Source organism: Phocoena sinus, chromosome 1 (assembly GCF_008692025.1).
Source record: "Phocoena sinus isolate mPhoSin1 chromosome 1, mPhoSin1.pri, whole genome shotgun sequence".
Lineage (NCBI taxonomy): Eukaryota > Metazoa > Chordata > Mammalia > Artiodactyla > Phocoenidae > Phocoena > Phocoena sinus.
In genome coordinates, this window is record NC_045763.1 from 73,711,210 (window position 1) to 73,783,298 (window position 72,089).

Genomic DNA, 72,089 nt, shown 5'->3' on the forward strand with positions numbered 1-72,089 from the left:
TGTACATTTCTATGGATTCATATTTTAAAATTTATTTTTATTCTACCAATACAGAGTAATCTTTTAAATAAAACTAAAATTATAATCTCATTTCCAAACATAGTACTCTAAATTCCTATTTTTGAAGATAAAATTCATACATCTTAGCTTAGAAATGAACATCTTTCATTAACTGACTTATTTCTCTTGTGTTGCTTTGTAACATCTGTTCCCCTTTTCTTTAGCCACTAAAACATGTTCTTTTGTTTTAGACTTCATGCCTTCATACATGCTGTTATTCCAGTTGGAATGATTTTATTTTCCTTATTCATCTGCTAAATCCTATTCAAATTTCAACATTCAGTTCAAGCTAACATATCCTCTGGTAAACCTTCCCCAGTCATCTTCTCCACAGAGAGTCTAATGTTTTGAAATTTTCTATTTTATTGAAGTGGCACTCTATGAATATCCCACCACAGCACTTACTAACCTGCCATCAGGTAATTAGGTTACTCATTCCTCCTCTCTTCCACAAATGAAAGGGAGCTCAGTAATGGAAGGGGCCATATCTTATTCAGCTTTGAATCCTCAGAACCTAGCACAGCACTTCATATATTTGTAGTACTGAAAAAATATTTGTTTAATGCAATAAGTATATTAGATAAACTTCACCAGTGTTTGCCCATATTTTGGCCCAAATCCTCAGAAATTTCATTTTATATTTATAAAGTACAAAATGCAAATTTTCTGATTTATTCTAAAGTACCAGAAACAAGGAAAAAATATAAATCTGAGTAAATCATAATATAACCTGTGGACTTTTCTTAATAATAATTTTATCAGTATTGGGTCATTAACTGTAACAAATGTACCATGTAATTCAAGATATTAATAATAGGAGGATACAAGTATGAGGTTATATGGGAGCACTCTTTACATTCTGCTTAATTTTTCTGGGAACCTAAAACTTCTCAATGAAATGAAGTCTTTTAACTACAAAAAATTACTCTTTCAAAAATATAAAATATTACCATTGAATATACATTACTATTTAGTAATAATCTTTATTTATGAATTCAGTAATATATTTGGGCAACTACTATACCCACTATTGTGTTTAGGATTAGGATACAAAGGTACAAAACAGGAAGCTAGAGAGGCAAACAAAATATTAATTACTATGTTTTGTGATGAGCACTGTGAAAGCAGTAGGATAGGAGTCTTTGAGAGCACATAGGAAGTTACACATCCTAGGACAGGTTGAGTGACCAGAAATGATTCCAAAATAGAAGTGACACCTTGAAAGGAGCCTGAATAATGTGTAGGAGTTTATGAGTAGAGAATTAAAATTGGAGAAAACAGAGACTAAAGAATCCAATCTAATCATTTCAGATTTTGAATTTTATCCAGAGGACAATGTAATACCCTTGAAGAGATTTTTTTTTTTTTTTTTTTTTTTTTTGCGGTACGTGGGCCTCTCACTGTTGTGGCCTCTCCCGCTGCGGAGCACAGGCTCAGCGGCCATGGCTCACGGGCCCAGCCGCTCCGCGGCACGCGGGATCCTCCCCGACCGGGGCACGAACCCATGTCCCCTGCATCGGCAGGCGGACTCTCAACCACTGCGCCACCAGGGAAGCCCCCTTGAAGAGATTTTAATGTGGACATGATATAACCAGATTTTCTTTCAAGAATGATTAATCTGGATCCTGTGGAGAGGAAAATGGACTAGAAATAGACAAGACCAGATGATACTAAGAGAAAGATAAACTTTATGAATCTTTTTTTAGTCATCTAGGCTAGAAATGATGCCTCTCTGAAACTGTTTAGTGTCACTAGGAATATACTGAGGAGAATTTCAGAGATTAGGAGATAGATGGGTGAGTGTGAGTGAGAAGGGCATATCTAGGATAACTCTTTAGTGTCTCAGTATTCAACTGGGTAGATATCCTCATGCCATTCACAGAGAGAAGAGAGAGTGTAAATTTGAGAATGGAAATCAGAATGAGTTTAGTTAGGGATTTGAAATGACAGTGTAATATGCAAGTGGAGACCTCCAGTTGCAAAATTGTTGTGCAGATCTTGATGTATGTAAGAAAACCGACTCATAGAGAGAGACTTGGGAATTGTCAGACTAACTCTGTAACTGAACAAGGAGAGCAGGAGAACTTGTAATGCAAGGTTAGATACTTTCCCCACCAGAGAGCTATGGAGAGTTGATATTTTAGAAGTGTAACTGAGAAAAGAGATATTTTCTAGTTGAGAAACTTCATAGATATTATACTTTTTTTTTTTTTTTTAGTGATAAAGTAAAGCATAGCATATTTATTTGTAATGGACATTACATCTTTTTAAAGATACAAGGACACTTACTCTAGAATCTTCAAAAACTCTCAGATCAGCATTCATATGATAGAGCTCAAGGACTTTATCATTTTCCTGACATTTAGAATGTGTGTACTTTAATGAAGTTGTTATCAACTCAATCATTTAATGCCTCTTTTTATAATAAATACTGTGGAATGTTTCCTCTATGATGCCAAAATTAAACTCAAAGATAATACCTACAAACATAATTTTTTTTAAAAATACAAGGCCTTAAATTCAGGATAAAGGAGGAATAAAGGCAAAGTATAATAAAATTATTATGTTCTATATAAATGCTCAGACATAATAGCACTAGAAGATATAATGAAATAATCAGATACTTGAACCCTTAAGTGTAATTACCATGAAGCTACATCTACAAACGAAGGTTGTGTAAACTTCAGAAAGACAAGAATTTTTGTCTGTTTCATTCACTCCTGTATCCTCAGTGCCTGGACCTGTGCCTGACACATAGTACATGCTTGATAAATACTTTGTTAATAATTTTTAAAAATGAATACAGATGTTTTGTACTGGTTTAAATACCGCTAGTGGTATTATTCTCAGTGATGTGAACCAATTATTGAATTTCAATCAAAAGTTTTTCCAGCATTACATTTAAGTATTTTTACTGGTTTAGTTATTACCGGTTAAGCATTAATCCATGAAAAGAAATCACTAATCTGAAATAATTTCTTTAAAATAGCTTCATATTAAATACTTTATTTTTATTTATTTTTATTTTTTGCAGTAAGCTGGCCTCCCACTGTGGTGGCCTCTCCCGTTGTGAGCACAGGCTCCGGACGTGCAGGCTCAGTGACCATGGCTCACAGGCCCAGCCACTCCACAGCACGTGGGATCCTCCTGGACTGGGGCACGAACCCATGTCCCCTGCATCGGCAGGTGGACTCTCAACCACTGCGCCACCAGGGAAGCCGTAAATAGTTTAATTTTTGAATAGACGAATTCTTGCAAGAACTCTGTTATGTGGGTATTTTGACACTTTACTGTCTTTCCATTTGCTATGACTAAGGTGTATACTGATTTGTCTATTACCTATATTTGAAGCAATTTGGCAGAATTGTCTAGCTTCTTTATTTACAAAATAATACTTATTTTACCCAGAAATTTAAGAGTATGTTTAATTCAGCAGTATTTAAAGAAGAAGCAACAAAATACATCAGACAATTTTTATCATTGTCAATTCTCTGCCCAGAAACTTTGGATCCCTCTTCTCTTCTGTGAGTGCCAACATAACTTCCTGTCATCAACACTGCCATCTTTGTTGGAAGGCTGACCAATACTTCCAGTGCCCTATTTGCCAGAGCATAAGTGACCAGAAATGTCTGTGAATTAAGGAGCATCCCTTAACCAATGGGTTCAAGAATATAAAGAATCTAGCTCCTTAACCTTTGGCCAGAATAATTCTGAGGTATGTGTTTTACCTTTTCCCAGATCTTCCCTGGAGATTGTGCTTAATAATAACTTGACATGATGCTTTTCCTTTTCTGTATCATCTTCACATTCCTTTGTTCTTTTAAATTTTTGTACTTCCCCCGAAAACTAAAGAGTGCACAGGATCCTCTCAGGATTTGATTCTAAGGGGAACCCCACTAAAGGAGTTAGAAATTATTCTAGGAAACAGATCCTCAGAGGGTACTCCAGGGTTGGGTTACTGTCTAGTCAGATAGCAAAAATGACTGCATTGCTAGTATTGGGGGCATGGTGATAATCCTTCACATTCTGTAGCATAACTATTAGTAAGCCTCTCACAGGTGGCGAATTGAGATGAAATATCTGTGAGAGAGGATTACAGATTTATACAATATCTCTGATATTTGAGATATGTAACAGCAATGGTAATTTTGGAGACTGTGAAATTATTTAGTCATTTTTAAATTATATTAATGTGCTAAATAAAAATGACAGACTCAAATCAGCCAACAGATACCTTTAGCACAGAGTGAAGCTTAAGGATATTTTTGATAGTATTTAAAAAGACCCTTATTTCCTGCAACTGGAGGGCAAATCAGGAAAAAAACAGATCAAGGACCTAATTGTCAGAGTAGTTGAATTACAGAGAAGGCTTGATTCCCAGTCCTGATATGTCTCCCATGCTAAAGACAGGGTCTAGATATAAAAGGAATGGTCCCCAGCTACCTGCATAGATACCCTTGAGACTCTTGAATAAACAGATTCCCAGAACCCTCCAAGGTCGCAGATCTGTCTCATGTCCCTTTCTAGAGGATAATAGCCTTCTTTTTCCTGGAGAACTTGCAGAGACCTCTACTGAGATGAATGCTTCCCAAGATGATAATCACTTTCTTTAAGATTTCCTTCCACCTTCCCCCATCATTTCTAACTAACAGCTAGTATAAAGTTCAGTAAACTACTGTACCTCCTATAGGAGGAAAGGGATTGTTTCCCCAAAAGAGCTATAATAGCTTGCAAATATGTACTGATAAGACACCAAGAATGGGTTTTGAGGGTACAAGATGAATAGAGGAAGTGATATGGATGAATCGGTAGCATACAGAATGCAAGGCTATGTAAGGGAGATGATAGATAGGTGAATGGATTTATTTTAAGGAATTGGCTTAAATGCTTATGAAGACTGAGAAGGTTCATGATCTGTAGTTATCAAACTGGAGACCCAGGAGAAGCCTAAGGTGTAAGGTCTAGTCCAAGGGCAGTGAAGACTGGTGTCTCAGTTCAGTAGTCAGGCAGAAAGAGAAAAAAATTCTCTCTTTTTCTGCAGTTTTTTTCCATTCAGGCCCTCAGTAGATTGGATGATGCCACTCACATTGGGGAGGGCAATCTGCTTTATTCAGTCTACTGATTCAAATGCTAATCTCATCTGGAAATACTTTCACAGTAGAAATATAGTTTAACCCAAAAATAATGTTAAACCATATATCTGGGAACCCCATGGCCTAGTCAAGTTGACGCATAAAATTAACCATTATGGGTTGTTTTACTTCTCATTATTAAGAACAATTTTATCATACATATTTCTGCAAATTTTATTGTTTGTTTTGCTTTATTTCAAAATTTATGATCAATTTTTATAAAAGATTTCCAGAAGTGTAATTATCAAATCAAATTGTATAAGTATATTGAATTTTCATAATTGTTCCAAATTGTTTCTGAGATAATTTTTATTGCATTGTTCTTGGGCACAAATTTATCATTTTTTACTACAGTTTTACATGTTTAATTTGCCTACAATTAAAATTTTTATTTGAATTTATTTGCCTTTTGAACATTGATAAGGGAGACTATTTTCTATAAGTTTATTAACCATTTGTATGTCCTCTTTCATTAAACATTAGGTCATACCCATTGGTTGCTTATCTAGTGAGATTACAAGATTTCTTGATTTGTGAAATCTTCATGTTAATAACATTAATACTCTCTTACTGTGAACTTTTTAATTGTGTTATTTAACTTTGCATTCTGTTTTGAATAACATTCTAATTTTATGTACCTCAAATCTATTCTAATATATTTAAGTTTATAAAAATGTTGTTAGCACAAGTTTAATAAATTATTATTTTTATTTCTCTGTAAATTCATGTTTGAATTTTTGCATTTCATATCATAATTTTCTAAGTAGCAAACCAATTAACAAAACAGTTGTATTAAGTAATTCTTCCCTTGCTCGATGGTTTATGATGTCTCTATGACACATAGTATTTTGTATGGGAGAAAAAAATCGAATCCTCATATATATATATATATATCCTGTGTTACTTATGTGTATCTAATTATGTTATGCTCATTTAAATTTTATAATTTTGCAACACATATAATGTCTGATAGGTCTTGCTTTTCCTTCAATTTTATTTTTAAAAATAGCTCTACTGCCATAAAATTTAAAATTATAATTTCAAAATTTTAAAAATTATTTTAGGAGAAATCAGGAAGATGGCAGAAGAATAAGACGTGGAGATCACCTTCCTCCCCACAGATACACCAGAAATACATCTACACGTGGAACAACTCCTACAGAACACCTACTGAATGCTGGCAGAAGACCTCAGACCTCCCAAAAGGCAAGAAGGTCCCCACGTACCTGGGTAGGGCAAAAGAAAAAAGAATAAACAGAGACAAAAGAATAGGGATGGGACCTGCACCAGCGAGAGGGAGTCGTGAAAGAGGAAAGGTTTCCACTAGGAAGCCCTTTCACGGGCGGAGACTGCGGGTGGCAGAGGGGGGAAGCTTCAGAGCCGCGGAGGAGAGCACAGCAACAGGGGTGCAGGGGGCAGAGCGGAGAGATTCCCACACAGAGGATCGGTGCCGTTCGGCACTCACCAGCCCGAGAGGCTTGGCTGCTCACCCTCTGGGGCAGGTGGGGCTGGGAGCTGAGGCTCGGGCTTAAGTCAGAGAGAAGGGAGAGGACTGGGGTTGGCGGCATGAACACAGCTTGAAGGGGTTAGTGCACCACGGATGGTTGGGCGGGGGTCCGGGGAAAAGTCTGGACCTGCCAAAGAGGCAAGAGACTTTTTCTTTCCTCTTTGTTTCCAGGTGCGTGAGGAGAGCGGATTAAGAGCGCCACTTAAAGAAACTCCAGAGACAGGCGCGAGCCATGGCTAACAGCGTGGACCCCAGACACGGGCATGAGACGCTAAGGCTGCTGCTGCCGCCACCAAGAAGCCTGTGTGTGAGCACAGGTCACTATCCACACCTCCCTTCTGGGGAGACTGTGCAGCCAGGGTCCCAGGATCCGCGGAAAACTTCCCCGGGAGAACGCACGGCACACCTCAGGCTGGTGCAACGTCCCACTGGCCTCTGCTGCCGCAGGCTCGCACCGCATCTACACCCCTCCCTCTCCCTGGTCTGAGTGAGCCAGAGCCCCTGAAGCAGCTGCTCCTTTAACCTCGCCCTGTCTGAGCGAAGAAGAGACGCCCTCCGGCGACCTACACGCAGAGGCAGGGCAAAATCCAAAGCTGAGCCCCGGGAGCTGTGCGAAAAAAGAAAAGAAAGGGGAATCTCTCCCAGCAGCCTCACAAGCAGCGGATTAAAGCTCCACAATCAACATGATGTACCCTGCAGCTGTGGAATACCTGAATAGACAACGAATCATCCCAAATTGAGGAGGTGGACGTTAAGAGCAAGATTTACGATTTTTTCCCCTTTTCCTCTTTTTGTGAGTGTGTATGTGTATGCTTCTGTGAAAGATTTTGTCTGTATAGCTTTGCTTTCACCACTTGTCCCACAGTTCTAACCATCTGGTTTTATTTGTTTGTTTTTTGTTTCCTTTAATATTTTTTTCTTAATAATTATTTTTTATTTTAATAACTTTATTTTATTTTATCTTTATTTTATTTTATTTCATCCTCTTTCTTTCTCCTTTTCTTCCTTCCTTCCTTTCTTTCTTTCTTTCTCTCTCTCTCTCTCTCTCTTTCTTTCTTTCTTTCTTTCTTTCTTTCTTTCTTTCTTTCTTTCTTTCTACTTTTTCTCCCTTTTATTCTGAGCCATGTGGATGAAAGGCTATTGGTGCTGCAGCCAGGAGTCAGTGCTGTGCCTCTGAGGTGGGAGACCCAACTTCAGGACACTGGTACACAAGAGACCTCCCAGCTCCACATAATAACAAATGGCAAAAATCTCCCAGAGATCTCCATCTCAACAGCAGCACCCAGCTTCACTCAATGACCAGCAAGCTACAGTGCTGGACACCCTATGCCAAACAACTAGCAAGACAGGAACACAACCACATCCTTTTGAACAGAGGCTGTCTAAAACCATAATAAGTCCACAGACACCCCAAAACACACCAACAGATGTGGATCTGCCCAACAGAAAGACAAGACCCAGCCTCATCCACCAGAACACAGACGCTAGTCCCCTTCACTAGGAAGCCTACACAACCCACTGAACGAACTTTAGCCACAGGGGACAGACACCAAAAACAACGGGAAATACGAACCTGCAGCCTGCAAAGAGGAGACCCCAAACACAGTAAGATAAGCAAAATGAGAAGACAGAAAAACACACAGCAGATGAAGGAGCAAGATAAAAACCCATCAGACCTAACAAATGAAGAGGAAATAGGCAGTCTACCTGAAAAAGAATTCAGAATAATGATAGTAAAGATGATCCAAAATCTTGGAAATAGAAGAGACAAAATGCAAGAAACATTTAACAAGGACCTAAAAGAACTAAAGATGAAACAAGCAATGATAACCAGCACAATAAATGAAATTAAAAATACTCTAGATGGGATCAATAGCAGAATAACTGAGGCAAAAGAACAGATAAGTGACCTGGAAGATAAAAGAGTGGAAATAACTACTGCAGAGCAGAATAACGAAAAAAGAATGAAAAGAACTGAGGACAGTCTCAGAGACGTCTGGGACAACATTAAACACAACAATATTTGAATTATAGGTGTTCCAGAAGAAGAAGAGAAAAAGAAAGGGACTGAGAAAATATTTGAATAGATTATAGTTGAAAACTTCACTAATACAGGAAAATAAATAGTTAATCAAGTCCAGGAAGCACAGAGAGAACCATACAGGATAAATCCAAGGAGAAACATGCCAAGAAACATATTAATCAAACTGTCAAAAATTAAATACAAAGAAAACATATTAAAAGCAGCAAGGGAAAAACAACAAATAACACACAAGGGAATCCCCATAAGGTTAACAGCTGATCTTTCAGAAGAAACTTTGCAAGACAGAAGGGACAGGCAAGACATATTTAAAGTGATGAAGGAGAAAAAAACTACAACCAAGATTACTCTACCCAGCAAGGATCTCATTCAGATTTGATGGAGAAATTAAAACCTTTACAGACAAGCAAAAGGTGAGAGAGTTCAGCACCACCAAACCAGCTTTACAACAAATGCTAAAGGAACTTCTCTAGGCAAGAAACACAAGAGAAAGAAAAGACCTACAATACCAAACCTGAAACAATTAAGAAAATGGGTTGGAACACACATATCGACAATTACCTTAAATGTAAATGGGTTAAATGTTCCTACCAAAAGACACAGACTGGCTGAATGGATACAAAGAAAAGACCCATACAGATGCTGTCTACAAGAGACCCACTTCAGAACTAGAGACACATACAGACTGAAAGTAAAGGGATGGAAAAAGATGTTCATGCAAATGGAAACCAAAAGAAAGCTGGAGTAGCAATTCTCATATCAGACAAAATAGACTAGAAAATAAAGACTATTAGAAGAGACAAAGAAGGACATACATAATGATAAAGGGAGTGATACAAGAAGATGATATAACAATTGTAAATATTTATGCACCCAACATACGAGCACCTCAATACATAAGGCAAATACTAACAGCCATAAAAGGGGAAATCGACAGTAACACATCCATAGTAAGGGACTTTAACACCCAACTTTCACCAATGGACAAATCATCTAAAATGAAAATAAATAAGGAAACAGAAGCTTTAAATTACACATTAAACAAGTTGGACTTAATTGATATTTATAGGACATTCCATCCAAAAACAACAGAATACACATTTTTCTCAAGTGCTCATGGAACATTCTCCAGGATAGATCATATCTTGGGTCACAAATCAAGCCTTGGTAAATTTAAGAAAATTGAAATTTTATCAAGTATCTTTACCGACAAAAATGCTATAAGACTAGATATCAATTACAGGAAAAGATCTGTAAAAAATACAAACACATGGAGGCTAAACAATACACTACATAATAACGAAGTGATCACAGAAGAAATCAAAGAGAAAAAAAAAAAATACCTAGAAGCAAATGACAATGGAGACATGATGACCCAAAACCTATGGAATGCAGCAAAAGCAGTTCTAAGGGGGAAGTTTATAGCAATACAATCCTACCTTAAGAAACAGGAAACACTCAAATAAACAACCTAACCTTGCACCTAAAGCAATTAGAGCAAGAAGAACAAAAATCCCAAAGTTAGCAGAAGGAAATAAATCATAAAAATCAGTTCAGCAATAAATGAAAAAGAAATGAAGGAAACAATAGCAAAGATCAATAAAACTAAAAGCTGGTTCTTTGAGAAGATAAACAAAATTGATAAAACATTAGCCAGACTCATCAAGAAAAAAAGAGAGAAGACTCTAATCAATAGAGTTAGAAATGAAAAAGGAGAAGCAACAACTGACACTGCAGAAATACAAAAGATCATGAGAGATTACTACAAGCAACTATATGCCAATAAAATGGACAACCCGGAAGAAATGGACAAATTCTTAGAAATGCACACCTGCCAAGAGTGAATCAGGAAGAAATAGAAAATATGAACAGACCAATCACAAGCACTGAAATTGAAATTGTGGTTAAAAATCTGCCAACAGAGGCTTCCCTGGTGGCGCAGTGGTTGAGAGTCTGCCTGCCGATGCAGGGGACATGGGTTTGTGCTCTGGTCCAGAAGCATCCAACATGCTGCGGAGCAGCTGAGCCCGAGAGCCATGGAGACTGAGCATGTGTGTCCAGAGCCTGTGCTCCGCAATGGGAGAGGCCACAAGAGTGAGAGGCCCGTGTATCACAAAAAAAAAAAAAAAAAAAAAAAAAATTCCAACAAACAAAACCCCAGGACCATATTCCTTCACAGGCAAACACTATCAAACATTTAGAGAAGAGCTAACACCTATCCTTCTCAAATTCTTCCAAAATATAGCAGAGGGAGGAACACTCCCAAACTCATTCTACGAGGCCACCATCACCCTGATACCAAAACCAGACAGGGATGTCACAAAGAAAGAAAACTACAGGCCAATAACACTAATGAACATAGATGCAAAAATCCTCAACAAAATACTAGCAAACAGAATTCAACAGCACATTAAAAGGGTCATACACCATGATCAAGTGGGGTTTATTCCAGGAATGCAAGGATTCTTCAGTATATGCAAATCAATCAACATGATACACCATATTAACAAAATGAAGGAGAAAAACCACATGATCATCTCAATAGATGCAGAGAAAGATTTCGACAAAATTCAACACCCATTTATGATAAAAACCCTGCAGAAAGTAGGCATAGAGGGAAACTTTCCTCAACATAATAAAGGCCATATATGATAAACCCACAGCCAACATCGTCCTCAATGGTGAAAAACTGAAACCATTTCCACTAAGATCAGGAATAAGACAAGGTTGCCCACTCTCACCACTCTTATTCAACATAGTTTTGGAAGTTTTAGCCACAGCAAACAGAGGAGAAAAAGAAATAAAATAAATTCAAATCGGAAAAGAAGAAGTAAAGTTGTCACTGTTTGCAGATGACATGATACTATACATAGAGAATCCTAAAGATGCCACCAGAAAACTACTAGAGCTAATCAATGAATTTGGTAAAGTAGCAGGATACAAAATTAATGCACAGAAATCTCTGGCATTCCTATACAATAACGATGAAAAAACTGAAAGTGAAATCAAGAAAACAATCCCATTTACCAATGCAGCAAAAAGAATAAAATATCTAGGAATAAATCTACCTAAGGGCACAGAAGACCTGTATGCAGAAAATTATAAGACACTGATGAAAGAAATTAAAGATGGTACAAATAGATGGAGAGATATACCATGTTCTTGGATGGGAAGAATCAACATTGTGAAAATGACTCTACTACCCAATCTACAGATTCAATGCAATTCCTATCAAAGTACCACTGGCATTTTTCACAGAACTAGAACCAAAAATTTCACAATTTTTATGGAAACACAAAGGACCCCGAATAGCCAAAGCAATCTTGAGAATGAAAAACGGAGCTGGAGGAATCAGGCTCCCTGACTTCAGACTATACTACAAAGCTACAGTAATCAAGACAATATGGTACTGGCACAAAAACAGAAATATAGATCAATGGAACAGGATAGAAAGCCCAGAGATAAACCCACACACATATGGTCACCTTATCTTTGATAAAGGAAGCAGGAATGTACAGTGGAGAAAGGGCAACCTCTTCAATAAGTGGTGCTGGGGAAACTGGACAGGTACATGTAAAAGTATGAGATTAGATCACTCCCTAACACCACAAACAAAAATAAGCTCAAAATGGGTTAAAGGCCGAAATATAAGGCCAGAAACTATCAAACTCCTAGAGAAAAAACATAGGCAGAACACTCTATGTCATAAATTACAGCAAGATCCTTTTTGACCCACCTCCTAGGGAAATGGAAATAAAAACAAAAATTAACAAATGAGACCTAATGAAACTTCTAAGCTTTTGCACAGCAAAGGAAACCATAAACAAGACCAAAAGACAGCCCTCAGAATGGGAGTAAATATTTGCAAATGAAGCAACAGACAAAGGATTAATCTCCAAAATTTACAAGTAGCTCATGCAGCTCAATATCAAAAAAAAATAAACAACCCAATCCAAAAATGGGCAGAAGACCTGAATGGACATTTCTCCAAAGAAGATATACACACTGCCAACAAACATATGAAAGAATGCTCAACATCATTAATCATTAGAGAAGTGCAAATCAAAACTACAATGAGATATCATCTCACACAAGTCAGAATGGCCATCATCAAAAAATCTAGAAACAATAAATGCTGGAGAGGGTGTGGAGAAAAGGGAACCCTCTTGCACTGCTGGTGTGAATGTGAATTGGTACAGCCACTATGGAGAACAGTATGGAGGTTCCTTAATAAACTATAAATAGAACTACCATATGACCCAGCAATCCCACTACTGGGCATATACCCTGAGAAAACCAAAATTCAAAAAGAGTCGTGTACCAAAATGTTCATTGCAGCTCTATTTACAATAGCCAGGATATGGAAACAACCTAAGTGTCCATCATCGGATGAATGGATAAAGAAGATGTGGCACAAATATACAATGGAATATTACTCAGCCATAAAAAGAAACGAAATTGAGCTATTTGTAATGAGGTGGATGGACCTAGAGTCTGTCATACAGAGTGAAGTAAGTCAGAAAGAGAAAGACAAATACCGTATGCTAACACATATATATGGAATTTAAGAAAAAAAAATGTCATGAAGAACCTAGGGGTAAGACAGGAATGAAGACACAGACCTACTAGAGAATGGACTTGAGGATATGGGGAGGGTGAAGGGTAAGCTGTGAAAAAGCGAGAGAGTGGCACGGACATATATACACTACCAAACGTAAAATAGATAGCTAGTGGGAAGCAGCCACATAGCACAGGGAGAACAGCTCGGTGCTTTGTGACCACCTAGAGGGGTGGGATAGGGAGGGTGGGAGGTAGGGAGACGCAAGAGGGAAGAGATATGGGAACATATGTATATGTATAACTGATTCACTTTGTTATAAAGCAGAAACTAACACACTATTGTAAAGCAATTATACTCCAATAAAGATGTTAAAAAATTATTTTATTTTCCATTTTGAATAAAATTATTTTAAATAAATGACATAATTTGGAATAAAAATATATCCTTAAATATGCATTCCTTTCATTTAAAGCATGTTATACCTATCCAATTTGTCAATTACGTTTAATTCTATACTTGATAATCTTCTTCAAATATATGCTACACATGTTTCATCAATGTTAATCCTGAGCATTTTGTTACTGCAAATGACAGTGAAATTATAGGCAAAGCAGGAAGAAATCTCTGCTTTGATAAAACCTCTATTATCAACAGTCAATTTATATTTGACCACATCGATAGACCTATGAAAGTTTCAATTTAGGGAAAACCCCGCATTTCATTTGATCACTGTTTTTCTTCAGAGCCATGTGGATAGTGTTCTGGTTAGTTATTTATGTAAAAACCCCTCACAGATAGCACTGTATCAAGAAAAGCTTTCCTTCCTAAATCCCAGTAGGGTAGACTTAGGAATGTAGGAAACGTTGATTTAATTAATGACATTCATAATGCTATAGAGGAGGTAAGAGAGAAGAGAGGAAAAGTTGTATCACTGGTGCTATGCTAATCTATAAGCTTTTCTTTCCTCTTCTCATTCTCACCCAGAGCACCAGCTGTCATATGAATGTAGGTGATATCCAAATATGAATTTCTAGTCCAGGTCTAGATCTATCTATCTATCTATCTATCTATCTATCTATCTATCTATCTATCAATCAAGATATCTTAACCTGGACAAGCTCAATTTGTCCACAACTGAATTCAGTAATTTGTGCTCTGACAAACGACATTTTCTGTATTCCATTTCTACCAATGATACTACCACTCAGCTCCTTATGCCTGAAGAAAACCATCTTAATTTTTGTGTGTTTGTTATTATTATATGTTCCTTTTTGTTTCCCAAAAAATATAGCTTCCAAGTCTCCTTAACATCCCTGTAGTATAAACCTCCTCCCCATCCATTTTTAAACTGCTTTCAGTTTTGACCTTATCTTCTCTCTCTTTGGTCTGAGCAATAGTTTCCCCACAGTTCCTCTTCTCTTATCTGGCTCTACCTCCATCCACTCTACACTTTAGGCAGAGGAAACTTTCTAAGAAGCAAATCACTGTTATTCTGTTTTTTTTTTTTTTTTCTTTAAATACTTCAATGGCTCATCAATAGCTTCAGGATAAAAGATGTTCCATGAACTAGGATTTGTATATAGTATCTTGCATATTAGTTATTATGATTTTCTTTTCATTAGCCTGCTAAGCAATTTACCCTTAGTTATGCAAAAACATTTGCATTGCTATGGTAGGAAGACTGGAAGCACAGAGTAGAATAAAATAATCAATAATTAGGGATTGAAGATCATATTGGGAAACCTTAAAGAATCAGAGTTTATAGCGAAATCTAGCCTACATTCCTGGAGAGATAGGGGAAGAATACCATCAAGACTGAAGACAGTGTGGAATAATGAGGAGTTGTGATCTTCTAGAACATTGGTAACCTGGAGCAGAGGGAATGAGCAGTGGCAGAGAGCAGTGGGAGGTGGTCAGCATTGAGAGAAATCAGGGACACTTCTGGTGCCAGTCTAGGGGCTGTGTGAGGTCATTGGTTGGGAGGCTTGCCAATGGTGAAAGCCAAGTCAATGCCTGATTTGAGGGTTTACCTTCACACTGGCTAACTTTTGCTATGTCTGCCCTTCTATCAACAATATGCCACCTGCAGTGCGCTCAGGAAGATGGTCTCCTGCCCCAATACTTAACTTATTTTTTAAACAGACTACTTGATATGTTTATTCACCAGTCATTTTCAATGGTCCAACACATTTAGAAGATGAGGATACAGAGAGGAGGTATCTTAATTGCTGAAAGAACCTCATGTATTAGGGAAAGCCTAAATACTCATACTTGGAGGTACAGCATTGTCGTTAAACTTCTTTGTGACAGGTGCACATATTTAGCTCTCTAATATTACTTATTTCTGTAACCTCTTCAGCTTCAACCATAGTAATCATCTGTAGTTACTCCTAGATATGCCAAATTAGGTAAAGTTTCCATGACTTCACCAGTGTTCTTCCTTCTACAGAGAAACTCCCATCTCTAAACTACATAATTTCCCAGTGTACATGTAAATCTTTCAAGACCACATCTTTTAAAAAGTGCCTTTCTCTTACCTTGTCATACATATGTAAATACAAAAGTGCAACAAAATGTTTGAGTATTTTCTCCCCTCCATCCCTTCCTCTACCAATCCCTGGCTTTCAGTCTCTACAGTTGTAATCACAGTTTATCCATCTTTCTATTGTCAACAACTAGCATGATACCTAACATTTAGCAAATGTTGAATGAATGAATCTACTCTCACAATCCTTAATAGTCATCTCAAGGCTTAAATTAGGTGAACTTGATCTATTGCTCCCTCCCCACATTTCCCCCTTTGTAATCATAAGTTTGTTTTTGATATCTATAAATCAGGAGCTTGGGATGAATATACACACATTATTATATACAAGATAGATAATCAACAAGGATCTACTGTATAGCACAGGGAACTCTACTCAATATTCTGTGATAACCTATGTGAGAAAAAAAATCTAAAAAAGAATGAATATATGTGTAACTGAATCACTTTGCTGTACATCTGAAACTAACACATCATTGTAAATCTATACTATAATAAAATTAAAATATTTTTTAAAAATTAAAAATAAATATAAATTTAAAATTAAAAAAAAATAAATTAGGGGAACTTAAATTGTCCTTGAAATAATCACTGTGGTCTTTACTACCTCAGACATTTCCCTTTTACTATCAACCTTTTGCCAACTAAATCCAACTAAATGTATAACTTTTATTTCCAAATTGGTGTTTCAATTATGTAAAGCTCACCCAAACTAGAATTACCTTGTCAGCCAGGCTCATAAGTTTAAAAGAAACCGGATGCTTCTGAGGTTGGAGAGAGTGACAAGTTGGCTAGTATGGCTGGTGCCAGGATCAAAGTGGACATAGTGAAGCCAAACACCCACTTACATTCCAATACAATCTAATTTACACACACACACACACACACACACACACACACACATACACAAAGAAGTTAATGCTTCATGCTATAGAAATATTTAGACTTTTAAGGAAAGTCATATTTTTAAAAATCTCTAAGAAGATTGGTTATGACTCCTGCTGACCTAAAACAAATAGACTGCCACATATTTCTCCAGCAAAGATGGGTTTATTTGGCACCAGAAGAAAACTGCAGTTTGGGGGTTGCAACCATGGTGAGGCCCATGAAGCAAGGGATAGAGAACTCTTTTGTAGAGGTGGAAAGGAAGTGTGGAGGGCTACAGTAGAAAAACAGTCCATGGATTTCCATCAGCTGAGTTTTTGCCAAGACAGAAAAGAAGTCGTTCTTTTTCCTGCTGGGCCCTACAGTCATCACAGGACATAAGCATTCTCCCTTCTTGTCTCCAGACTGTTTAACTGAGATTTCTGTTTATTAACTTTTTATACTTCAAATAAGCTGGATAAACACACTTCCAGTTGGAGTAATTGTGCTTTCCTTTTATGTGGACCCTCCAAAACCAAATCCCCAGTTCCTGAACACTTCAAATTATCTGCTGATAAGAGTCATTGTTTTGTTTCTAGGGTTTGTTATAACTTTGAATAATTTCACATTTGCATTTCTGATGGACAACACTCAAAGGCTTCAGCAAATCAGTCTCAGTCCTTTCATGGAGCAGCTGATTACAAAAATGGACATATTTTAAATCAGATACTTTCCAAATTGCAACTATTGATAAATGTAAGCATTAGAGACAATTTGGTTAACAAATACCTAAATGATACTTTCTCATTTCTATGATTTTCTAGTTGAATTTAATTATTTCTATCACAAATAAGTATCCAAACACTACCCAAATTTAAGTGTTTGGGTTTAATGACATTATTAGTGGAAAGCTTTAACTCTTTGAACCCAGAAAATCTCTTAGACCAACCCAACTCAAATTTATTGACCTCTAAAGCACAATAAAAAATAATTTTTAGTCACTTAATTCTATATATTTCATAGATCTATTTTTTTGAGAACTAGTAGAAGAATTTTAAAGAGTGAATCATTTTCCAGTGACTATATTTATTGTTCCAAGATAAGCATACATCCCTACCCTTAATAAAATGATGTGAAGAATTAGCATATTTTGAGTAGATTATGTCTCTAAACCATTAAATTCCCCAAACCCAAGGCAACTCTATGACTCAGTAAATTAAATTTTACTTTTACAATGGCCAGTGTAATATAATTTCTTGCACAATGAGAAGCAAAGAAGTAGCATCTTCTTTTAAATTCTTAATGTTTTATTGACTTTGATTTAGGGAGGGAAACAGACATTGATATAATCAAATATCTAAGATGGGTCTGGTCTATCCATTCTGTATATTTTAAAAAGTTTTTCTATCAGTAGATAGTATCTCATTTTTTTGGGATGAGCCTTAAGACTGATTTTGTAATAACATCAACCAAAACTACTTCAGTGGTAACTACTTCCAGGGATTATAGCAGAAAAGAAATTGCTGTCTGCCTCTCATTACACTCTGTTTGTCAGATAGCTTGTATGGCAGCCTTAGGGAAAGGGGTGAAGATCCAGGAGAAAAGTAATGAGACTTTGGGTGATAGAGAAAAAGAGTTACAAGATTGTCCTAAGTAATACAGCCCAAAGGCTATAGAGGAACATAGTAGCATTACAGCCTGAATTAAAGCAGAATGAATTAGAGACTTTGTGAGACAGATCTGCAAACAATGCATTTGGAAATTTTTGTTAGTCTAATTATGTAGAAGAGTGAGAATTCATGAGAAAGTACAATATTGTCTCTTCAGTTATATACTTAAAGAAGTTGTGAGGTTGAACATTTATCATCCTACTAAAGCCCTTCAAACAAGTAATTCCATGGCATGTGTAATTCTGCTTTCCATGGGCAAAATACAATGTGATCAAGGAGGTTGGATGGACTGTTTCACTTTGCCTGAGAGATTCAGGTGAAGTTTGTGTAGAGACTTGAAAGAAATGCAGAATTTCCTGGGGTGGGTGAGAGGCAGGAAATTCGGGGGAGGGAAGGTCTTGAATTTGAGACAAAAACTGACATGTGCAAAGGTGCATGGTATGAGACAGTGTGGTGCCTTTAAAATGTTTTAGAGCAGTATCCCAGCAACATTTAGTTTGACTGCAGCATTCATGTTTTTCAGCCAATTTTCTTATATAAAAACCATATTAAGATAAAAATTGGCATTAAGTATAAACTATAAAATCTCAAAGGCAATACATACAAGAGATTTGATATGAGTGTTTTGTACATATTTTAGTTATTATCACACAGTAAGTTGCAACTCACCACTCAAAACATTGTTTTACTTGTAGAGAAGCCCAGTATAACAGCAGTTATCTTTTTAGTCCATTCATGTCCACTAGCCTGCCAGTTTTCACCATATATACCTTGTGCCCTACATGAAGCTTATTCCCCAACTGTTTAAGAAATTCAAATAGAACTCCTAAATATTTCACACATAGTTTTGGTAATAAATTGTCCAACGTATTTCAGGTCAGTCTCCATAGCTATACATTTTAAAGACTGTGAACTAATGCTTGAAAAGAGAAAATCAAAACTATTCAAAGTCAAATCCTGTGAATAACACAAAGGATGCAAAGAAAATAGATGAAGTAATGCAATAGCCAGCTGAGGAGGAACGGATGCCAAGTAGCCGTAATACAACAGCATGAAGCAAAGTGGCTTCATTAATACACTGCAAAGTACCAGAATGCCACAACAGACAGCACTTAGTTTCCAAAACACACACAACCAGAGTTTGCCTCTATTGATTTTAAGTAGCAGCTGCCTAATTGCTAGAAAGCAGATACTTGAGCAGTTGTTGAGATTTGCAAATGTAAATGAGCTTCCTCACAAATGTATCCGTACCACAGCTACTATGACTTGTGGTAGAGTTACACAATGATTGTGATATTTAGCCACTGTAGTAATTGAACTTTATAAAGTAATTAGTAGTGGCGAACAAGTATATAAATAGCAGTTACTTAGGTGATAAATCACAATTTAAAAAATATAAGAGCTTTATTACTGTGCTTTCATTTTCCAATTTAAAAATCAGTTTAATCTAGTCCCAGCAATAAATCATTTTTAAATGATAATTTCTTGTCACAAAAATATTTATTCTATGAGTATTTATTCAGCATCTTGTATTTATGATATACATATGATATAAATATAAAATAAATACATAAGAAAAATATATATGATATATAAACATATCATATAAACATATAAATATAAGGTATTTATGATTTAAAAAATAAAAAATTTCCAATACTAGTTATTTCTTTGTTGCTGAAACTAAAGTAATTCATAAGGTAAAGAGCTTAGGAAGAAATGATAAATGCTCAATCTCAAAACTCCCTAACTTTGTAAAACATGTATCTTAAGGGACAGTATCACCTTGCTCAACTCCCTCAAATTTAGAAATAGTGATAGATTGTGGTTAGCTAGCCAAAATTTTATATTTGACACTCTTAACTACTGTGGATCATCAGTTTTCTAAGAATTAAAATGCAAAAAATGTAGTACTATTAGCATTCATAATATACCAAACCCAAAATAAATTTTGTCTCTATGAGTTTAAAAGATATTTCCAATCCTTGGTTAGCAAAATCATCAATTTTTTATTGAACATCCAATTAAATTTACTAAATATGTAACTTGACCCTATTATGTAATAGAAACAGTGATAAGATACTACAAAGATGAAAAATTTTTTTTTTCACTTGGGTAATACAGGCTAACGGGGAGAAGGACAAGCAAGATGACACAAAGTATATCTTGAAAAGTGCTATGAAAGGATCTCAAAGGAGGTGTTTAGTTAAGGTTTTCTAGAGAACTAGGGTTTTCTTAGTTGGGTACCCCCAGAAGCAGGCCTTGAGATGAGTGTTTGAGTATAATTAGTTTATTTGTGAGATGATCTCAGGAAACACCAGTAGGAGAGTGAGGAAGTGAGAACAGGGAAGGGATAGAGTCAATTTAACATGTGGTATAAAGCAAGTTGTCACCCCAGTAACTGAAGAGTAATCCAACTGGGGAAATCTGGGAAATGGTGTAGAACACATTTCAGACTTGTCTCACCAATGGAGAGAGGAAATTGGAGTATTTAAATACTACCCACCATTAGTCTTTTGTTGAAGTCTGTTCATGAGGGTGTTAATTCCCCCATACTTCTAGCATGCAGAGGGAGAGAAAGAGCTCCCCCTCAAAATTGCAGACTTTTCATTTGGAAGTAAAGACAAAGATATGGTAAGAATAAGGTTCAGGAACTGACATTACAGACACTCACTTATCTCTTTGGTTAGGTGTATTGACTATGAAGTTTACTTTATTCCAAAAATTCTTTCATTACACTGGGACCTCCACCCCCCCTTTTTATCCAACATGTCTCATTTCCTGCTTTACTTTTAGTTAGATTGTGAGCCTAATAGTTAAAATTATTCATTTGTACATATCCCCAATGTCTTTCCCTTCTTTTCTTTTCTTTCATAATTATCTGGAAAATTCCAACCCTAATTAAATCTAACCTCTCCTTCTACTTTGCATCTAAATCCAGTGGTCTGTGGCTGGAGAAAAATCCCCAACTCTGCTGACTGATCTCAGATAAATTTCTGACCACAAACCTCAAGTGGATCCTGAACCCTGCCAAACCATCCTCTTACTGTCCCATTCTCCACTCTCAAACTTGACTATTTCATAATGGCTAAATGGTCAAACTTCAAAAACCATGCCTCAGCTGATGGTATTGCCTCTTATTTCACTGAGAAAATTGAAGCAATCATAATATAAACAATTGTTCTTATCACTGCAAAATCTACTGTATTAACTCCATTTATACCCATAAATTTCACCTTTCCACAAACTTGCTCTCAATATGGCTAGACTCTCCAGTTATACACTGGATCACATCCCTTTTTTGCCAATGCAAGAACTTTATTCCTGGAGTTATCCATCTTTCCTAGAACACATTCATATCCTTATCTGTATAAGATTTGTTCTATCAACATTTGAACATACTCTAGGAATTACCATAGTAGTGTGAGCTTCAGTAATTAAATAACAAATTAAATAGTGTTTCTAAGGCTCAGTTACTTCATCCATCAGAAATAATGATAATAACGTCTAAATCTTTAGATTATTGTTAACATTAAATGAGATGAAGCCTAAAAAGCTCCTTAAAATGTTTAACATTGATTTATTATTGATACTTATCTATATAGCTAAATATAAAAAGACTAAAATACCTCCTTCTCTCAAGTATTTCTTGATTTGTGCATTCATTTTTGGACAGAGACTCCTCCTTAAAGTTCACTTAGCAGAATGTGTTTTCCAAAAATGCCCACAACAGTATTTTTGGACCCTAAATGTCTTCTAGAACCTGGCCTGTCCTCCACCAAGAAGTTGAATCTATGTCTTTTCCCCTGAACCTGGGTGGTCTCTTTGTCTCAACTAATAGGTAGGGCAGAAGCAAAGCTATATGACTTCTAAGGCTAGGTGACAAAGGGTGATAGAGTATCCATCTGGCGCGCTCTCTCTCTCTCTCAGCATGGTCACCCTTGATATTGAGCCAAGGAAGCTCAGGCCATGTGGAGTGGCCCATGGTGAGAGATACTGAAGCTCCCAACGCTCAGTCATGGCTGAGCTTTCCAGCTGACAGTGAGTCTTCTTGGAGACAGATCCTCCAGGCTGCGATGAGTCACCCCTCTGCTGTTGTATGTATATGGGTTTTGAATAATGGTGAAACCTCAATATTTTTGAGAGTTATACTTGGAATAACACTGTCAGCTTGGACTGTAAGAGTGGAAACATTACAAAATAAAAAGGGATTTTTGCACTCCTAAACTCATTCAAGCAAGAAGACAGAAAACAACTCATCTGAAAACACAGGCTACACATTATGGAAGAGGAAGGATAATTCAGGCTGCAGAACCAAGAGCTCAGAAGGCAGACCCATGAGCCATGGAGAGTCAGTACCAGACAGAAGGAACTGTCCGCATCTGCCCAGCTGGGTTACAGAATTGCTGTAGACTAGTAACTGCTGTGTGTCCCTTGCTTTTCCCCTTTTTGAATGGTAGCAATTATCCTATCCTTGCCACCCTGCTATGGTATTTTGGATTTATAGTGGGAGGTTCAGATAATTATCTCTTTACTTCATAGGGCTTCAGACTGAGCAGAATGGGCTTCAAGGAGCTATATATCCAATGAACTGTATCACAGACCTCATCTACATCCAGACCTGATTTAAATAATGAGACTCTAGACCTCAAGCTTGAGCCTGATGCCATAATAGATGAGACTTTAGTGGGATCCTGGGAAGGGGTGAGTGTATTAAGCATGTGGGAAGAACGTAAGTAATTTTTACCCAGAGGGCAGACAGTAGTGGTTTTAAAACACATTTGCACATACTTTGACATTATCTTCATGATCAGGTGAAGTATATATCCCTTCCCTTAAACCTGTGGGAAAATTTGTGGTTATCTCTACAAATACATCTCAGGAGAAGTGAATCTGTGTGACGTTTGAGACTAGGTTATAAAAGACCTTGTAACTTTGGTTTCCCTTAGGACAATTGTTATTGTAATCTTCAGCTGCCATGTAAAAATTCTGGCTACTCTGGGAGTGGAGTGCCATATGGAGAGTCCACAAGATGAGGGAGAGAGAGAGAGAGAGACCCCATATGGTACAATTATATGAGAAGCCACAAGTGAGAACTTGCTAGTTGATCTAGTCAATGCCTAGATTCAAAAGCAAATTAAATGAGTGTTACTGTATTAAGCCATTTGTACTTATTTTCTGGGACTACCATAACTGAATACCACAGACTAGGTGGCTTATACAATATAAACTTATTTCCTCACTATTCTGGAGACTAGAAGTCTGAGATCAAGTTGTTGACAGGGTTGATTCCTTCTAAAGCCTCTCTCCCTGGCTTCTCTTTGTCTTCACATGGTCTTCTTTCCATGAGTCTGTATCCTAAGCTTCTCTTCTTATAAAGACTCTTGTTTTATTGGATTAGGGGCCACCAGTATGAACTTATTTTACCTTAATTGCTCCTTTAAAGGCTTTATTCCGAACATAGTCAAATTCTGAGGTTCTGGGGGTTAATACTTCAACATATAAATTGAGGAGGATAATTCATCCCAAAACATCACTATTTGGGGGTCTACTCCTACACAAGAGTAGATAACCAAAACACCACTTGGTTTCCAATCATATTCTAACAGTGTTTACATTGTACTTTAACTGCCTCCTCAGGTGTGTGTCTATCTCATTTATTTTTGAAATATTCGAGGGCTAAGACTTTACTTTCTATATCTGTAGCCACCAGGCATTGTGTACATTTCACAATTATAATAGCCCTGGCACATGACAGGTCTTCAGTGAATGACTGGTGATTAAATTAATTCCTTAAAGACCACATCATAGTGAACTCTACTCAATGCTCTGTGGTGACCTAAATGGGAAGGAAATCTAAAAAAGAGTGGATATATGGGATATATGTACATATATATAATTGATTCACTTTGCTGTACAGCAGAAACTAACAACATTGTAAAGCAACTGTACTCCAATAAAAAATAAATTAAAAAAAAAGACCACATCATGTTCTTTATATCATCTCTCAACATGAATCTCTCATAGAACTTTATACCATAATCTATTCCATGATGGAAGAGGCAATGTCATTTTTTCTGGCTAGTGCTTCTCAACCTGGTGCTCCAGGCCCTCCAACTTAATAACTCCAATCTATCTTTGGTGCCTTATTTCCCACTTCTCTCTACCACTCACATTACACTTCAACAAGTCTGAACCATATGCTCTTTTCTCATTATGGTCCAAACTATCTCTACTCTTGGCTATGAATAAATGGATGAATAAACAGAGACCTACTTCCTTTTGGGTATTATTCTTGATCTCTCCTAACCACCTAAGATGATTTTTACTTCTGGGAAACACTCTTACACCATTTTATTCTTTGGTACTCACCTTCTTCTATAATATATCCCCATATAGACTTTTCCCATCCCAGTTCTGATATTTTAAACTGCTATGAGTAGGAAGTACTTCATGTTCATGTTACACCCACTTAGGTCCTCAGGACAATATTTTGCACATAGTAGATCCTCAAGTATATGTTAAACTGCATTAAATTGATTAAAAACTAACTTAAGTCTTTTGTCCTTATGGCTATTAAGTATATTGATTTTAAGAGTTTTCTTATTGGTACAACTCTTAAGAGTATATAAATATAGAAAGAAATGTTTACAAGGATAGTGATTAAGCATAATAGGTTCTCTGTGACTTTTGCAGATAAACTGAGTTACCTGTATATAACTTAGAATTGATTTATTGGCACCTTGACTTCAAGATTTAAAATGATTATTTGATTATTTTGGCTCTTGTGCAATAGTTATTTCTTCAGATATTTCATCAGTTATTAAGATGCATGTTAAGTTCTTACAACTTGATTTATAAAACCTATTTTCAATTAATGACCTTTAAAGACATCTCTCATATCTGCTCATCATACATGTCACTTCATATTCAGGGAAGATTTTAATTCTTATTTCTCCCCAGTATGTGAATACTTCTTTATTACATTGCAAAAGTGTATAAAAACTCCTCTACACCACCAGAATATATTTTGGCAGTATGATATTCTCAGAAAAACCACTACATTGACACAGTGTTGATCTGCATGATATTAAAAAGAGCTAGTTGGAGTATGAAATAATCACTTAATTGACTACTTAACATCAAAGCACATTCTTAAAATAATTTGGGGGATTTCTTTGACCTATGTGAACATTTCATGTAACAGTGAAACATTTGTGTAAAAAGATACTGGCCAAAAGAAAAAAAAAAAGATACTGGCCACAGAAGAGTGGCTTGGAGATTTTTCAGCAAAACTATTCTGTCTCAGAATATTTTATTTCTCGTGTTTTTATTATTATATAGTTATAATGTTGTAAGGCCAGTTCTACAAAAATAAATCAGGGATGAGTTGTGAAAAGCTGTATACTCTACAACATCTCTGCTGTACCCTGCCCTACATTGAATGATTGATTATATAGAGCCACCCATAGCATAACTAGGTAGAATTTCTTACCTTTCTCTTTAGAGAGTGATTACAATAGTTACTTAAGTAACATCTCCTTTCTTTATTAGATGTTAGAAAACCACTTTAGAAAAGTTCTTTCATTTTCATAATCTAAAAAACTGTTGCAAAGATGTCTTTAGCTAAAAGGATTTCAGCAACATTTTTATTATAAGGATTTAAAAAGTTACTTTCCATTGTTATTGAATGTCAGTTAACTTTTAACTCAGTCTCCTCCATCTTCTGAGAAAAATGTGTCACTAAAAAAAAAAAAAAAAAATCACACATTTCCAATCAATCATAATTACATGTCTACCAACCCAAGAATCATTAAATTAATTAACCTCTAAATTCAAGTATCAGCTAAAAGGAAAATGTTCTCTGAAATCAGTTTTTAAACAAAGTTAAAATTAAAATTTCAAGCCAATATTTTTTGTTAATATTTTTACTTTGAAATTTAAACAGCAGAACAAACAATGAATAAAATATGCCCCTAGCTAGCTATATCCCTAGTACATGGAGTAAAAAAAAACACTGGTTAAATTATTGCCATGTTGCATGATCAAGAGTCAACTAAAGTGCCCATAAACATAGGAGATTTTTGATATGTTTAATTTAGACTTTTTAAGTCCCAGAAAGCATAGAATTCACTTAATTGGCACCCTGATAAATGATTCTCCAATCTAATTGGGATAATTATCAAGAGGCAGGCACAGTGTAATGTATTTAAATGACTCAAACCAATTGGCTCATAGAGTATCTTTTCCATTTAAATAGTGTTATTTATATGCTTATTTACAGGAGTCTACCACCGTATATCAACATCCAACTCCGAATATTTTCTAGTATACTTTATTTCCAGATCAATGGTCAAGAAAGAGAATATTATAAGTGCTTTGTATGGTTTTCATTCATCTGGAACAGGATTGAAAACTTAGCAAACCAAGGTAGACTCCTTTCAACTAAATTTTCATCGGAGCTATACCTGAAAATACTTTGTGTTTTCAAAGAGTTGGATGATAAAACTTGAGCAAATGACTATTCTTAAACAAAATATCCCTTATCCTTATCTTTTCTATTATAGTCTATATAAAGTCAATATAAAGTATTGACTACTCTGATGCAAAGTAACATGAAGAAAAAACTGAGAATTACTGTGAAGGCAGTGTCTATTTTCTTCCCTTTCTTTAGTAAGAAAGATGAATGTTTTACTCATGAAAGGTATGAGGTGAAAAAAATAGCTATATCATTTTGCTTTTCATTTTTGACATGATATAAATTTCAATGGAAACCTTAGAGATTCATAAAAAAGAAATGAAACACCAGATCCTCAAAAAGAGTTTTTTCTTTAGAAAAGCATCATTATTATCAAGTTTCTCATAAACATTTTTGTCTTATATCCAGCATTTTGATCTGCTGGTAATTTTATAGTAATTGAGAATTCTTTCTAACATAGATTTTAAAATAATGAAAGAGCTGAGGACTTAAACAAATGTGGAAGCTACAGAATATACAATGGTTTTAAATATTGCTTCCTGAGTGGATTTGCTTGACTGCAATTCAATCTCTGGTATGCCTCATGCTTCCCTTATCTCTGAAAGATATTTTGTTTGTTTGAATAGCCTTAAATCCATTTCTGTGGAAATTAAAATTAAATATAATATTCCTAAATATATGGTATTAATTTCAATTTTTAAATTATTGATTCATATGTGAAATTGTGCCATCACTGTATGTACATTTACATGTTTACTGTTGATAACCAATATACAATCTGACTTCCTTCTCTGATAACTCTCATTTCATTTTCTTTGAATATCATCTTCTGGCATTCTAGTCTTCTGGAAGCCTAATTCTTTGACTGAAATTTCATTGCAGATAACCTATGATAGACTCTGCCTGAAATTTCCATTATAAGCTGGTTATTGTTTTAGTTCAATTTGGTTACAGAAGGATTACAAACTTTTCCACTTTGTAATCATAGGGGTTAGATCTTTGACATTTTTAAAAGAAATTTGGGGGCTGGGCTTCCTTGGTGGCGCAGTGGTTGAGAGTCCGCCTGCCGTTGCAGGAGATATGGGTTCGTGCCCCGGTCTGGAAGATCCCACATGCCGTGGAGCGGCTGGGCCCGTGAGCCATGGCCACTGAGCCTGCGCGTCCGGAGCCTGTGCTCCGCAACGGGAGAGGCCACAACAGTGAGAGGCCCGCGTAACGTAAAAAAAAAAAGAAGTTTGGGAAGGTCACTTTTGGTGATTATCAAAATTCTGAATATTTTATAACTTTGAAAAGTGAAGCTTTTCTAATTTTTTCTCCTTTAGGAGATGTAGACATTTTGTTTATATGTCATTGCATTTCAATTAGACCTGTATTCTGAAACGGTTCTTCTTTCAGGTTTTGTATGTTACATGCAACTGGAATTGTGTGTGCGTGTGTGTGTGTGTGTGTGTGTGTGATGGAAAACACTAGATTAGTGGAGAAAAATCAAGATAATTTGAATGCCATTACATTATCCATAGGAAATGTATATCTGTTTCTGTAAAACTCAGTCACAAACATAAAATAGAAAATCTTTTTTGATCATGCAGAACCAGAAAGTGATCAACCTATATGGTTCTGTAGAAATAAATCTTTAACTGTCAAGGGATTGGCAGTTTTAACCTTTGTATCTGCTACTAAACTTCTAAAATCTTTAGCTTTTCCAAAATTATTTGGAGACGTAAAGGAAAATAAAGAGCATAAGAGAATTTACTTTGTCATACCTAAGGAAAAATTTTGAAATTAGGTGGATATTATGTGCAATATAAATACAGGTTCAAACTGCATTTATCTGTGAAATCATTCATAGGGTCTCTTAGAAATTAGATTTTTCAAAAAATTAATATTTTGGTAATCAACATTGAAGTAATGCAAAATGTACATTATCTTGAATTACCTTGTTATGTTGCTGCATATCCAGAAAGAGGACTGATGATGAAAATGAAGATAATTACAATGATAAAGATAACAAAAGATAATGTTTGTTGAGTTCTTACTACCTACCAGCCACTAATTTTAACACATTACCTACATTTTCTCATTGCATTCATGTAGGTAATATGGAATATGTTCAACTGAAAAGGAAAGTATAAAAGCATCTATTTCATACTTTAAAAAAAATTATCAAGTGAATAGGTTAAAATAATTATAAAACTCTTATTCTTTAATGTACATTATTCACACACAAAATATTTCCTAAATGTTATGGATTTAAATTTTATCTTTCTAAGCTCAACATTAATTTAAATGTATTCACTAGACCCTTGGGGTTTTGTCAATGAATGCAAACTCTTTTTTAATGTATTTTCTTATTCGTTGGTATTATTTCATATTGATATTCAGAATACAACAGGCCTATGATAAAAGTCACTCTTATCCAATCAGTCTTAATAAGAGAGTTAATTGTAGACATTTCTTCAAATCAGCTAATAGGATTGTATTTTCAGCAGACATTGTTAACTCAATTAAACAGAAAATATATAAACTAAATTACTACATCCTAATTATACAAAAAGTAAACTCAAGCAATAAAACTATCTCTATAATTCACTCAGAAATTAAGATTTTCAAATCACCAACAATTTAGATCAAAGCAAATGTAATAAGTAAAATGCCTCTAATTGCATCAACTACCTCCTGTATTTCAATAACTCAACCTTATATGAAATTTAAATTAATACAAAATTAATAGTATAACGTATATGAAGCAGAACAATGCCAAAATATAATACATTTGCACCAATTGGCCCTCTTGGACAGATTTTTAAATCTTTTGAATTCCTGATTCATATAAATATATACGTAGAACCTTGTGTGTGTGTGTTGCTTTTAGAGACCATGTCTTTGTGTACAACATGTCAGTTTAAATTGCTTACCATACCTAATTCCTTCTAACATAAGTTGTTTTCTTTAAATTCTTAGAAGTTATATCCGGCATACCAGATGACCCCACTTCAATGTTTATAGGTAATTAGACCAGAGTGAACATCTTATCCAAAGGGATCCAATCAATAGTCAACCAGTTTTCCTCTCAATTATCTGAAATAAGAGGCACAGAAACTGAGGTCAGAAGGCAAAGAGCTCTGGATTGATCAAGTTATGCAAAATATTTGGCCAGAAGCAGCATTATAGTAAATAAAACCCACCTCCAAAATTATGAATAAATAGAATGGGTGGGCAGGAAAAATTCACCTGCAGACAAAAGTGGAAAGGATGCTAAGAAACAAGAGGCCTGCTGGATCAGAAACATGTGAGGCTCATGTAATTGTTTCAAGATGTGTTAGTTCCCATGTGCCTACATTCCACTTCTTTCAAATCCTTTTAAAAACTTCCCATGCCTCTATTTGTTAGAGTATGTTCAATGGATGTTTATTCTTCACAACCAAAATGATTTGATTAGAACAACAGTTTATTTTTTGTTTTGCTTTTATTGGATACATTTATAGATCTTGGCAAAATCCTTAGGATATCAGTCCCTAGTTGCATTTATAAAATTATGTCCCATTATATTGTATTAGAAATGACAAATATGTTACTATTAAACAGGTGTCAGAGTTTCTCTTGGAAAAGAAAGACAATTCACCGATGGCGTTTAAGTGTGGAAGGAGAGGCATCCAAGGCACCCTTGCCTCTGTGTGTGTGTGTGTGTGTGTATTTTACATATGTAAAACTTATCTACCTAGTAAAGTGGTTAGTTTCTTTGAAGTCAAGGAGTATTTTACTTATACTTGTCAGTATCTTTAACAGCAACAAGCCCATATTAAGTGCCAAGTAAACAGCTGAATCCAAGTTTTGCTTTATTCTATGACCTTGGGCAAACCATTTAATCTGGATTACATCATAAAAGTCTCTGATACCTCTAATAAACCACAGCTCCATTGTGACTGGAATGCATGAAGAAAAGAATGAATGAATGAGTGCTCTCCCAGAAGCTGTTAGAACCTGCATTAATTGGTTAGCAAACAACAATAAAATCAAAATCTAGTGACTTGCTCCCTCCACCCATCCCTCAAAAATATTGATTTTTTTGGTTTATATTACATCTTAGCTGCAAGTAAATGTTGGTTCACTCCATGTATTTTCTTCATTATGGAATCCAAGCTGAAAGAGAAGCTCCTTGCTGGAACACTGCTGATATGGTAGCAGAGGAAAAGAGCATTTGTAGTACCACGTGATGATGCTTTAAGTTGCTGCTCAACAATGTCAGTTACTTTCCCTCACAAGTCACGCCAAAGTCACCACAAGGCCAAAGCTGCTTCACAGAGGTGAAGGCATAATCCCCTCACAAGATCCCTACTGCAGATCACATGGCAATGGAGGGAAATAGGACATTTCTTGAAGAGATGTTTTTTCCTGGGAGTAGCTCCTTGGTCCTTTGGTGATGACTCTTGGATTTGACTTATGCTAGGACATTCTTCATTTTCCTCCTTGGCTATGTCTGAAGAAGATATTAAAGAATATGCCCTCCTTGGGTACTCAAGTTTTTTCAGTCTATTTTTTGCCTACAGAAATGTGAATCCCCAAATGGGATCACCATATGAAATATAGGACTTTTGGTTAAATTTGAATTTTGATAAACCATAAATATTTTAGTATAAGTATGTCCCTAATACTCTACAGACATAGTTTTACTTAAAAAGAAAATTGTTGTCTATCTGAAATTCAATTTTAACTAGGCATTCTGTATTTTATTTACTAACTCTGGCAACCCTAGTACCTAAAGGGAATTTCAAGTCTCAAATAAAGTCTATTTACGTTAGGGTGCTGGTATAACTCCCTCAAAAAACAAAAATGATTTTTATCTATTTGTTACCAATGTCTATGGACACATTCTTCCCCACCCCTCTCCCTTGTAAGATGTGGTTCTCTCTAGATTTAACTGCCAATATTTTACACTTGGCAGGATTCCATGGGAAAGTCTCACTCTGAGTCTTTTTCACTAGACATTTTCCCTGGTTGGAGATATTTACTGGGTGCCATATTAATCACTTCTAAGTTTAACAGCAACTTTTGGCTCCCCCTAAATTAGGCTTTGCCATGAGGCTGAGTTTTAATTAGTCTCTCTCATTAAAATTTCCTAATGTTATATTTTAATGGCGGAAGTGAAAGAAGAATTTATTTTTCATCCCTGTTAGTAAAATGTCCAATTCTTTTTTGAGTTCATCTTTCTTAAAGTATCTTATCAAATGCAGCCAATAACACATGAGTAGCTTTCTGTTTTCCAGCTTATTGACCTACAAACCTCATTCAGTATATTATCCATCTTCTAAGTTACTGAGGCAACAATTATATAAAGTGTTTCACCTGTGCACATGCATAATGGGTTGCCATCTGTCCAATCAACAATAAATATCCTTTCTACCAACTACCCAGTCCAAACCCAGTGGCACGTATATTGGTGTTTTTGTCTCAGCAGAACACTACTTATGTGTTCACATTTCTTAATTAGTCATTTTTGTTAGGTTATACTCTAATATAATAAAATCCTAGTGGCTTACTACAACTAAGGTTTAGCTTTCATTCTCATTATCTGATGAATATATAAGATTGTCACTTATGGTTCAATTCCATGAAACATTCATTCTGGGAGCCAGGCTGAAAGAGGAGCCTGGACATGGCTGTTTTCATGCAAGGGAAGTACTTATCAAGGGAGACCTCTCATGGCTGTTTCTAGTAGGGTCCTTAACTATTTCCACACATATTTCATTGACTAAAGTAAGTCATATAATGAAGCCTACCATCAGTAGTTCAAGAAGTATAACCTTATCACAGAAAGGGTACACGATTAAATAAGAAATCTAATACTATCTACTACAGTACCAAATGATTTTTAAAATAAAGTTTTTACTTTTGGAATAGTTTTCAATTTGCATTATTAATACTTACACTAGTATAGTTTATCACAATTTGTGAATCAATATTAATACATTACTATTAAAGTCCACATTTTATTCAGATTTCCATAGTTTTTACCTTATGTGCTTTTACTGTTCTAGAATCTCATCCAGGATATCATATTACATTTACTTGTCATGTCTCCTTAGGCTCTTTTGGCTGTGATAGTTTCTCAGACTTTTCTTGTTTTTGAAGACTTTGACAGTTTGGAGGAGTACTGGTCAGGTATTTTGTAAAATCTCTCTCAATATTTCTCTGATGATTCTCATGATTAGACTAAAGTTATGGATTTTGTGGAACAAGACTGCAGAGGTAAAGTGTCATTCTCATTACATCATAACAAAGGTACACATGATCACTATCATATCAATGTGACTTATCACTGTTGCTGTTAACCTTGAACGTTTGACTGAGGTTGTGTTTGTCAGGTTTCTCTTATAAAGTGCTTCTCCCATTGCATACTTCGTAAAGAAGTTATTATGCAGAGTCTACATTTAAAAAATGGGAAATTATGCTCTATCTGCTTGAAGGTGAGCATTTATGTAAATTATTTGGAATTCTTATTCATGGGACATTTGTCTATTTTTTTTTTCACTTTTCCATTAATTTATTTTTTTCAACCATTTATTTGAATCAGTATGTACTTGATCAAGGTGCTGACAAAATAGATGTCATTTCATTGTGTGCTCACATGATCTCTCTCTCTTTCTTTTTAAAGTGCTACTTTTTACTTTTATTTTCCATTGGATATTCAGAATTCTTAATACTAGTTTTTTTTTTTTTTTTTTTTTTTTTTTTTTTTACCGGTACGCGGGCCTCTCACTGTTGTGGCCTCTCCCGTTGCGGAGCACAAGCTCAGGACGCACAGGCTTAGCGGCCATGGCTCACGGGCCCAGCCGCTCCGCGGCACGCGGGATCCTCCCAGACCGGGGCACGAACCCGTGTCCCCTGCATCGGCAGGCGGACTCTCAACCACTGCGCCACCAGGGAAGCCCATTAATACTAGTTTTTAAAATTGAAGTATAGTTGATTTATAGTATTATATTAGTTTCAAGTGTAGAGCATAGTGATTCAACATTTTTTATAAATTATATTCATTTAAAGTCATTACAAAATAATGGCTATATTTCCCTGTGTTGTGAAATATTGCTCATCTATTTTATACATAGTAGTTTGTGTCTCTTAATCCTATACCCCTATCTCACTCTTCCCTCCTTCCCTCTTACTACTGGTAACCACTAGCTTGTTCTCTATGTCCATGTTTCTGTTTCATTATATACAGTTGTTTGTTTTATATTTTAGATTCTACATACAACTGATAGAGTATTTGTCTTTCTCTGTCTGACTTATTTCACTAAACATAATACTCTCTAGGTCATCCATGATGTTGCAAATGGCAGAATTTCATTCTTTTATATGGCTGAGTAATATTCCACTGTGTGTGTGTGTGTGTGTGTGTGTGTGTGTGTGTGTGTGCGTGTGCGTGTGTATGTGTATTATATATAGTATATCTTCTTTATCCATTCATCTGTTGATGGACACATAGGTTGCTTCCATATCTTGGCCATTGTAAATAATACTGCTATGAACGTATGTATGACCAATTGTTCTAGCACCACTTATTGAAAAGACTGTTATTTCTCCACTGAATTGCCTTTGAACCTCTGTTGAAACTCAGTTATCTTTGTGTGGGTCTATATCTGGGTTTTCTATTCTGTTCCATTGACCTATGTTGCTATCCTTTCACCAAAACCACACTGTATTATTATAGCTTAATAGCAATTCTTAAAATTAGATAGTGATAATTTCTCAGCTTTGTTCTTCAGTATTGTGCTGAATATTCTAAGTCTATTGATAACCATATAAATTTTAGTATCAGTTTTTCAATATCTACAAAACGGTTTGCTGGGCTTTTGATTAGAATATTGTTGAATGTATAGAACAAGTTGAGAATAACTCACACCTTCACAACATTGAGTCTTTTAATCCATGAAACATGAAATATCTGCCAATTTGTTTATACATTTTAAAATTTATTTCTTTAGTGTTTTATACTTTTATGGATATAGATTTCATACATATTTTGTTACATTTATGCTTAAGGATTTCATATTTTTGGTGCTACTGAAGTGGCACTGCTTTTTATTTTAATTCAATTCTAATTGTTCATTGCTTGTATACAAGAAATTACCTTGAGTTATTGATCTTATATCCTGCAAATTTATTGTACTTCCTTGTTAGTTCCAGGAATTTATTTGCAAATTCTTTGGGGTTTTCTGCATATACAATCATGTTATCTGAAAATTAAGACAGTTTTATTTTTTCCTTTCAAATCTACATGCCTTTTGCTTTCTTTTCTTGTTTTATTGCACTAGCTAGGACTTCTAGTACCATGTTGAATAGGAATAGAGAAGAAAACATCCATGACATGTTTTTGATCTTAGGTATAAAAGTCTAGTTTTTCAGTATTATGTGTGATGTAGAATTTTTCTAGATTATTAAAATTAAGCTGGGAGAAGTCTTCTCTATTATTGGTTTGCTGAGAGTTTTTACCTTGAGTGAATGTTGGATTTTCACAGCTTTTCATGCCATAATTGATAAAACGTATAATTTTTATTCTTTTCTCTATTGATTGACTGATTTTTGAATGTTAGACCAGCATTGCTTACCTGGAATAAATCCCATTTGCATGTGGTGTGTAGTTCTGTGTGTTTTTTTTTTCTTTTTTTAGTATTTATTGGAGTATAGTTGCTTTCAAATGTGCTAGTTTCTGCTGCATAGCAAAGTAAATCAGCTATACATATACATATAACCACTCTTTTTTAGATTATTTTCCCATATAGGTCATTATAGAGTATTGAGTAGAGTTCCCTGTGTTATACAGTTAGTACTTACTAGTTACCTATTTTATATATAACATTGTATATATGTCAATCCCAATTTCCCAATTTATCCCTCCTTCCCTCCTGGTAACCATAAGTTTGTTTTCAACATCTGTGACTCTATTTCTGTTTTGTAAATAAATTCATTTTTATCATTTTTTTAGATTCTACATATAAGCCATAGCACATGATATTCGTTTTTCTCTGTCTGACTTACTTCACTCAGTATGACATCTCTAGGTCCATCCATGCTGCTGCAAATGTCATTATTTCATTCTTTTTTATGGCTGAGTAGTATTCCATTGTATATATTCAATGGTTCCTTTTTCTCCACTGTGGGGTGTAGTTCTTTATTGGCTTCTTTTGCTAGCATTTTGTTGAAAATTGTTATATTTATGTTCATGAGAGATATTATTCTGTAGTTTTCTTGTAATTTCTTCATCTGCTTTTGTTATTAAAGTAATTCTGCACTCATAGAGTAAGTTAGGAAGTGTTATCTATAGCTTTTATTTTCTAGAAGACATTGTGAAGAAGTGGTATTATTTATTTCTTAAATGTGTGGTAGAGTTCACCTGTGAAAATTTCTGGGTCTAGAGCTTTCTCTTTTGGAAGGTTATTAATTATTCTTTGACTTTCTTTAATAGACATAGGGTTTATTGGATTATCTAATTTTTCTTGTGTAAGTTTTATAGTTGTATCTTTCAAAGGATTTGTCTAAGTAAGCAAATCTCTGGACATATAGCTGCTCACAGGATTCATTTATTATACTTTTATTATACTTTTTCATTTCTTATGTAGGTAATTTGTATTTCTATCCCATTTGTTTTTGTTGGTTGGTCATGCTAGAGGCTTATCAACTTTGTTGATATTTTAAAAGAATCAGTTTTGGTTTCACTGATTTTCTCTATTGTTTTTCTGTTTTTTATTTCATATATTTCTGCTCTAATTTTTATTATTTTTCATCCTTTTCTTGATTTAGGTTTAAAAGTTACTTATTTCTTTTTTGTACTAAGAATGAAGGTTCAGTTATTGATTTTAGATCTTAAATCTTTTCTAGTGTATGAATTTAAAATTTTAATTTTCCCTCTCAGCACTACTTTTACTGTATCTCGCAAATTTTAATAAGTTGCATTCTCATTTTTACTTAGTTCAAAATATTTTTTAAAAATATTCTCTTAAGGTTTTATTTGACACACTCATTATAAAATGTGTCGTTTAACTTACAAATATTTAGGAACTTTTGAACTAACTTCCTTTTATTGATTTATAGTTGGATTCTATTGTGTGAAAACATATTTTGCATGATTTCTATTCTCTTAAACTATTAAGGTATGTTTTATGACCCAGAATGTACTCTATGTTGGTAAGTGTTCCATGTAAACATCAGAGGAATGTGTATTTTGCTGTTTTTGGATAGAGTATTCTATAAATATCAATTGGATCAAGTTGAATGATATTGCTGTTCTAGTCATCTATATCTTTATTGATTTTGTTTGCACATTTATTGATTTTCTGTCTACATATCAGTTACTGACAAAGAGACATTGAAGTCTTTAATTATAATAGTGAATTTGTATATTTCTTCTTGAGTTTCTAAACGGTTTTTGACACATGTATTTTGATGCTCTGTTGTTAGGTGCATATACATTTAGGATTGTTATATCTTCTTAAAGAATTGACACTTTTTCTTTATGCAGTGCTATAATAATCCTTGTTCTAAAGTCTGCATTGTCTGAAATTAGTACAGCTACTTCAGTTTCTCTTTTGTTTGTTTGTTTTGCTTACTATTAGTATCATATAGACTTAGAACTCTGCAGCCAACGTAGGGAGTTAGAGGTAGGTGGGGAAAAGGCTGTATCACTAGAGCAACACAAAAAATTAAGCTATTAATTACACTGTTTTACTATATTTATATATGGTTCTAATGTGGTTAAGGTTCTCATTGAATATTAATATTATTTCATATATAATATTATTATATTATTTATAATAATATAATATTATTTATAATATTATTTCATATATATATAATAAATATATATATATATATTTAATATATATAAAAATATATAAATAATATATATTATTTATAAATAATATATATATAAATAATATTATTTATAAATATATATATATATAAATAATATTATTTATAATATTATTTCATATATAATATAAGTGATTGTATTATGTTCATATTTCATATATAATATAATATAAGTGATTATATTATGTTCATATTTCTCCTACAGTGTCTATTAAATAACTTGCATTATAGTAAGTGCTATACTTAATATTATACTATGTTAATGACAACTAATATTTACATATCTATTTAACTGATTTTTAAGCTATTTTACATAACTTAGCTACTATTAGAATTATGTTATACATAACTATGGTGTTTCATAAATATTTGTTGAACAAATGAATAGCCTAACTAGAATGTTTATGCTGGAGAATAGCAAATAACTATAATATATGAAGTAAAAGCATGAACATTCTTAAAAGATTTTTTATAAATTTAGACTGTGTTTGGTAGGAAGGGTGATGACCAATAGTGTCTTCATGAAACCAGATTTTTAAGGTATTAAAATAGCTGCATTATGTAAAGTATCAAAAAGGGACACAGTTGGATGGTACTATATAAATTCAGTGTATTGAAGACATTAGAGTTAACTTTGCAATTTGTATATATTATAAAAAATGCAAATTAGTAATGATTATGTAGTTTACATGCACAATAAGGCTTACCTTAAGATCAGAGAGAAGTCTATTGATTTTCTTCTGGCCAATGAAAATTAATTATAAAAATATTCTGTTAATTCTTACCACATACCATCAAGGGAATTAGAGAAATAATTATGGTGACTGAGAAAAAAATATGTGCAAAATAAAGCTAATATCTGAGTTAATATATGCTTGCTTGTAACTTTTCAAAATTAAGATATTCTGTCATTATTTGTAAGTAATTAATTACAACACACTAAACCAAGAAAATAAGTTAAAAATGCAATTTTGTATTTTGAAACAAATCTAAATTTACTTGTCAGAAAGAGAGTAAGCTAAATTCAAAATCACATGTCTGAAAACAAAAATCTAGATAAAATTCTTGTGTTCTACCTCATCTATTACATCTCCTTCAACATGAATGCACCACTGTCATCAAATGTGTATGAAAAGGAACAAGGATTTCTAAAATATTAAGGTCCCTTGCTTTTCAGAAACAGTATATCCAGGCTGGGTTTGTTTATGACATATCTATTTATATATTTATTTATATATTTTTCCTCTAATCTTATATTTTAGATTCTCACTTACAGAATGACCTCACTCTGAAGGAGTAATGACAGATAGATATAACTCCAGACTAGGGTTCAGGAAACTTCAGCTAGTGCTTACCATGTTTGGATCTTTGGGTAAGATTTTAACTTATCTCTGTCTCACTTTCCTCTAAAGTGAGAAGGTTGAATTTAGCTCTAAAATCACAAAATAATGATTGTATTTTGCCACTTAGTTTTTTTTTTTTTTTTACAGTAGGTTGAATAGAAAAGTACTATTACCTAAGGATTTTGGTCTGTATATGTCACACAGAAAGATAAATTGAGTAACCATACCTTAGGAGATTATTAAAGAGCTTCTAAAATATGGCATGTGAAGCATCCCAGAGAAACTTTAACTATACAAGTATCTAAGTGCCTTGTGGCATAGATGCCCCATTTTAAAGCAATGATTAAATTAAGAATATCCTTGAATATTATCCACACAGCTAGAATAAAACTTGAAGGGTCTGTCTTACATTCAGCTCTAAAATATGCCAAATTTGTGTTTATAAACAATTTTCATTAAGTCTGACAGGCACAGCTGATCCAAGTTAAGTCTCTAATTCTGGGCATCCAAGGCCTCTGTCCTCTCTTTCTTCATCTCATTGTTTTCATGATGAGATGAATTAAAACTCTTATTTGGTATGCATTTGGTATACTACCATTCTTCTTGCTCATCTGTGCTTATAAGATTTTACTCTGCTTGCAAAGTGTTCATGAGTTCTCAATTTTGAACAGCTGTGAGGAAGCCTGGTTAACTATTTGCAAACACCACCCAATGATCCTTGACGGTAATGGCAGTCTTGCAGAATACTGAAGTGCTATTTTATTCGGAGTGATAATGAGACTGTCTTGTCCAGGGGTCTGATTATTAGACCAATACTGAACATTATCATTTAGTTGTGTGATGTAAAATAATTAGTCACATTTTTTTTATGGAGGCTGTAACCACAGTGGGAAATAATGGTGTGTACAGCTACAGCCTCTACTGAAATATTTCAAAGTTATTCAATTTCTGAGCTTTCTAACTATCTGCCTTGGTTAGCTTTGAGAAAAAATACCAAATTTTATATCGTGAATAAGCGCAAAACAATTAAGAAAATGGTAAAAGGAACATACATATCAATAATTACTTTAAACATGAATGGATTAAATGCTTCAACCACAAAAGACACAGGCTCACTGAATGGATACAAAAACAAGACCCATATATATGCTGTCTACAAGAGACCCACTTCAGACTTAGGGACACTTACCAACTGAAAATGAGGGGATGGAAAAAAGATATTCCATGCAAATGGAAATCAAAAGAAAGCTGGAGTAGCAATACTTATATCAGATAAAATAGACTTTAAAATAGAGAATGTTACAAGAGACAAGGAAGAACTCTACATAATGATCAAGGGATAAATCCAAGAAGATATAACAATTATAAATATTTATGCACTCAACATAGGAGCACCTCAATACATAAGGCAACTGCTAACAACTATAAAAGAGGCAATCAACAATAATACAATAATAGTGGGGAACTTTAACAACTCACACCAATGGACAGATCATTCAAACAGAAAATTAATATGGAAACCCAAACTTTAAATGACACAATAGAGCAGATAGATTTAATTAATATTTGTAGGGCATTCCATTCAAAAACAGCAGATTACACTTTCTTCTCAAGTGTACATGGAAAATTCTCCAGGATAGATCACATCTTGGGTCACAAATCAAGCCTCAGTAAATTTCACAAAATTGAAATCATAGGAAGCATCTTTTCTGGCCACAACACTATGAGATTAGAAATCAATTACAAGGAAAAAAACGTAAAAAACACAAACACATGGAGGTTAAACAATATGCTATTAAATAACAAAGAGATCACAGAAGAAATCAAAAAATACCTAGAGACAAATTACAATGAAAACATGATGATCCAAATCTATGGGATGCAGCAAAAGCAGTTCTAAGAATTAAGTTTATAGCTATACAAACCTACCTCAAGAAACAAGAAAAATCTCAAATAAACAGTCTAACCTTACACATAAAGGAACTAGAGAAAAACAAACAAATAAAACCTAAAGTTAGTAGCAGGAAATAAATCATAAAGATCAGAGCAGAAATAAATGAAATAGAAACAAGAAAACAATAGCAAAGATGAATAAAACTAAAAGCTTGTTCTTTGAGAAGATAAACAAAACTGATAAAACATTAGCCAGACTCATTAAGAAAAAGAGAGAGGAATCAAATCATTAAAATTAGAAATGAAAAAAGAGAAGTTACAACAGATAGCACAGAAATACAAAGCATCCTAACGGACTACTATAAGTTACACTGTGCAAATAAAATGGACAATCTGGAAGAAATGGACAAATTCTTAGAAAGGTAAAACCTTCAAAGGCTGAACCAGGAAGAAATCAAAAATATGAATGGACCAATCACAAGTGATGAACTTGAAAGTGTGATTAAAAATCTTCCAACAAACAGAAGTCCAGGACCAGATGGCTTCACAGGTGAATTCTATCAAACATTTAAAGAAGAGCTAACACCCATCGTTCTTAAACTCTTCCAACAATTTACAGAGGAAGGAACACTACCAAACTCATTCTACGAGGCCACCATCACCCTGATACCAAAACCAGAATAAAATGTCACACAAAAAGAAAACTACAAGCCAATATCACTGATGAACATAGATGCAAAAATCCTGGGCAAAATACTAGCAAATAGAATCCAACAGCTCATTAAAAGGATCATATTCCATGATCAAGTGGGGTTTATCCCAAGACTGCAAGGATTCTTCAATATACGCAAATCAATCAATATGATAAACCATATCAACAAATCGAAGGAGAAAAACCATATGATCCTCTCAATAGATGCAGAAAAAAACTTTTGACAAAATTCATCACCCATTTATGATAAAAATTCTCCAGAAGTTGGGCATAGAGGGAACCTACCTCAACGTAATAAAGGCCATATACGACAAACCCACAGCAAACATCATTCTCAATGTTGAGAAACTGAAAGCATTTCCTCTAAGATCAGCAACAAGACAAGGATGTCCACTCTCACCAGTATTATTCAACATAGTTTTGGGAGTCCCAGCCATGGAAATCAGAGAAGAAAAAGAAATAAAAGGAGTACAAATTGGAAAAGAAGAAGTAAAACTGTCACTGTTTGCAGATGACATCATACTATACATAGAGAATCCTAAAGATGCCACCAGAAAACTACTAGGGCTAATCAATGAACTTGGTAAAGTTACAGGATATAAAATTAATGCAAAAAAATCTCTTGCATTCCTATACACTAATGATGAAAAATCTGAAAGAGAAATTAAGGAAACATTCCCATTCACCATTGTAACAAAAAGAATTAAATACTTAGGAATAAACCTACCTAAGGAGACAAAAGACCTTTATGCAGAAGACTATAAGACAATTATGAAAGAAATTAAAGATGATACAAACAGTTGGAGAGATATGTCATGTTCTTGGATTGGAAGAATCAATATTGTCATAATGACTATACTACCCAAAGCAATCTACAGATTCAATGCAATCCCTATCAAATCACCAATGGCATTTTTTATAGAACTAGAATCTTAAAATTTGTATGGAGACAAAAGAGACCCTGAATAGCCAAAGCAGTCTATAGGGAAAAAATGGAGCTGGAGGAATCAGGTTCCCTGACTTGAGAGTATACTACAAAGCTACAGTAATCAAGACAATATGGTACTGGCCCAAAACAGAAATATAGATCAATGGAACAGGATAGAAAGCCCAGAGATAAGCCCATGCACTTATGGTCAACTAATCTATGACAAAGGAGGCAAAGATATACAATGGCGAAAAGACAGTCTCTTGATCATGTGGTGCTGGGAAAACTGGACAACTACATGTAAAAGAATGAAATTAGAACACTCCCGAACACCATATACAAAAATAAACTCAAAATGGATTAGAGACCTAAATGTAAGACTGGACACTATAAAACTCTTAGAGGAAACATAGGAAGAACACTCTTTGACATAAATCACAGCAGGATCTTTTTTGATCCACCTCCTAGAGTAATGGAAATAAAAATAAACAAATGGGACCTAATGAAACTTAAAAATGTTTGCACAGCAAAGGAAACTACAAACAAGACAAAAAGACAACCCTCAGAATGGGAGAAAATATTTGCAAACACATTCAACAGACAAAGGATTAATCTCCAAAATATATAAACAGCTCATGCAGCTGAATATTAGAAAACCCAATCTCAAAATGTACAGAAGACCTAGATAGTCATTTCTCCAAAGAAGACATACAGATGGCCAGGAAGGACATGAAAAGCTGCTCAACATCACTAAATATTAGAGAAACGCAAATCAAAACTACAGTGAGGTATCACTCACACCAGTTAGAATGGGCATCATCAGAAAATTTACAAACAACAAATGCTGGAGAGGGTGTGGAGAAAAAGGAACCCTCTTGCACTGTTGGTGGGAATGTAAATTGATACAGCCACGATGGAGAACAGTATGGAGGTTCCTTAGAAAACTAAAAATAGAATTACCATATGACTCTGCAATCCCACTACTGGGCATATACCCAGAGAAAACCATAATTCAAAAGACACATTCACCCCAATGTTCATTACAGCACTATTTACAATAGCCAGGTCATGGAAGAAACCTAAATGCCCATCGACAGGTGAATGCATAAAGAAGATGTGGTACATATATACAATGGAATATTACTCAGTCCTAAAATGGAATGAAATTGGGTCACTGTAGAGACGTGGAAAAATCTAGAGACTGTCATACAGAGTGAAGTAAGTCAGAAAGAGAAAAACAAATATCGTATATTAACGCATATATGTGGAACCTAGAAAAATGGTACAGATGAACAGGTTTGCAGGGCAGAAATAGAGACACAGATGTAGAGAACAAACCTATGGACACCAAGGGGGGAAAGTGGGGGGGTGGGGAATGATGATGTGATGAATTGGGAGATTGAGTGTGACATATATACACAATTTGTATAAAATGGGTAACTAATAAGAACTTGCTGTATAAAAAAATAAACAAAATAAAATTCAAAAAACTATGTTATGAAAACTTCCACTTATTATCTGAGAGCATATAACTTAAATTGCAGATTCAATAAAATCCATGTTTTCTTATTGCCATTCAAATCTTGGGCTGCTCCTATCTTTATCAATCTAGCTTTGTATACCAAAATCTTTCCTTATTTCACTAAAATAATTTTGTAGATTTCTAGATATAATTTGTGCAGATTTTTCTTGTAGTATGCATAACGCTAAAGTATTTATAAGTTGTTGCTCATACGAATGAGATGTGTTTTTAAATTTTATTCTCCAACTGGTTATGGTAGTAAGAGTAGGAATAAAAATATCATCATTTATAGCAGACTCTAATTTCTTCAAAAATATTTTTGAGTGTCTACTATGTGCAAAGTACTATCCTTGGCATTGGAATAAGTGATGGGAAATACAGAGATCTATATTTGAGGAACTAATAGTCTACATGTACCCATAACCCTGTCTTAAGGAAGAACAGAATGGAAGAATTCTAGTTGAGACTGTTAGGATGCCTTTGTCCCATGGCACTCTTGCATTTCTAAACCTCCTGCTAGCAGAGACACTGACCACCTTTGTCATTAACTATCTTTTCACCGATGTTTGTACTGTGACTATTCTTGGAAGATATAGATAGTGTTTCACTCCAGACCAAAGGACAGATTTTCCTGTAGTGTTGGAATATATAGTGTCTTCCTTGATAAAAAAAAAGGCAGACATTCTTACTGATCATTATAAAATTCAGTTTCTCTAAGTTCAGGTTTACTCTCCTGTAAGGTAACTCACTGCATGTACAGGTGTTGCTTGACACTCTTTGCATCACCCTGTAGGAAGTGGGCTCAGAGAACTCAACAAAATCTAAAACTGAAACTCTGCAACTGCTATTACCGTGAGTAATAACATTCTTTATCCCTAACCCAAGAACCTTATGATTTCTGTCAATATCTACAAAACTGTGGCAGAGTAACTTGCTTGACTACAAATAGAGTAAAATCTCAGATCCTTCATAATCCTTCACAGGGACCTGAAGTCAAAGTAGGACACAGCCAAGCCAAATCAGGACAAAAGTAGGGATTTCAAAGACAGCATTGCAAGGAAAGAGCCATCATGTTCTTAGGCCTGGTTTGTTTAGTATTATAAAAGTAAACCTGGGGTAGGGTACATGAATTGAAAAGACTCAAAATTGATCAGGTATTCATAGCCTAATTTATTGTGCTCACTATGATCGAAACACATTTCTCTGTACTTTATATAAATTATTTAATTTTTAACAACCTACTACTTAGTTACAATTGTTATTTCCATTTTATAGATGAAGAAACAAGGGCAGAGAAGGGATAAGTAACTTTTCCAAGTTCATACAGTTAGTCAGAGGTGAAGTCATGTTTTGAACCCCAACCAATTGACTCCAGAGCTCATGGCTCTTACCACTGGCTCTTACATACCTCAAGAGGGTCTTGGATTGAGCCATATCATGAAGGGCTTGGTAAAGCACAATAAGTATGGTGGGCTTTATGCCAAGTAAAATGGGTAACCACCAAAAGACAGGGAAATCACCTGATTAGTAGTAAAGTGTATGTTCTGGAAAAGGACAAAATCAGAGGAAGTTGAAGAGTGGTTGCTGTAGTCTAGGCTAAAGAAAATGATGGAAAGAGAATAAAAAGATAAATTGTTATCTCTTTCTTAACCTTTTTTTAAAAAATATGTTGTATCAGTACAATGTCTGGTGAACAGTATGCACTCAAAAAGTATATTTTAAAACAATTAATTTGGTCACTATCATGAAACCTCTTTTTAATTCTAATATTTTTATAATTAATTTTTATCTTTCAAATAATTATAATATATTCTCACAATATTATCTTGCTCTGCATTTTTCCATCATTTATTTTTATTTGTTTTTGTTATTACTGTACTGGCCAGAAATTACAAAATAGTATGCAATAACAATAACCATTTAATACATGTTTACTTATACAAATTTAAAGATTATGCCTCTAGGAAATGGGTGAGCAAACTTTTACAGTAAAAGGCCCAATATTAGGCTTATTAGGCTTTCCAAGCTGTACTGTCTTTGTTGCAACAGATCAGATATGCTATTGTAGTGAGAAAACTATCATGGATAATATATCAACAAATGGATACGTCTGCATACCAACAAAATTTTGTGACTGCTGCTCTAGAATGTATCTATGAATTGTTATGTTGACTATTTTTGATATTATTTATCATGTACATATTAAACCAAGAACTGTGTTAGTTGTCAGAATGTAGCAATGTACATACTATGGTCCTCATGGAGCTTCCAGTACAATGAGAAGATATAATTTAAACAAATCTCTGTGTGTGCGTGTGTGTATGTCTGTGTGCAAGTGAATGTATTTACTTATGTATCAGTGAGGGGAAATTTTATTTAAATGTTATCCATTAGGGACATCTGGTCATGTTAGTGCATACTTTATTTGTTTTGGCTCTCATGAAAATGGAAATTTAATGATCAACAAGTCATTTTGACTCAGCCAGTAATAACATTTTACATCTGTATGTCTGCTGATGCCTCTTTACTCACACATAAATATGTTAGGTATGTATGACATGCAGCACAAAAAGTTATCTGGGGTAGTGTGAGAAAATTTGCTTAATGAATCCAGGTCCTTCTAGAACAAAAGCTTCTGAAATCCAGACCCCTACCTTCAGAAATAAACATTATTGAAATGTGTCTAATGTAATGAAATAGGCTTTATTGAGGCCAGCTGGTAAGCAAAGTTAAAAATACCCACATACCCCTTATCCAGGAAAATTTACCACAGGACAGAGCAGAGCTTTGACAGGATATCAGGCATCAACACTAGTGTCCAAGTTACTATATGAAGTTGACACCCATCCTGAACCAGTCATTACAACAACATGGGTGTGCATTTGGTAAAATGTGTATGAATGTATATGTGTGTGTGTGTGTGTGTGTGTGTGTGTAAATGTATATGTGTGAAATTTGTAATGTATGTCATGGTAAAATTATAAGATAGTCCAACTTTATTTTACATTAGCTTTGTAGTTGGGTGTAATGCAAAACACCCTAAACTTGAGATGTTGAGCTACTGTTTGAAAGCAATCCTGTTGGTCCTTGACAATCACATGTCCTACTGCAACCTGGACCTTGCATCAGACAATTGCACTGCTTGAGTTGGGTAATTTTTGTCACACCTTGGTTAACTTGGGACATTTAAAAAAAACTGGATCTTGCATTGCAAACCTAGATTTCCTATTTTTAGCAGCCATAACATATAGCCATGAGAGAAGCAATAGAACAGAAAAATAGGACTCTAAATTCTGACCATAGTTTTGGCTTATCCTTCTATGAATAGGTAGTTTAAAAAAAAAAGTCTCCTTTGGTAGAGTTAAGATCCTGAGGTTCTGATTTAACTCAAGATCAAACTACAGAGAAAAGGATTTTTTACTTTACACTGATCATTGTGAGAGGGGTGAAAGAAAAAATATGTATTTAATCAATTAAAATTTGTTTTTAATTAATTTTAATACAATTACATAATTATATTAAATTGATGCATTCAATCAATACTTAACCTGATTAATATTTTATCTAATTAAAGTTTAATAACAAACTAGCCTTTTAGAGACACACTACAAAAGAGAAACTCAATATTGTTCTCTGTACCATTCATGCAATTTTTTTGTTATTAAGATAAGGTATTGGTATTGACATAATCATTGTTGTAATGAAACTTGTATTTCTTATATAATTTTTTTTGAAATTTTGAATTTCATTTTATTTATCTTTTTATACAGCAGGTTCTTATTAGTTATCTATTTTATACATATTAGTGTATATATGTCAATCCCAATCTCCCAGTTCATCACACCACGACCACCCCTCATGACTTTTCCCCCCTTGGTGTCCATACGTTTGTTCTCTACATTTGTGTCTCTATTTCTGCAAACTCAAAACATTGAATTATCCTTAGATTTCTAGAATGATCCGTATCTAGTGGTAAACCCTATCTGGAGTGAAAATAAAATTTACTTAGTATTAACTGTTATCGCTACACTAGGCAATTTTATTGATTATTTCAATGGTCCTGACAAAATGTCTAAAGTTAGGTATTCTTTCCTCAATACTTTTTAAAGTGAGGCTCAGAGAAGTTAAATCAATTGCCTAAGATTTGACAATTAGTAAGTGGAAAAAAATAAGTTTCAGCAGTAAATTCATGTGATTTCATTAGACCAAATTGCTCATCCTGTGCCAGATTATTATTTCATCAATTGTGAAGTTGCATTTGCTTAATATTACAGACATAACTCATTTAATTGCACTTCACTTTACTGCACCTCAGATATATTGCATTTTTACAAGTTGAAAGTTTGTGGCAACCCCACGTCTATTGCTGCCATTTTTCCAATAGCATTTGCTCACTTCATGCCTCTGTGTCACATTGTGGTAATTCTCACAATATTTCAAACTTTTTCATTATTATAGTATTTTTATGGTGATCTGTGATCCGTGATCTTTGACTTACTACTGTAATTGTTTTGGGATACCACAACCCACAACCCACACCTAGATAAGATGGTAAGTGTGTGTTCTGACTGCCCTCCAAACTGAGTGTTCCCCCATCTCTCTCTCTGTCTCTCTCTGTGGGCCTCTGTACTCCTTGAGACACAACAACTTTGAAATTAGGCCCACTAATAGCCTTACAATGTCCTCTATGTGTTCAAATGAAAGAGTCACACATCTCTCACTTTAAATCAAACACTAGAAATGATTAAGCTTAGTGAGGAAGGCATGTCAAAAGCCAAGATAGCCCTATATCTAAGTCTCTTGCACCAAAGAATTAGCCAAGTTGCGAATACAAAGTCCTTGAAAGAAATTAAAAGTGCTACTCCAGTGAGCACACTGTCTTATTGCTGATATGGAGACAGTTTTAGTTGTCTTGATAGAAGATCAAACCAGCCCCAACATTCACTTAAGCTAAAGTCTAATCCATAGCAAGGCTCTAAATCTTTTCAATTCTATGAAGGTTGAGAGAGGTGAAGAAGCTGCAGAAGAAAAGTTTAAAGCTAGCAAATGTTTGTTCCTTTGGTTTCAGAAAAGCAGACATCGTCATAATATAAAAGTGCAAGATGGAGCAGCAAGTGCTAATGTAAAAGCTGCAGAAAGTTATCCAGAAAATCTAGCTAAGGTAAGTAATGAAAGTGGCTACACTAAACAACATATTTTCAATGTAGACAAAACAGCATTATATTGGAACAAGATGTCATCTTGAACTTTCATAGCTAGAGAGGAGAAGTCAATATCTGGCTTCAAAGCTTCAACAGACAGGCTGACTGTCTTGTTAGGGGTTAATAAAGCTAGTGACTTTAAGTTAAAGCCAATGCTTATTTACCATTCTGAAAATCCTACAGTCCTTAAGAAGTATGCTAAATCTACTATACCTGTGGTATATAAGTGGAACAACAAAGCCTGGATAGCAGCACATCTGTTTACAACATGGTTTACTGAATATTTTAAACCCACTGTTGAGACCTATGGCTCAAGAGAAAAGATTATTTTTGAAATATTACTGTTCATTGATCATGCACCTGGTCACTCAAGAGCTCTGTTTGGGATGCACAACAAAGTTGTACAGGGATCAAGGAGTAATTTGGACTTTCAAATTTTACTATTTAAGAAAACCATTTTGTAAGGTTATAGTTGCTATAGACTGTGATTCTTCTGATGAATCTGAGCAAAGTAAATTGAAAACCTTCTGTAAAGGGTTCACCATTCCAGAAGCCATTAAAAACATTCATGATACATGGGAAGAGGTCAAAATATCAACATTAACAGGAGTTTGGAAGAAGTTGATTCCAACCCTCATGGATGACTTTGAAATGTTCAAGATTTCAGTGGAGAAAGTAACTGCAGATGTGGTGAAAATAACAAAAGAACTAGAATCAGTAGTGGAGCCTGAAGATATGAATGAATTGCTGCAGTCTCATGATAAAACTTTAATGGATGAGGACTTGCTTCTTATGGATGAGTAAAGAAAATGGTTTCTTGAAATGGAAGCTACACCTGGTGAGGATGCTATAAAGATTGTTTAAATGACAATAAAAGATTCAGAATATTATATAAGCTGTGTTGATAAAGCAGCAATAGGGTCTGAGAAGACTGATTCCAATTTTGAAAGAATTTTACTGTGGGTAACATGCTATCAAAGAGCATTGCATGCTACAGAGAAATTGTTCATGAAAGACAAGTCAACCAATGTGGCAAACATCTTTGTTGTCTTATTTTGACACAGTCTTAAAATAAATTGTCACAGTCACCCTAACCTTCAGCACCCATCATCCTGATCAGTCAGCAGCCAGCAACATTGAGGCAAGACCTTCCACCAGCAAAAAGATTAAGACTCACTAAAGGTTCAGATGATGATTAACATTTTTTGGCAAGAAGATATTTTTTTAAAATTGAGGTATGTACATTGAGTTTTGCACACAGTAAACTATAGTATAGTGTAAACATAACTTTTATATGCACTGGGAAACCAAAAAAAAAAAAATGTGTGACTCGTTTATTGAGATATTTGCTTTATTCTGGTAGTCTGGAACTGAACCCACAATATCTCCAAGTTATGCCTGTATTTCCTTTACATTAATAGGTATTACTTCCCTAGTTTTTTTCTGACTTTTATCAAATTTAAAAATTAAAAATATAGCAGGAACTTTAAAATAATAATGTTTTGTTTAACTCTCTGTAAATAAATATGACAACCTAACTGAAGTACGTAATTTTCTAGAAAAAAAATTGTCAAAATTAAGAAAATATCAAAACCTTAACAACAACTAAAAATCATTATAGAAGAATTTTGGAATTCTTCTTCATTATAGAAGAATTTGGGACAAAGAGAAACCTCCCTAAAATGCAATTGAAGAAAGTTTTAAGTCCGAATTACTTCAAAAATAAAACCAACCAGTATTACTAATTCTGTTTAAATTTTCTATCTAAATTCTATTTAAGTTACTTCAGAGAATTAAGAAATATAATGTTCCTAATATTTTTTTCATAAATTCAGCAGAACATTGATACCAACATCTGCCAAAGACAGATAATATTAACAAAGAAAATCTCAAGATCATTTTAAATGCACAATCCAAAATAAAATTAGATTCTAATTGAGACTATGAATCTCCCAGTACATAAAAAATAAACACAGCCCATAAAAAGTTTATAACTGAAATGCAAGGATGGTTTGATATTAGAAACAAATATCAGTCACTACGTCGTTAAAGTGGAAAATATATTTTTTAAATAAATAATTTAGTAGTCAAGATATAGTTTAAATTACAATGCCTCAAAATGACACCAGACTGATGCAAAGTGAACTGATTAGCTAAAATAGTGTGTACTGATAAGAATATCTTGGATAAGTCACTGATTAAAAAAAAAAACAAAACAAAGTACTGGATAACCCAGAGGAATAAAACAAATCCTGAAAACTCTGACTGTTAACCTGGAAAAGATTATTAGTACCACGTGGTTTTATTTCTTTGCTTTTGTTTTAATCATAAACGATTTGTTAAAATGTCTTGAAACATCGTCTTGAGAAATTACAGAAGTAGAATGAGTATAAAAGGGTTTTAGTCCTCAAATTTAAAAGGTAATTTTACAGAAAAACAAAACAAAACAAAAACCCACTTCATTGTATATTTTAGAGGAACTGCACAAGGAAGCATCATATTTGTTTCATAAGTAAATAGAAATAATGTCAATAGAAATGCTAGGGAAATATTACAGTAACATTTATGGATTTTTACCTTACAGTCTTTCCCTTAAAAAGAAAAAGAGTAATGGAAAAAAAAAATCTCACTCCCAACCCTGATGCATATGAAGAATGCTTATGCTATAACATTTTGTTCCCCTGGTCAAAAGTTGAATGAACTGCAGTCTCAGGATCCAAACTAAATCAATTAAATTTCTTATTTAGTAAATTGGAAAAGGGCAATGGTATTCCAGTTCCAGTTAAAGCTGGATTTTTGAAGAGGAAAAGTAAAAACTGGAGAGCTTAACAGGGCTCTCATATTTTCCATTTTGTAAAGTAACATGTAGAGAAAGTTGGTCCATAAAGATAAAAACTGATAAAAGAGATGAGAAGATAAAAGCCATAAAGAAACGTGATGAGCAACATAGAAAATATGAAAGAAGTTCCACACAGTTTGTTGAGCTCTGGCACCAGGCAATTCTAGGCTCTGATGCAGTTTCTCCTTTGGTTTATGAGATAGTCCAGAATCCTTAAATTTCATTTTCCACTATTTGTGAGCTAGAAAATGGATGTAATATTTTTAAAAGATCAAATCTTGTATTTTGTATTTACTTTAAATTATATCTTCCTTGACTTCCCATCCATTAAATCAAAACATTTCCATGATTCAGGAGAAAGTCTGCTATAATCTGGAACAAAGAGGTCCAGTGTTTGTGGTAAATTAGGACTCTGGTGTCCAAAAAAGCAGTAGTTCTGAAATCTAGACTTAAATAAAAGACAAAAGAATTTGAAAATTCTAATTCTTCCTACATATTAAAAACAAATTTTGGAGATTTGAAACTTTTCCTATGTAGAACATGGGTAGAATGAAAGAATCCATGAGATAGTACATAAAGAAAACTTCTGAGCCTGTAGAGTAGATAGGACAAGTGTGAGAGAGAAAAGAGCAAAAGATTAGATGCCAATGTATGTAGTTCTCCCCTCCCACACACACCCATTCTGGCTCACCTTAGGGTAAGCCTCAAGATGAAGAGTGGATAATGACAGAAAACCTGCAGAAGTGTAGGTGTGTGTGGGGGTGGTGGTGGGGGGGTGATGAAAGAAAAGGAACCTGGGGCCCCACAACCTTTAGTCCTCATGAGGAGGTCACTTGGCTGAATATCCCACACTAGCTTTGGACACGTGCAGGTGAGTTGCAATGGCTAAACGGCCACAGACTACACCTATCCTACTCTCACCCTTGATTCTACACATTATGCACCTAATGAAGGAAATGTCTCAAAGTCACTGTGTGTCCCCAGTGGGGAACTGAGAAATCATTGATTCACTTGGGAGGGGTTCTTAAGGGAAGGGTCAAATGAACATTGTGGTCGAGATTCAGCAGAGCAGCAATAGCAGTATTGGGTTAGATGGGGTCACATCAGAGCAGCAGAGCCTTCTGTTTGGAGAAGGAATGTGACATCTAGGCACTAAGTGTGCAGAAAAAAAACAAAATAGAACATAAACATGGCTTCCATCAGCCACCAATGTCAGAAGAAGATGACAATAGGATAAACGATGACCAATGGGGACAAGAGACATTTTAGAGAAGGCCACTACTCAAATTTGAGATTTTCTTATGCCTCATGCTATGTCTAGGTACTATCTTGGCTAGAAGAAAGGGGGAAAAAAGCAGAGATAACACCAAAGGGACAAATTAAAAATGAAAGAGGTAAGTTACTTTTAAATGACATACTTAAAATCTCATCCATTCTAGCTCCTCCTATCACCATTAAATAGAATCTAAGCTTGAGAAAAATATGAATATTAGTTGTAGATAAAAAAGAATGTTACATTTTTGCATATATGAGTTTAACATATGTCAAGTTTAAATACTCACCCCACACTAGTAAAACCTAATTTCTCATACTTAAAACCAAAGTTCTAACTAATGCCAGCACAAAGCAGATAAACTAGACCCTGGTTCATTGCTGCTGACTGTACCGCTAAACAAGAAGGGATAATATCATGACTGATAACTACTAGAAAAAATGACCACATCACACTTCCATTATGTAGCAGCATGATCATTACATAAGTAAATTGTTGCTATTTTTTGACATCTGTTTTGTTCTGTAGAAGATTATTAAAACTACCCTTTGGTTACCATTGTCTTAAGATAATAAGTTTAGTATGGACAATTCTTACCTTTAAACGATTCATTTAACTAAATTATTATGGAAATCAAAATTTCAATGTGGGGATCCATTTTCTTCATTCAGTTATGGTTTTATAGCACTGAAGTGGGCAATGCCCCCAAAGGGAAGAAGTGGTACAAGTAGAATATACTTAGGTCAATGGTTTCTATTGAAACCATTTTTTGCATTACTCAACTTGCAGTAGTGAAAAAAAAAAAAATCCTTCTAACTCATTGCCTTCCCACAAGCACATGTGAAAATAGATTGCTCCCCTGGTGAACATCTCAAGATGGCTACAAATGCACACATCACAAAATATTGCAGTGTGCATATGCTAGGACACGTGCTGGCAGTCTTGGTGAAGAAGCAAGGTATCTCACTGTTCTTAAGCACTTCCGCCAACCTTCAAGAAAATTTGAGGGCAGAGTTGAGGGGCAATGATAGATCAGTGTCATTGGAAAGTGAAGAAAATGAGAGTGTGGACTCTCTATTCTGCAGGTCAATTTAGTCTTGCTGAGTCAGTTAGTACCCAGTTAGCCATCTCCATAGCAGAGTGAGATCCACTCAGCAGAAATTTACAGACTCTGCAGGTCCTTAAGAAATAGGTTCTATGAAATCCAATAATAGCCACTATATTTAAAGCAACTCCTTTTCTTAAGATGTTTAATGTATCCTGATGAATTGAGAAGTCTCTAAATCAATTATCTCTGCAAATACCCTAAATTTTCAAATAGCAATTTAGACATTTTAAAAATCTGCTGTGAGTGATTGTGCTGGGGTAAATCTGATTCTTAACCTGTCAGTTGCCCTCTTCCACTTCAAAGACTTCACATCTAAATAGAGATCCCTGGGAGATGATCTCTTTCAAAATTGATTTCATTATATCTTTGTTATTAATGATGCTTATAGTGTGTGAAACATTAAATGATGGCCTTGTAAGATTGTGCTCTGTAGGAAATTTTGCTCAGCCAAGAAGTCATTTTATTTTATTTTTTAGGGTTGCAGTGTTTTTATACTAATGTAGGATTTGGTAGTAGACTGTAATTAAACCATAGTCAATGGACCTAACTTTCACAAGCAATTAGATGTATTTACTTTTTTTTTTTTCTCCACTACTGAGGATATGTGCTGGCTTTGTGGAATCACTAAGATGTACTCCTCTGCCCCCAGTTTTCTTTTTAGTTCCTGCTCAGAGCAAAGAGAATGCACAGCATTCTGCAATGTTTCTATTCTATTATTACTTGAAATATTGACTTCATATTCCACTAGAGAAATTTAGTGAGTACAGGAATGTAAATTACTATTTAAGTATCTGTCCCTGTTCCCTTTACCTTTTATGTCTTTCCCACTGTATAACCTTTCTACCTTTCTTATAATTTCACTCCTTTTATGTTACACACAAAGCTGAAAATGGGCAGGACTCAAAGGCCTAGAACATCTTATGCAAGAGACTCTATTATGATATAACACTTTGGATATTTTTCACATTTAACAAAATAAGAAAACAAACCCAAATCAGAATTTAGAGTTCAAAATAACAAGGAAATTGACATCTGCAGATATCAAGATACCATCACAACTGGGCCAAGCATCTTTTTTCCAAATTGTTCATTTTTAGTCACTTTCTTTAAATCAACCACATATATGATTGCTGTATTTTGATATTTATGTACTCTTGAGAAAGGGCATTGATGAAAATCATTAAATATTGTTTCATCAATAATTATGTGGTTTCCATACTTGGTGATGGAGGTAGCTGAAAGACCATTTTCAGTATTATATCCTTTTCTAAGTAATTTCTTATGATTTAAAAATTATAAATAAATGTTGCTGTTTCACTATAATCCCAAAGGGTCTTATGAAAAATACATAGATATATACACAAGTATATTCAGACATACAATTTTACATATTTTATATTAGTAAGGGAAGGCTGTGGTAGAAGTTCCTGGGGCACCTACCACACTTGATTCGCCATAGCAACATCGTTTTTGGATCAGTCAAAACCCCATAGAGATATATGCAAGAGTTTGCATTTTTTATTCTGGACCTCCTCCGGATACACTAATTTGCTACAGCTGTGCCCCTGCCCATTCACTCCTATGTTCCTGGCAAGCCTGACCTTGATGGCTGACAGGTGTGGAAGCTACTGGCTCAAAGGAAAGAAAATTAACCCTATATCTGCCAGAGTCTTTTTATGCCTGAATGGGGATAATCTTCATGTCTCAGCATGAACTACCAGTATACATTTTATTAATCAGTCAGAAAGCATTCTGGTCCTAAAAGCACTGTGACACAGAATTATAACTAGAGACATGACCTAGAGTTGGAAAGATAAAAATAGGCAACTGCTGGTTCAGTAGACATGCTAGTAGACCCTTTAACATTCTTAGAAAAGAAAATGCGTAGAATGCCCTGGCTTATTTTGAGAAGAGAAGAAAGCAATTTCTCTGTTTCTCCTTCACAATTTACCCTCTTCAGAAAAACGAGCTCTTATAAATGTTTTAAAGGACTGAACCATTTTGAAATGGTGAATTTTTGACCATTTTAATTATTAGGTTTGTTTTCTTTTCTGCTTGGTGCACAGTCAGAGGTAAACTAAAATGGCTTGTGCTGGTAGTGTGCCATGGTAAAATGCTCAGATGACAGTAGGAAATTGCTTTTGAGATGAGGGGAAGCATTAATAAAAGCTTCTGTCATGTTTACCCTTTTAAATTGGCCCTGCAGGAGTTGTCTAAACTATCCCATTGGCAGTGGTTGGTTGATACATAGGTTGCAAATTGTTCTATGTCTGTAGTTGGTGGTGGTTGAGTTTAGAGATAGATATCTACATTTTTCTGATCTGGTTTGGTATGTCATTGAAGTTTCATTTAAACTCTTTGTCCCCTTGTGGTCTGGTAAAACCGAAGTCTTTACCCATGAAGAAAATATTGTTGTTATGTTTGAGAAAATGTCACATTTTGCTTCCCACAAGGCTGAGTAATGTTGGCTCTCAAGATACTACAAATCATTCTGTGGCTCAGGGCTTCAGTAGACACAAGTAGCTAGGGATTTTTTTTTTTTTTTAGAAGAAAAGTAACCAAAGCAAAATCAAAGGAGGATTTTTTAAAATGTGAATTTCCTGAACTGCACAAAATTCAACTATACACTTGAGATACCCAAATAAGTTTACTAAATAAACTTTATAGTTCACTTGGGAATCTTTCAGTTGAGTCAGAGAGTAAGAAAAGATTCATGTGGTTCAGCTGTCTAAGGGTACTCAGCATAAGACACCAGTGCAGAGTGAAGGCTCCCCTAGGATGGCCTATCTTATTCCCAATGTTGTGCTGTTCCTTAATGCTTGTCTTCTCACCCTCAACAGTATGACATGTGTGATGCTCAGAGAATCTGAAAAGGCAGTTAGTAGAAGCTGGTATCTTTCATAGAAAATAAAGTGTCCTTCCTGGAGGATTCAGTTGATAAGGGTACATATTTGATCTCTGGAATAATTCTATTTAACTTTTTTTTTTTTTTAGTTTTTAATCCTGAAATTTTCTCTGGTGAAAGGCAAGGGGAATTTACAGCTATTCAGCTGCTAGTGAGGGTCAAGATCTTCTTAAATTTTTGAATCATTTGTTTTTTCACAACCAGTCTAAAATATAGATTTTTATTCTCATTTTGTAGATGAAGAAATTGTAGTCATGAGAGGTTGAATTCTTGCTCAGTCAACTAATGAGTGTGAGAATCCCAGTATTTATCCTGCTTTACCTTGATCTAAGACCATCTACTGTCCTCTGTATCAAGCTTCCTCCTCTGGGGTAAAATGGTAGAAATTTAAGATTTTCCTTAGAAAAGTAAAATATGATAAGTCTTAAAGATTTTCTAGTTCAACTCTTGTTTACTTAACATAGACAAAAATGAAGACCTATAGAGAATAAGGTACTGGCCCTAAATTACACAGTTCTTTTTTCCTTTGTATGAATTTAAATAGTATCTTCTTGTTTAATCAGTTTTTTAGTGGGGGCTATAATTTTTGTATAATTTACTTAGACTAATAGATAAGCTTTGACTAGACCAGTGTAATCAGTAACACAGTTGATATGCAGACAATTTCCATCACCCCAAAATTTTCCTCATATTCTTTTGCTGTCAATTAATCTCCTACTATTTTTTCTGTACATCACTGATATGCTTTACATCACTATAGATTAATTTTGCTTGATCTAGAATTTTGTGTACGTAAAACTCAAGCTGTATAATTTCTTTGGCTCACCATAATCACTTTTATATTTATTTATGTAGTTAGGATATCATATTACAGTCTTTTTTTTTAATTGCTGAACAGTATTTCATTTTATTGATATACTACACTTTATTCATTCCCTTGAATTATTTTTTTTTTTTTTTTCAGTATCAGTATCAGTCACTCATTTATTCAGTCCGTATTTCTTTTTTTTTTTTTTTTTTAAACATCTTTATTGGGGTATAATTGCTTTACAATGGTGTGTTAGTTTCTGCTTTACAACAAAGTGAATCAGCTATACATATACATATGTTCCCATATGTCTTCCCTCTTGCGTCTCCCTCCCTCCCACTCTCCCCATCCCACCCTTCCAGGCTGTCACAAAGCACCGAGCTAATATCCCTGTGCCTTGCGGCTGCTTCCCCCCAGCTATCTACCTTACTACGTTTGTTAGTGTGTATATGTCCATGACTCTCTCTCGCCCTGTCAAAACTCACCCTTCCCCCTCCCCATATCCTTAAGTCCGTTCTCCAGTAGGTCTGCGTCTTTATTCCTATCTTACCCCTAGGTTCTTCATGACATTTTTTTCCCTTAAATTCCATATATATGTGTTAGCATACGGTATTTGTCTTTGTCTTTCTGACTTACTTCACTCTGTATGACAGATTCTAGGTCTATCCATCTCATTAAAAATAGCTCAATTTCATTTCTTTTTAAGGCTGAGTAATATTCCATTGTGTATATGTGCCACATCTTCTTTATCCATTCATCCGATGATGGGCGCTTAGGTTGTTTCCATGTCCTGGCTATTGTAAATAGAGCTGCAATGAACATTTTGGTACATGACTCTCTTTGAATTTTGGTTTTCTCAGGGTATATGCCAAGTAGTGGGATTGCTGGGTCATATGGTAATTCTATTTGTAGTTTTTTAAGGAACCTCCATACTGTTCTCCACAGTGGCTGAACCAATTCACATTCCCACCAGCAGTGCAAGAGTGTCCCCTTTTCTCCACACCCTCTCCAGCATTTATTGTTTCTTGATTTTTTGATGATGGCCATTCTGACTGGTGTGAGATGATATCTCATTGTAGTTTTGATTTGCATTTCTCTAATGATTAATGATGTTGAGCATTCTTTCATGTGTTTGTTGGCATTCTGTATATCTTCTTTGGAGAAATGTCTATTTAGGTCTTCTGCCCATTTTTGGATGGGGTTGTTTGTTTTTTTGTTATTGAGCTGCATGAGCTGCTTGTAAATTTTGGAGATTAATCCTTTGTCAGTTGCTTCATTTGCAAATGTTTTCTCCCATTCTGAGGGTTGTCTTTTGGTCTTGGTTATGGTTTCCTTTGCTGTGCAAAAGCTTTGAAGTTTCATTAGGTCCCATTTGTTTATTTTTGTTTTTATTTCCATTACTCTAGGAGGTGGGTCAGAAAGGATCTTGCTGTGATTTATGTCATAGAGTGTTCTTCCTATGTTTTCTTCTAAGAGTTTGATAGTTTCTGGCCTTACATTTAGGTCTTTAATCCATTTTGAGCTTATTTTTGTGTATGGTGTTAGGGAGTGATCTAATCTCATACTTTTACATGTACCTGTCCAGTTTTCCCAGCACCATTTATTGAAGAGGCTGTCCTTTCTCCACTGTACATTCCTGCCTCCTTTATCAAAGATAAGGTGTCCATATGTGCGTGGGTTTATCTCTGGGCTTTCTATCCTGTTCCACTGATCTGTCTTTCTGTTTTTGTGCCAGTACCATACTGTCTTGATTACTGTTGCTTTGTAATATAGTCTGAAGTCAGGGAGCCTGATTCCTCCAGCTCCTTTTTTCGTTCTCAAGATTGCTTTGGCTATTCGGGGTCTTTTGTGTTTCCATACAAATTGCGAAATTTTTTGTTCTAGTTCTGTGAAAAATGCCAGTGGTAGTTTGATAGGGATTGCATTGAATCTGTAGATTGCTTTGGGTAGTAGAGTCATTTTCACAATGTTGATTCTTCCCATCCAAGAACATGGTATATCTCTCCATCTATTTGTATCATCTTTAATTTCTTTCATCAGTGTCTTATAATTTTCTGCATACAGGTCTTTCGTATCCTTAGGTAGGTTTATTCCTAGATATTTTATTCTTTTTGTTGCAATGGTAAATGGGAGTGTTTTCTTGATTTCACTTTCAGATTTTTCATCATTAGTATATAGGAATGCCAGAGATTTCTGTGCATTAATTTTGTATCCTGCTACTTTACCAAATTCATTGATTAGCTCTAGTAGTTTTCTGGTAGCATCTTTAGGATTCTCTATGTATAGTATCATGTCATCTGCAAACAGTGACAGCTTTACTTCTTCTTGTCCAATTTGGATTCCTTTTATTTCCTTTTCTTCTCTGATTGCTGTGGCTAAAACTTCCAAAACTATGTTGAATAAGAGTGGTGAGAGTGGGCAACCTTGTCTTGTTCCTGATCTTAGTGGAAATGCTTTCAGTTTTTCACCATTGAGGATGATGTTTGCTGTGGGCTTGTCATATATGGCTTTTATTATGTTTAGGAAAGTTCCCTCTATGCCTACTTTCTGGAGGGTTTTTATCATAAATGGGTGTTGAATTTTGTCGAAAGCTTTCTCTGCATCTATTGAGATGATCATATGGTTTTTCTCCTTCAATTTGTTAATATAGTTTATCACATTGATAGATTTGCGTATATTGAAGAATCCTTGCATTCCTGGAATAAACCCCACTTGATCATGGTGTATGATCCTTTTAATGTGCTGTTGGATTCTGTTTGCTAGTATTTTGTTGAGGATTTTTGCATCTATGTTCATCAGTGATATTGGCCTGTAGTTTTCTTTCTTTGTGACATCCTTGTCTGGTTTTGGTATCAAGGTGATGGTGGCTTCGTAGAAGGAATTTGGGAGTGTTCCTCCCTCTGCTATATTTTGGAAGAGTTTGAGAAGGATAGGTGTTAGCTCTTCTCTAAACGTTTGATAGAATTCACCTGTGAAGCCATCTGGTCCTGGGCTTTTGTTTGTTGGAAGGTTTTTAATCACAGTTTCAATTTCAGTGCTTGTGATTGGTCTGTTCATATTTTCTATTTCTTCCTGATTCAGTCTTGGCAGGTTGTGCATTTCTAAGAATTTGTCCATTTCTTCCAGATTGTCCATTTTATTGGCATAGAGTTGCTTGTAGTAATCTCTCATGATTTTTTTTATTTCTGCAGTGTCAGTTGTTACTTCTCCTTTTTCATTTCTAATTCTATTGATTTGAGTCTTCTCCCTTTTTTTCTTGATGAGTCTGGCTAGTGGTTTATCTATTTTGTTTATCGTCTCAAAGAACCAGCTTTTAGTTTTATTGATCTTTGCTATCGTTTCCTTCATTTCTTTTTCATTTATTTCTGATCTGATTTTTATGATTTCTTTCCTTCTGCTAGCTTTGGGGCTTTTTTGTTCTTCTTTCTCTAATTGCTTGAGGTGCAAGGTTAGGTTGTTTATTCGAGATGTTTCCTGCTTCTTAAGGTGGGCTTGTATTGCTATAAACTTCCCCCTTAGAACTGCTTTTGCTGCATCCCATAGGTTTTGGGTCGTTGTGTCTCCATTGTCATTTGTTTCTAGGTATTTTTTTATTTCCTCTTTGATTTCTTCAGTGATCACTTCATTATTAACTAGTGTATTGTTTAGCCTCCATGTGTTTGTATTTTTTACAGATCTTTTCCTGTAATTGATATCTAGTCTCATGGCGTTGTGGTCGGAAAAGATACTTGATACAATTTCAGTTTTCTTAAATTTACCAAGGCTTGATTTGTGACCCAAGATATGATCTATCCTGGAGAATGTTCCATGAGCACTTGAGAAAAATGTGTATTCTGTTGTTTTTGGATGGAGTGTCCTATAAATATCAATTAAGTCCATCTTGTTTAATGTATCATTTAAAGCTTGTGTTTCCTTATTTATTTTCATTTTGGATGATCTGTCCATGGGTGAAAGTGGGGTGTTAAAGTCCCCTACTATGAATGTGTTACTGTTGATCTCCCCTTTTATGGTTGTTAGTATTTGCCTTATGTATTGAGGTGCTCCTATGTTGGGTGCATAAATATTTACAATTGTTATATCTTCTTCTTGGATCGATCCCTTGATCATTATGTAGTGTCCTTCTTTGTCCCTTTTAATAGTCCTTATTTTAAAGTCTATTTTGTCTGATATGAGAATTGCTACTCCAGCTTTCTTTTGGTTTCCATTTGCATGGAATATCTTTTTCCATCCCCTTACTTTCAGTCTGTATGTGTCTCTAGTTCTGAAGTGGGTCTCTTGTAGACAGCATATATAAGGGTCTTGTTTTTGTATCCATTCAGCCAATCTGTGTCTTTTGGTGGGAGCATTTAGTCCATTTACATTTAAGGTAATTATTGATATGTATGTTCCTATTTCCATTTTATATATTGTTTTGGGTTCGCTACTATAGGTCATTTCCTTCTCTTGTGTTTCGTGTCTAGAGAAGTTCCTTTAGCATTTGTTGTAAAGCTGGTTTGGTGGTGCTGAACTCTCTCAGCTTTTGCTTGTCTGTAAAGATTTTAATTTCTCCATCAAATGTGAATGAGATCCTTGCTGGGTAGAGTAGTCTTGGTTTCAGGCTATTCTCCTTCATCACTTTCAGTATGTCCTGCCACTCCCTTCTGGCTTGTAGGGTTTCTGCTGAGAGATCAGCTGTTAACCTTATGGGGATTCCCTTGTGTGTTATTTGTTGTTTTTCCCTTGCTGCTTTTAATATGCTTTCTTTGTATTTAATTTTTGACAGTTTGATTAATATGTGTCTTGGCGTGTTTCTCCTTGTATTTATCCTGTATGGGACCCTCTGTGCTTCCTGGACTTGATTAACTATTTCCTTTCCCATATTAGGGAAGTTTTCAACTATGATCTCTTCAAATATTTTCTCAGTCCCTTTCTTTCTTTCTTCTTCTTCTGGAACCCCTATAATTCGAATGTTGGTGCGTTTCATGTTGTCCCAGAGGTCTCTGAGACTGTCCTCAGTTCTTTTCATTCTTTTTTCTTTATTCTGCTCTGCAGTAGTTATTTCCACTACTTTATCTTCCAGGTCACTTATCCGTTCTTCTGCCTCAGTTATTCTGCTATTGATCCTATCTAGAGTGATTTTAATTTCATTTATTGCATTGTTCATCGTTGCTTGTTTCATCTTTAGTTCTTGTAGGTCCTTGTTAACTGTTTCTTGCATTTTGTCCATTCTACTTCCAAGATTTCGGATCATCCTTACTATCATTATTCTGAATTCTTTTTCAGGTAGATTGCCTATTTCCTCTTCATTTGTTAGGTCTGGTGGGTTTTTATCCTGCTCCTTCATCTGCTGTGTGTTTTTCTGTCTTCTCATTTTGCTTATCTTACTGTGTTTGGGGTCTCCTTTTTGCAGGCTGCACTTTCGTAGTTCCCGTTGTTTTTGATGTCTGTCTCCAGTGGCTAAGGTTGTTTCAGTGGGTTGTGTAGGCTTCCTGGTGGAGGGGACTAGTGCCTGTGTTGTGCTGGATGAGGCTGGATCTTGTCTCTCTAGTGGGCAGGTTCACGTCTGGTGGTGTGTTTTGGGGTGTCTGTGGCCTTATTATGATTTTAGGCAGCCTCTCTGCTAAAGGGTGGGGTTGTGTTCCTGTTTTGCTAGTTGTTTGGCATAGGTTGTCCAGCACTGTGGCTTGCTGGTCGTTGAGTGAAGCTGGGTGCTGGTGTTAAGATGGAGGTCTCTGGGATATTTCCACCGTTTAATATTATGTGGAGCTGGGAGGTCTCTTGTTGACCAGTGTCCTGAAGTTGGCTCTCCTACCTCAGAGGCAGAGCCCTGACTCCTGGCTGGAGCACCAAGAGCCTTTCATCCACACAGCTCAGAATAAAAGGGAGAAAAAGTAGGGAGAATTAGTAGAAGTATGAGTAAAGAAAGAAGGAAAGGAGGAAAGGAAGGAAGGAAGAAAGAAGCAAAGAAGGAAAGAAAGGAGGGAGGGAGGGAGGGAGGGAGGAAGGAAGGAAGGAGGGAAAGAAGGAAAAAAGACAGAAAGAAAGATGATACAGTAAAAATAAAATAAAGTATAATATAGTTATTGAATTAAAAAATATTTAGAAAAAAAAAAAAAAGGGACGGATAGAACCTTAGGACAAATGTTGGAAGCAAAGCTATACAGAGAAAATCTTACACAGAAGCATACACATACACCTTCACAAAAAGAGGTAAAGGGGGAAAAATCATAAATCCTGCTCCCTGAGACCACCTCCTCAATTTGGGGTGATTCGTTGTCTAAAGGAGGGAGGGAAGGAAGGAAAGAAAGAAAGAACGAAGGTAAAGTATAATAAAGTTATTACAATTAAACTTAATTATTAAGAAAAAGAATTTTTAAAAAAAAGTCATGGACGGATAGAGCCCTAGGACAAATGGTGGAAGCTAGAGTATACAGACTAGATGTCACACAGGAGCATACACGTACACCTTCACAAAAAGAGGAAAAGGGAAAAAAATCATAGATTTCGCTCCTAAATTCCACCTCTTCAATTTGGGATCATTCCTTGTCTATTCAGGTATTCCACAGATGCAGGGTATATCAAGTTGATTGTGGAGCTTTAATCCGCTGCTTCTGTGGCTGCTGGGAGAGATTTCCCTTTCTCTTCTTTGTTTTCACAGCTCACAGGAGCTCAGCTTTGGATTTGGCCCTGCCTCTGCGTGTAGGTCGCTGGAGGGCGTCTGTTTTTTCGCTCAGACAGGACGGGGTTAAAGGAGCCGCTGATTCGGGGCCTCCGGCTCACTCAGGCCGGGGGTTGGGGGATGGGGGAAGGAGGGGCACTGCGTGCGGGGCCGGCCTGCGGCGGCAGAGGCAGCGTGACGTTGCGGCAGAGGCCGGCGTGACGTTGCACCAGCCTGAGGCCCGCCGTGCGCTGTCCCAGGGAAGTTGTCCCCGGATCCCGGGAACCTGGCAGTGGCGGGCTGCACAGGCTCCGCGGAAGAGGGGTGTGGAGAGTGACCTGTGCTCGCACACAGGCCCCTTGGTGGCGGCAGCAGCAGCCTTAGCGTCTCCCGCCCGTCTCTGGGGTCCGCGCTTTCAGCCGCGGCTCGCGCCTGTCTCGGGGGCTCGCTCCCTCAGCCGCGGCTCGCGCCCGTCTCTGGGGTTTGTGCTTTCAGCCGCGGCTCGCGCCCGTCTCGGGGGCTCGCGCCCTCAGCCGCGGCTCGCGCCCGTCTCTGGGGTTCGCGCTTTTAGCCGCGGCTCGCGCCCGTCTCTGGAGTTCCTTTAAGCAGCGCTCTTAGACCCCTCTCCTCGCGCACCAGGAGACAAAGAGGGAAGAAAAAGTCTCTTGCCTCTTCGGCCGGTGCAGGCTTTTCCCCGAACTCCCTCCCGGCTAGTCGTGGTGCACTAACCCCTTCAGGCTATGTTCAAGCCGCCAACCCCAGTCCTCTCCCTGAGCTCCGTCCAAAACCAAAGCCCTAGCCTCAGCTCGCAGCCCCGCCCGCCCCGGTGGGTGAGCAGCAAGCCTCTCGGGTTGGTGAGTGCTGGTCGGCACCGATCTTCTGTGCAGGAATCTCCCCGCTTTGCCCTCCGCACCCGTCGCTGTGCACTACTCCGCGGTCCCGAAACTCCCCCCTCTGCCTCCCGCAGTCTCCGCCCGCGGAGGGGCTTCCTAGTGTGTGGAAACTTTTCCTCCTTCACAGCTCCCTCCCACTGGTGCAGGTGCCGTCCTTATTCTTTTGTCTCTGTTTTTTTCTTTTGCCCTACCCAGTTACGTGGGGAGTTTCTTGCCTTTTGGGAGGTCTGAGGTCTTCTGCCAGCCTTCAGTAGGAGTTCTATAGGAGTTGTTCCACGTGTGGATGTATTTCTGGTGTATCCGTGGGGAGGAAGGCGATCTCCGCGTCTTACTCTTCCGCCATCTTCAAGGTCCCCCCCCTCTCCCTTGAATTATTTATAGTTTTTTCCTATTGAGAATAAAGTCTCTATGAGCTTTTGTGTGCAAGGCAATTCATACCTCTTAGGTAAATACTCAGAAGAATTACTTAGTTGTATGGTAGGAAATTGCCCAACTGATTGCCAAAGTGGTTATTTAATTTCATATTCCTACCACTAATGTATTACTTTCTCCCCATCCTTGTTGACACCTGGCATTTTCAGTATTTTTAATTTTAGCCATTCTAGTAGGTGTATGGCAATATCTCATGGTTTTACATCTCATTTTCCTGGGGCCAAAAGCATTGAGCATCTATTTTTGCATTTGTTGGCCATTCATGTATCTTCTTTGGTAAAATGTCTGTTCAAAACTTTTACCTATTTTTTTAAATTGGGGTTCTAATTTTCTTCTTGAGTCATAAGAATGATTTTTATATTCTGAATATAAGTCCTTCATCAGATATATGTAACACAAATATGTTCAACTAGTCTGTGGATTGTCTTTCCATTGTTTTAAAAATGGTTTTCATAGAATTGGAGTGTTAATTTTGGTGAAGTCATTTTTAATTTTTTTTGCATTCTACATAAGAAACATTTGCCTAAATAAAGTTAAAATGTTTTTTCTTCTATATTTTCTTCTGGAAATTTAATTTTTTAAGTTCATTTTTGTATATGTTATGAGGTAAGGGCTATATTTATTTTTTCCATAGGGATATCTATTTGTTGAAAACATTATCCTTTCCCCATTAAATAACTGCCATGTCCTTTTGCAGTTTTTAAAATAGTTTTAAAAATTGCACTATTAGTGTGTTTGTCTATTTCTGGACCCTCTGTTTTGTTTTATTGATCTGTATGTTTCTCCTTGCACAAACACTACAATGTCTTGATTACTGCAGATTTTTAGTAAGTATTGAAATCAGGCAGTGTATTCCTCTTTTTGAAAAGTATTTTGGCTATTATAAGTTCTTTGCATTTCATACAAATTTTAGAATCATGTTGTCAATGTTAAAGAAAAGCCTGTTGGAATTGTGTTGGGATTGTATTGAAATCTATAAACTAATTTGGAGAGAATATACATTTTAACCATGATGAGTCTTTCATAACCAAGTGTCTTTTCATTGTCCCAACAATGTTTGAATTATTCACTATGCTCATCTTGAACATATTTTATTTAATTTACCACTAAACATTTCTTTTTTGTATGTCATTATAAATGGTATGTTTTATTGGAAATTTTATTTTTGAACTGTTTTTTACTAACATAGAAATATCCTTGACTTTTCTATAATAATTTTGTATACTGTGACTGTTAAAATCACTATTTTTTACACGGTTTTGCTGTTGATTCCTTAGAATATCCTATATACATATTCATGTCAAATGTTCACTAGGATAATTTTATTAATTCTTTTCCAATCTATATATCTTTCATTTATTTTTGCTTCCCTTCTTACACAGCTAGAACTTCCAGTAGGATATTGAATAGAAGTGGAGGAAACCATTATCTTGCCTTGTTTCAGTCTTAGGGGAAAGCATTTAGACTTTCACTATCATACAGGTTCACTATAAATTTTTCATACATGCCTTTTTTTCATACATGAATAGGTTGAGAAAATTCTTCTCCAAGTCCAGTGTGCTGATAGATTTTAACTTAAATGAATGCTGGATTTAAAAAAAAAAATGTTTGTTTTCCACATATATTGAAATGATCATATGGGTTTTTAAAATTCTGTTAATATTTTCAATTACATTGATTATTTTTCAAATATTAAATCAATTGTTTAATTCCTAGGATATACACAACTCTGTCAACATAAGTATACTCTTTATATATTTCCAAATTCAATTTGCTAATATTTTTTTTTAATGATTTTTGTGTTTGTGTTCATGAGGTAAGTCGTCTGTAGTTTTCTTTCAGTATCTTTGCCGGTTTTGGTATCAGTGTATACTTTCCTCATAAAATAAATTGGGATTGTTCCCTCCTCTTCTTTCTGGAAGAGTTTGTGTATAATTTTGGTTGGTTGAAATCAGCTCCTAAGCCACCTAGGCTTAGACTATTACTTATGGGAAAGACTTTAACTACGAATTTGATATGTTTATATTGATTCAGAGTTTCAGGTTTTCTTTTTATTTTTGTCTCAGTTTTAAAAAAATTGTATCTCTTAATATGTTAGTGCATTTCATCAAGATTGGAAGATTTATTAGGATATTGATTAATTATAGCTTCCTATTATTCTTTCAATGTCTATAAGATCTGTGTTGAGTTTCATTCTTTCATTCCTGATATTGATTATTTAAGCTGTCACCTGTTCTTGATCAGATATTTCTTTACTTTTATTTTTATTGAGATATAATTGACATTAGAATTATATTAGTTTCAGGTGTACAACATGATGATTCAGTATTTGTATATATTGTAAAATGACCACCACAATAAGTCTAATTAACATTCATCACCAAACTTAGTTAATTTTCTTTTTCTTGTGATGAGAACTTTAAAAATCTTTTCAAAAGTTTTTAGTATCTTCCACAAAAAATTTCATATTTTTACCTCTGACTCTGTAATTCATGTTCTCATCAGTTTCACTTAAATTACAGGTACCTATGGTCTCCTAACCAGTTTTATGCTTGTTTTACCATTAGTATTGCTCCTTTCCTACCTGTTCTCATTTTGGCCAGAGGACCTGGATCATATTACCCCATTACTTAAACTTCCTCAATGAATTCTCACCAAAATTGAATTCTCAACTTCTCAATATAGCACACAGCATTATTATCTAGTTCCAGTTTAATAACTTCCCATTTATTGAGAGGCATTCTAAACCTTAGTCATTCTGAACTGTTCTGAAGGCAGTGCACAATCTCTTAGCTCTCTGCTTTAAAAGGACTATTTTCCCTCTAAAATACCCTTTGTCCAACCCCATTACCAACTTTCTCTCTTACACCCTTCTCATTCTTTGCTGGTGGAAATACAAAATGATACAGCTACTCTGGAAGATAGGTTAGAAGTTTCTTACAAAACTAAAGGTTAGCAGTTTCTTACAAAACTAAACATACTCTTACCATATGATCCAGCAATTGTGCTTGGTACTTACATCAAAGAGTCAAAAACTTATGTCACTACAAAAACCTGTAAACAGATGTTTATAGCGGATTTATTCATAAATGCTAAAACTTGGAAGCAACCAAGATGTCCTTCAGTAAGTGAATGGATAAATAAACTGTGGTACATGCAGACAAATGCATATTACTAAGTGAAAGAAGGCAATTTGAAAAAGCTACATACTGTGTGATTCCAACTATATGGCATTCTGGACAAGGTAAAACTATGGAGATAGTAAAAAGGTCAGCAGTTGCCAGTGTTTGGAGTAAGGAGATGGATGAGTAGGCAGAGCACAAAGAATTTTTAGGGCAATGAAAATACTCTATATGATACTATAATGATGGATACATATCATTATATTGTACATTTGTTCTGTTAAGAAAGAGACAACAGACCCAAAATGGAGTCACATGTGCTAAGCCCATGTCACCAAACAGGAACTTAATACCTAACCTAACTGCAATTTCAGCCTCTCCCAGGGATGTAATCCTAACCAGTCAGTCTGGAATTTCCTGTTAAGCAGTAGTGAGATAATCTGCCTGATAGGCCCAGAGGAAGGTGACTTTGCCTGAAACAATCAGCTCTTTACTAGAATAACTTCTTTGTTCTGACTCCTTCTGCTTATAAAAGTCTTCCATTTTGTACTGCTTTTCAGAGCTCCTTTCTATTTGCTAGGTGAGATGCTTGCCTGATTCATGAACTGTTGAGTAAAGCCAATAAGATCTTTAAATTTTACTCAATTGAATTTTGGTTTTTAATAGTTCAAACCCATAGTATACACAACACCAAGAGTGAACCCTTAAGTAAATTATGGACTTTGGGTGATTATGATGTGTCAGTGTTGGCTCATCAGTTGTGACAAATGTACCGCCTTGGTGAGTGATGTTGATAATGGAGGAGGCTATTCATGCATGGGGGCAGGAGGCATATGGGAAATCTCTATACGTTCCTCTCAGTTTTGCTGTTAACTGCCTAAAAATGTCTTTAAAAATAATAACAACAAAAGCAAAAGCTGAATAAAGGGTAAAGAATATAGGTGAATGGCTGGCTAACATAACTGGAAGTTCCAAAGGAAGGGTAGATTTCATCGGTCTTAATTTAGATGCTCATCTTTACCCTCAAAGGTCCAATTTTATTTTGGTTCCCTGTATTTCATAGTACTAGAGTTTACCCAACACTGACTTCTTTCATGATGTCAAAATGACTGACAGTCGCAAGCTTCATATCTTCATACTACGTCTTTCAGAAATACACAAAAGTTGGCTACAATAGCTCTCAGAGAATTCTAAAAAAACATATATTTTCTAGATGTCCATAGCATAATTCTTTTTGAATCTTGAATGAACTTGACATCTGAAATTGATCATATTTCCATCCCAGATAAATTCATTATGGACAAAGAAATGTTATATGCTGATTGGAGTAGACTTTATGTACCTGAACCAAGCACTGTGTTAAATGGCATCTTGTTACCTCAGTAGGGTTATACTTATCAGAAGTCATCTCTGGAGCTTGGATTGAGCAAATTACTCCCAACCAACAAATCTATGGCTTTTAAATAGTTTGGAAAAAGAGTGAATCTTGGGGATAAAACGTGGACAATTCTAACTATAGCTAGACATGATAGATTCTACTATTTTTCAAAAACATCCCATGAAATTAGAGTTGACAAATTTACCAAGTGAAAACACTTGACATCCAGTTAAATTTGAATTTCAGACAAATAATGATTAATTTTTAGTCTAATATGTTCTCTGAAACACTGTACTTGAAATTCCATTTAACTTCAATACTTAAATGATTTATTCAAAATTTTAAAAATTAAAGACCGCAACTTTTTGAGAAACAAAGTAAATAATATTAAGATTAAGACTGTCTGTAGTTTTCAGATGATTAGTCCATCCAGTGACCATGCATGCAACCACGATTGGGTGAAAGTGTTAGGGAGGAAAATCAGTTCAACGCCCCTGGTTTCAATGAGGAGGACATATCCTTAAGTCCTACATGTCTCTCTCTGACCCCTTACTGATTGCTGAACTTGACAAGAGTTTGGTTGGCTCTATACTGTTTCCTTTTTAGGAGGAAGCTATCTCTCATATCTCAAAGAGCAGCTTCTACTGTTGCATGCAGGAAGACTCTTATTCCAAGCTGCTTGACTGGATAAAGTTCTCCAACTCAGGTTTAGACTTAGGAAGTCCATTTGACTCTCATCTACAGATTTCCATTTAACTTAGTTTTATTAATAATAAAGGGGCATTCCAACCCCATCTACCACTCCTTTTACCCCACTTGATCTACAGAACTTGGGAGGAAAAAGGTACTATTTATGTGCCCTCCTTAGAAATCTCAACCCAAATCATATCTGTTAATTTATGTGTGCTGACACTAAAAGGTTACCAGTATATGCTACATGTTTACATGAACAACATAAATTTTGGAGTTTTTAATTTATACTTTTTGAAATAAAACTCAAAATTTGTGGAATAGTAAACATATATTCCCCATTTTAAATTATTATAATAAAAATTGTATATAGGCTTCCCTGGTGACGCAGTGGTTGAGAGTCCACCTGCCAATGCAGGGGACACGGGTTCATGCCCCGGTCCGGGAAGATCCCACATGCCGCGGAGCAGCTGGGCCCGTGAGCCATGGCCACTGAGCCTGCGTGTCTGGAGCCTGTGCTCCACAACAGGAGAGGCCACAACAGTGAGAGGCCCACGTACTGCAAAAAATAAAATAGAAAAAAATAAAAATAGTATATAATAATGAAATATAGAAATGGAGAGATATATTTCTGAAGACATATAAAAATGGCTGTATCAGGTGAATTACTCTGAGAAATCAAA